This window comes from Salvia hispanica, chromosome 5, assembly GCF_023119035.1.
Source record: "Salvia hispanica cultivar TCC Black 2014 chromosome 5, UniMelb_Shisp_WGS_1.0, whole genome shotgun sequence".
In the NCBI taxonomy this organism is placed as follows: domain Eukaryota; kingdom Viridiplantae; phylum Streptophyta; class Magnoliopsida; order Lamiales; family Lamiaceae; genus Salvia; species Salvia hispanica.
This window is the reverse complement of record NC_062969.1, coordinates 6,112,426-6,183,293: the sequence shown is the minus strand read 5'-3', so window position 1 is coordinate 6,183,293 and position 70,868 is coordinate 6,112,426. Positions and strand designations below refer to the sequence as shown.

At 34.7% G+C, this 70,868-nt stretch overlaps 9 protein-coding genes across 13 annotated transcripts; 5 read left to right on the top strand and 4 right to left on the bottom strand.

The window, feature by feature from the left end:
- Positions 1-1,837: 1,837 nt before the first annotated feature.
- LOC125186742 (mitochondrial outer membrane protein porin 4-like) lies at positions 1,838-5,316 on the bottom strand. The gene is made up of 7 exons (XM_048083187.1): positions 5,166-5,316; positions 4,784-4,871; positions 4,031-4,098; positions 3,492-3,602; positions 3,272-3,355; positions 2,556-2,764; positions 1,838-2,434 (listed from the first exon to the last, which is right to left on the bottom strand). The coding sequence occupies exons 2-7, from the start codon at positions 4,830-4,832 to the stop codon at positions 2,128-2,130; spliced, it is 828 nt and encodes a 275-aa protein (XP_047939144.1). The 5' UTR covers positions 4,833-4,871; positions 5,166-5,316; the 3' UTR covers positions 1,838-2,127.
- A 2,294-nt stretch (positions 5,317-7,610) lies between these two features.
- LOC125186178 lies at positions 7,611-8,215 on the top strand. The gene has a single exon (XM_048082520.1). The coding sequence runs from the start codon at positions 7,686-7,688 to the stop codon at positions 8,016-8,018; it is 333 nt and encodes a 110-aa protein (XP_047938477.1). The 5' UTR covers positions 7,611-7,685; the 3' UTR covers positions 8,019-8,215.
- A 15,299-nt stretch (positions 8,216-23,514) lies between these two features.
- LOC125186693 (zinc finger protein 2-like) lies at positions 23,515-24,117 on the top strand. The gene has a single exon (XM_048083107.1). It carries the CDS (start codon positions 23,607-23,609, stop codon positions 24,036-24,038), a length of 432 nt encoding a protein of 143 aa, XP_047939064.1. The 5' UTR covers positions 23,515-23,606; the 3' UTR covers positions 24,039-24,117.
- Positions 24,118-28,312: 4,195 nt separating this feature from the next.
- Positions 28,313-30,922, bottom strand: LOC125187053 (xyloglucan endotransglucosylase protein 7-like). The gene is made up of 5 exons (XM_048083564.1): positions 30,397-30,922; positions 30,220-30,287; positions 29,681-29,921; positions 29,388-29,581; positions 28,313-28,843 (listed from the first exon to the last, which is right to left on the bottom strand). The coding sequence occupies exons 1-5, from the start codon at positions 30,496-30,498 to the stop codon at positions 28,447-28,449; spliced, it is 1,002 nt and encodes a 333-aa protein (XP_047939521.1). The 5' UTR covers positions 30,499-30,922; the 3' UTR covers positions 28,313-28,446.
- A 71-nt stretch (positions 30,923-30,993) lies between these two features.
- LOC125187052 (calmodulin-binding protein 60 B-like) lies at positions 30,994-36,045 on the bottom strand. Its single transcript, XM_048083563.1, has 9 exons — positions 35,823-36,045; positions 35,474-35,601; positions 34,886-34,961; positions 34,472-34,530; positions 33,155-33,648; positions 32,702-32,862; positions 32,417-32,620; positions 32,050-32,287; positions 30,994-31,751 (listed from the first exon to the last, which is right to left on the bottom strand). Exons 2-9 carry the CDS (start codon positions 35,593-35,595, stop codon positions 31,249-31,251), a joined length of 1,857 nt encoding a protein of 618 aa, XP_047939520.1. The 5' UTR covers positions 35,596-35,601; positions 35,823-36,045; the 3' UTR covers positions 30,994-31,248.
- Positions 36,046-42,836: 6,791 nt separating this feature from the next.
- LOC125187316 lies at positions 42,837-49,276 on the top strand. 3 transcript variants are annotated; one of them, XR_007170594.1, is made up of 10 exons: positions 42,837-43,174; positions 43,458-45,966; positions 46,034-46,138; positions 46,307-46,459; positions 47,173-47,336; positions 47,418-47,565; positions 47,846-47,968; positions 48,120-48,207; positions 48,445-48,777; positions 48,855-49,276. XR_007170594.1 is itself a non-coding variant. In XM_048083878.1 (9 exons), the coding sequence occupies exons 1-8, from the start codon at positions 43,585-43,587 to the stop codon at positions 48,609-48,611; spliced, it is 3,330 nt and encodes a 1,109-aa protein (XP_047939835.1). In that variant the 5' UTR covers positions 42,837-43,584; the 3' UTR covers positions 48,612-48,657; positions 48,855-49,276. The 3 variants fall into 3 exon arrangements, 1 of the variants encoding a protein (XP_047939835.1); XR_007170593.1 differs by having other exon boundaries at positions 42,837-45,966; XM_048083878.1 differs by having other exon boundaries at positions 42,837-45,966; positions 48,445-48,657.
- Positions 49,277-53,839: 4,563 nt separating this feature from the next.
- LOC125190634 (transcription factor MYB36-like) lies at positions 53,840-55,276 on the top strand. The gene is made up of 3 exons (XM_048087983.1): positions 53,840-54,014; positions 54,100-54,229; positions 54,578-55,276. Exons 1-3 carry the CDS (start codon positions 53,879-53,881, stop codon positions 55,170-55,172), a joined length of 861 nt encoding a protein of 286 aa, XP_047943940.1. The 5' UTR covers positions 53,840-53,878; the 3' UTR covers positions 55,173-55,276.
- A 5,891-nt stretch (positions 55,277-61,167) lies between these two features.
- On the bottom strand, positions 61,168-61,992 carry LOC125190871 (pathogenesis-related protein PR-1-like). The gene has a single exon (XM_048088285.1). It carries the CDS (start codon positions 61,859-61,861, stop codon positions 61,373-61,375), a length of 489 nt encoding a protein of 162 aa, XP_047944242.1. The 5' UTR covers positions 61,862-61,992; the 3' UTR covers positions 61,168-61,372.
- A 3,911-nt stretch (positions 61,993-65,903) lies between these two features.
- On the top strand, positions 65,904-70,141 carry LOC125190214 (ADP-ribosylation factor 1). 3 transcript variants are annotated; one of them, XM_048087444.1, is made up of 10 exons: positions 65,904-66,083; positions 66,186-66,198; positions 66,286-66,400; positions 66,478-66,516; positions 66,841-66,903; positions 67,425-67,443; positions 68,543-68,654; positions 69,271-69,318; positions 69,486-69,616; positions 69,855-70,141. In XM_048087444.1, the coding sequence occupies exons 3-10, from the start codon at positions 66,298-66,300 to the stop codon at positions 69,886-69,888; spliced, it is 549 nt and encodes a 182-aa protein (XP_047943401.1). In that variant the 5' UTR covers positions 65,904-66,083; positions 66,186-66,198; positions 66,286-66,297; the 3' UTR covers positions 69,889-70,141. The 3 variants fall into 3 exon arrangements, with proteins under 3 accessions (XP_047943401.1, XP_047943399.1, XP_047943400.1); XM_048087442.1 differs by having other exon boundaries at positions 65,904-66,106; XM_048087443.1 differs by having other exon boundaries at positions 65,904-66,106; positions 66,186-66,400.
- The last annotated feature ends 727 nt before the right edge of the window (positions 70,142-70,868 follow it).

Sequence of the window (70,868 nt, the reverse complement as noted above, 5' to 3'; positions counted from 1 at the left end):
GAGATTTTTATATGTAAATAAATAGAGAAATATCTACTAAAAGTGCATTAGTAAATTTCAAGGAAGTAATCCCTTGATAATTTCATTGATTGCTTACACTCACTCTCAAATTAAGTGACGGGAAGCACACGGCCTTAGTCAAAATATTTGTCAATTAATCCTAAGTTGATCCTAAGAATGTACAAAAGGAAATTTCACTACTCTTGCTCCAATCTTTTAGTTAATGAAGTGATTGTCGACCTCCGTGTCACAATTGCAATAATAATAATAATAAAAAAAGTTAAAGTAGTGGTGTGTCTCTCTCTTCTCAACCCATGGTCGGCTGGTTGGCAACCAGCGACCGAACAGTCTCTCGATTGAATTCACGAATCAGCCAATGATATTGTGCCACAGGACACAATTTCATTGACTGATTTTTTTTAAAAAAATGATATATCTTTTATATATTATATTAAAAAAATTAAAAATTATACCAAAATTTATAATTTTTCATCCTCTATAAATAGAGACCACATTTGCTATAGTTTTGTACACAAAAAAATCTTATCTTTTCTCCTCCTATAATCCTTTCTTTGGTGAGCACCAATTATTTATTTTCAATTTCGTATTTCAATTATTATAATTTATATTTTTAAAATTTGTCTTTATAATTTTTAGTTTGTCATTTATTGTGGTTTTTTATAAATTTTATTATGCAATAATAAATACTATTCATTTAAAAATAGTATTATTAAAAAAATATGATAAAACAAAATATATAATAGTGTGATTGGGTGGTCATTGATAAACCATGAAAATGGGTGTGATTGGGTTGGATGAATATTAATGATGTGGAAGATAATGCGGAGGAGATAGAAATGAATTAAATATTAAAAAAGTAGATGGTTGGGTTGGGTTGGATAGTTGCTGATAAACATGTCTAATAGCAACTGTACTGTTACAAAAAACTTGATAGTTTCGTATTGATTAGAAACCCAATCCTGTTTTGCTAGTTAGAGCATCTCCAAGGGAAGAGGTAAATGGAGAGGTAAACTAATATAACAACCATATTTACTTTTTCTTCATGAAAAATCATTCTCCAAGGGGAGAGGTATTTGAGAAGGTATTATACCTTTTTCCATTTTGAAGAGGTATCTTTACCTCTCCATCAATGGAGAGGTAAAATCATATAACCACCATATTTACCTTCTTTTCATAAAAAATCATTCTCCAAGGGAGAAGGTATTTGAGAAGGTATTACACTTTATGTTTTTTTTAATGCTTTTGTACTATTATTTTTTTTTTTTTAAATGATATACCTTTCTATATACCTTTTATTCTTGGAGTTGATTGATTTTTAAAAAGGTATATTGCACTTTTTAAGAAGGTATAAACATGATATACCTTTTTCATTTACCTTCTCCCCTTGGAGTTGCTCTTACAACACTTCAATCGACACACTCTTGTTACATAATGTATATAAATGAATAATACAAAATTATTCAGCTAATGTTAATTCTTTAATCAATTTAAAAATTTTCAATAGAAAAATATACTACTACTACTACTAACAATTTATTTGACCGGCTAATCAAATGACTAATTAGGGTTAGCATTTTTATATAAGTTGTCATTTGATGAAATTTCATATACATCCAATATGAATTGAAATATGGGAAATCGTAAAATGGAGGATTGTAAAAGATTATGAAATAAAATACCAATTAATATTTCCCACCAATATACATGATTCTAATATATACACTGATCAAAAGAATACAATGTAAACCTTTACTTATTGAAATCACACCATACAATGACACAATGGTTTCATGGCATATTCATGATTCATGGCTTGTTTCAATCCAGAAAAGAAGGAAAAGATTCAACATATAATATGAGAAAAAAATGAGTACCAATGGAAAGAGAACAAGCACTTAAAATCCCAATGGGGAGAATATTTGCTTATTGCCTTACTGGCCAATTATACAGCAAATATCCAATTTCTGGAAACGAATTCATCCAAAATTATCACCATCATTTCAATGTTTGTAAAAAACGGGTATTGTTTCCCTGTCAATAAAAATCGTTAAGCGCCTCAAGCTCAATGCCTATTTGTTCAAAAATCAAACCTGATAATGTTAAAAATCAGGGCTTGAGAGCAATGGAGAGGCCACACTTTGGAGCTGTGTTGATGGCCTTGGTGTCATACTCTGCTGAAAATGTTACTAGTGACTTAGGCCTCCATTCCCGTTGGCTAGATATAGCAATCTTACCATCATCGGAGAATCTTGTCTTCATCGACGTGAGATTATCAATCTTATGGATGCTTCCCAAGCTGAAGCTATTCTGGAAACTGGATAATCTGTGTGTCATCTCAGCAGCAACTTCTGTTCCCGTCAAAGGGTTAACCACGTGTGCATAAGAAGCCTTCACAGTTTGTCCCTTGTCAATCCTTGTAAACAAGAAAAGGTACATAGAGAAATCAGTACCAAGTGATATTTTTGTAGAATAATACAAAAGGTACAGAAAGATTCAAAATATGAATTGTAGACTTTAGCAGAACTGTTGCATACAATAAAACAGCAGCAGAAAAGTCTTGTTTGTTGAAGCTTATTCCAGCATTGTATTTAGTAAAAGATGACGAAGAGGTGTCAAATCCAACTTCACCGCCAATAGCAATATCTTTGGAGCCTATTGCTGCAGAAACCTCCAGTTGGGGACTCGGGTTCAAGTCAATACTAGAATTAATGGCAGCATGATGATGAAGGTAATGCACATCGAGCTGAAATTCAACAATACATGAGCAGACAATATAACCAAAAATATTAGTAACAAAGATGCTAAACATTCAAACAATCAGTATTTAAAACATGATTGCGTTGTATAAACAGAAGATGTCAAGAACAAGTTGCAACAATGTTGCTAAAGATTGAAAAAAAAACAAGACATCTGATTGTGCAACTCCCAATAAATAGAACTTCACATGGTTATCAAAATAACACAGCTCCATCATTTTGAAGTTAAGATAAGATGGTTGATCAGAACTTTAGAAGTCAGTCAGCATTGCACTTTAGAAAGCACTCCATTTAAAGAACAAACTTAGCTTTACCCAATTTCTTACCCCATTACAAATAATTCATTTTTGGTTAAATGAGATTTCTTCATAAAAAAAGCATATTATAAACTTCAAAACTACAGAAAAGAAAATTGAAAAGAAAACCCAACAGGCATCCTAACTGCCTCTGAACTTGTGGACAATTAAGGAGCACCAAGAATATAATCTGAGTACCTTCCCAGACTTGTGATCAGGAACATTAAAGCTAACTGCTGCTTTTGTTCCAGGCACTACATCATAAGTCACTTTGGTAGAAACCTGTAAGTACATGCAGTAGGGAATCAAGTTAAAAAAATAATTCTATATTATATCATTACTTCTCCACAATATATCATCAACAAAAAATTGCCTAAATGGTATTCAGTCAACAATAATAGCAAATATATCTTCTTACATTAGAGTATGTATCAACTTTGACATCAACAATAGTTTTTCCACTTCTGTACTGTGTGCTTATATCACCAACAAATATTTGACCCTTCTTCACTCCAGTAGCTGTAAATCCCTGTGGGAGGAATAATGTTTAATATACTTAATACTGCTTAGCAGTTCATAGGACTTTGCATTTGGAGGTATAGTGTCCTCACAATGTATATAAGAAACATTCTTCACAAGGATCAAATTGAAATTTCAACACAGAAAACATGTTCCCCAAATAGATTAATCTTTGGCAGCTTGTATACTTTGGACCACAGTTTTCATGTGAAGTTAGTACAAGGAATCACGCAATCGAAGAGCAGAGTAATTTCTAGCTAGGTCCCAATGACAGTTGCTCATAAAAGGAGAATCTTTAAACTTACCAATTGATATTAGTATAAAAATAGCTAAAAATGTAGAAAAATCATGTTGAATAATCGCTTTGACAGACATGTGTATCATAATAAGTGCAAATAAGTTATGATAAACAATTGGTGGAAAAGGTTACTGTAATACCATTCCAGTAGAGCTTGGTATGGCGAGGGAGAACTTCTGATCATAATTGTAATCTCTGGTCAGGAGATCTGTAAACAAAAACAAACACAGTTATGCAAGACTGCATGGCACAGGTCTTTGAGAATAAAGATATAAGAGCAATTAATACATGACAAGCCACAGGTCTTTGAGAATAAAGATATAAGAGCAATTAATACATGGCAAGCTAAATATCAAAACACAGTGGTAGTACTTATGGAAATTAGTATCTTCAACTTTTTGCTCACCAAATGATGGTTCTTGACCAAATAGCATAAAATTCCTTGCAGCATGACAGCGTCAGCTTGACTTAACAAGCAGTATATTGTACAACAGACATAAAAGGAAATATTCGCCAGTACCAAGATCTCATCATAGCCTCATCACGTCAACGGGACATGTTTAGGAACAGATTATGTAGCAAATTATTGAGATTTGGAGTTTTTACTTAATATACCAAATTTATCGCTGTGTGACATGGAACCGTATTCTAAACAGATAAAGACAACAGATATTTCAGAATTTATAATGTATTCAATTACCGTAAGGACCTTTCGCCGTAAAGCACATACCCAACCAAACATTCAAGAAAATGGCATTAAATACACATGGACTCAAAATAGATCTCAATACTATCCTAAGTTTAACGCAAGAGTTAAAGCATCAAACAATTTTACTCTAATGCAACAATTAAAGCATAAATTATCTAAAATTTTGTATCTTTAAGAAGTCCACCTCTTGCTCGTTTGCCAATTTCTGAAAAGGGAGCTGGACCGTTGCCCATTGCCTCTTCCTCACACAAACCAAATGTTCAAGTGCAATTCTGCAAAACATTTTATACAAATACCAAAAAAAAATTCTTGTATGAACACATATTCCTTCCATATATATACATCAATGCTCAATAAACAAAGTAACAGAATCATAAAAAAAGTGGACAGGATCGAGAGCAGGCAAGCCATATTTCAGATATCGAATGTCAATTGCTTTTAAAAACGACAAATGGAGAGAAGCAAAAATTGACATTTCAGATTTCCCGATATTTTCAGTAGCGCAAAGTAAGGGATTAATTAACATAGAAGAAGCGCCGATGAAATCAATAGAGAAAGCTTCTCACAGTGAAGACTAGGATCGCCGACTAGCAGCGACCAGCGGCGGCGACGCCGATTGCGATGGAATCTGTGTGAGCTTCAGAGGGAGAGAGAGGGAAAGGCCAGGGTTTTAGGAAGAGTTAAAAACCAGGTCACAAACAAAGGAGAAGAAATCTGATACAGTCACGCGGCTGTGAGCTTTCTATTCATTTCTTGGGTGGTTTACTAAAATGATTTGTGGGCCTCTTTTTTTTAAAGTCCAAATTTAGCAGAATTTTCTCATAACTACGGCCCAAACTGAAGTTTACAATAATTACGCAATATTTATATTTTACAATAATTTCAATATTTAAATTTTACTACGCCTCTAAATCAATAATCAAATGGTAAAAACAAATTCAGAAAAGTGGTACGCAAATAGCAACCACTAAATTTTACTACGCTTTGTAAATCCATAATTAATTACACAAGTTTCAATAACTAAAATTGACTAAGCTTTGTAAATCTCAAGATACGTCTCATAACGTAATTTAGGTGGTTAACACTACAAAGAATAATCCAAGATTTTCAATAAAATACTATTCTTGTTCTATAAAAATAGAAGTTGTTATTTTATTAATTGGACGGACTAAAATGATAAAAATAGTTTATGTTTATGAAATGAGGAAAGTATAATTATAAAATTTTAATTAATTTGAGATAGCTAAATTATAATATCAATAAATGGGACAAGATGGAAAAAAATTGAGACATGCATGTGAATAATCAAGGGACATGATTATAGATTGTGTGAATTTTTTTAGATTATAACTATGGTAAAAAGTTATGTAAAACTCCTTAATAGGGTAGTGAATGAACGATTTAAGAAATATAGTAGTGGATTATAACCTAAAATAGTATTAGTATTCTATCCATTCACAAAAAATAATCTCATTTTGTTATTTGTTATTTTGGGATGTCCAAAAAAATAGTTTTATTTCTAAATATAGAAAATTTCTATCTCATACTTTATTCCTATTTTCTCCCTATCTCTCTTACTTTATCTATTTTCACTTCTCTTCTCTTCTCTTCTTTAATCAATTTCTCATTAAAACTCATGCTATCAACAAATGAGACTATTTTTTTTTGGACGGAGCACATCATGTGGAGTGCTCCACTTGACCAAAACTCTTAATTATACTAGAGTTAAACGAGTTGAAGAGGTAATAATCTTAATTTGAAGCTTCACCTTAATTTCGTTGAACTTGATCATTAGTTGCTTAGATTATGAATCTTACATCCTACATAAAGTCAATCTTCAAATATTAAAACTTGGATACCAAGTTTTATACCTAAACCACTTCAGATTTAAGGTCAAACAATAATGTAAGCACGTTGGCTGCTTCATAACTGTTTTAATATTCAGATTAGGATTTAGGAATGAAGTAGACAAGTAGTAGTGGTTGTTTACTGGGTCGAAAAGGGTATATTTTGATTACAATTGAAATAATTTAATAGTTGGATAGATGAAATATTGGCGATTTGCTTGTAGTTACTTATTGACAACAACTTTGGCATTATACTATAAATTAATAATTCAATAGTTAGACGAGAAAATGAACTTAATAATTTCATACAGTTTTTTTCAAAATTCCTATATAACCAATCGGGATTTTTCGTGTTTATAACTATTTTCTCTTATTTTGTTCACATCTATCAAAGTCAAAAAAATGTAATAATGATCCTTTAAGCCAGTGGCGAATCTAGGGGCGGCAGGAGGGGGCGGTCGCTCCCTCCGTGCGACTAATTTCTTCTTATCCGGACGTAAAATTACCATGTCCGCTCACTCCGTTTGCCCCGACATCGTCCCGAAAATCGAAAAAATTATCATTTTCGCCCCTAAACCAACCTACTAATATATATTTCGCCACCTCCGTTTATCAATCCTGGATCCGCCACTGCTTTAAGCAATAAATAAACCGTTATTATTATCAAATTTTTGAAATAGAAATGAAGGTATTTAATTTATTCTTTTAATTTTACCTTGTATTAATTTATAGGTTGGGAATCGATAGAAAAAAGGCTATTTATTTAATATATCTATCATTTCTTGAAATCTCTTTTATAATTAAAACCATAATATAACGTGTATACCTTGTGTTTTTATCATGAAATAAATTAAATAAAACAAATACTCAAGTAAATACACCAACTAAGTAAAATAAAGCGGTCGTCGCTTTCAATCTACAAATCCAAAACAAAGACGACCTTACTTAATCAGTAATTAAGAATGAATAAAACATTTGAAAAATTACTATATCCACATACAAGTCTTCCCTAACACTATATCCAGCTTGTAGCCTTTCTTTTTCACACGCTTCTCCTTCTCCCCACGCCTCCATCAACCTCTCTTTCCCTGCAACACACATGCATACATACAATAGAATAATAATATAATATCTATAAATTATGCATGCATACCTATATGTATATATATGTGTGCTTACTCTTGTATCAACTCCAAAATCATTTCATTTGAAACAAGTTAACACGCATCTCTCTCTATAATGGCGACGTTGCTTAGCAAGCTGAGAAGGGCGGTGGAGAAGATCAAGTTTCTGCTTAATTTGAGCGTGAATAGATGGAAAGTGGCGTCGGTGATAAGCAAGAGAGGGCTGAGCTTCAACGAAAGGCCCGGATTGATGGCCTGCGTGGAGGATTCGGGCTCGGATGAGAGCCCGGGATCATCGAGGGGGCTACGAAGGACGACCAGTTACCCGTCGGAAGATGATATTGATGAGAGAGCCGATGCTTTTATTGCTAATTTTTACAAGCAGCTTCAGTTTGAGAGGCAGATTTCTTTGCAGCTTAGGTATTGTAAAGAGAATTCTTCTCAATAACTCGACCCCAAATTCAATTTTTTTTTTTAATTTTTTCTTTATAATAAATCATTGAATAAGATCTATATATTGTGATGTGGTGGAGATTTGAGTTTTTATGAAAATATTTCCATCGATTGAAAATGAGAGAGTAGAGTTCTTTGTTGATTATTGATGTAACTATTTTGTTAATATATACAAGATCTTTATTGTTGTAACTATTTCGTTAATGACGTGCAATGGTATTACTTGTCATGTATTTTCGCGTAGTTGACAAGCACATTCAATATTTAATTAATGTGTGTTAGTTTTTGGAGTGTATTCATGAAGTCGATTAACCGCAAATTGAAAATTAAATAATGATTACGCAGGATAATGTTGTGTGACGTAACTCAATATATAGTATTCTTAATTACTAATGGTCTTCGAGTTTTAATTGTTTTGCTTTTGCCTAACAATAATAGCCTTGATTTTAAGTTCATTCTGGATAACACGGAATTAAATGTGGTTTTAACACAGATGAAGGCTTAATTATTAAGAACCGAAACATATTGTACTTCTTCATTTTGCAAGAAAGAGCCTGGCTTACTGGGCTTCACAACTGGGCTCTCTAGTGCATAATATAGTAGAAGAATCCATTTTAACTTCCATATAGTTATTATTATTATTATTATTATGCATTAAAACTATTTTATTCATGTTACGTGAATTTTTGCTTGTGAAACTTGTTGGATGTTTGAGGTTTATTCAATAATTTGTGTCATGATCACTTGTAAGATATTCAATATTTTAACTCTACTAACGGCTGTAAACGCCATTTTGCACAATAGAAAATTGAATTTATAATCAATATGTAATTCTATAATTATAATTATCAATGCTTTGAATAAAAGTGCATGCAGTGGTGCATGGTATTGTGGCGTGCACCCATGTTTTCCTCATTCTAAAAAAGGTGAATATATACTACTTCTCTCATTTGAATAAATCACAACTAAGCTTTGTCAAAAATGTATAAACAGAAATATGCATAATGGAGTACGAAAAAATATATCCTCTAGGGGTGGGAATACGGGTATCCATGGATACCCGTCCTGAAAAAATCGGGTATCCAAATCCAAAAATCATCTAAATGTCTATCCAAAATTTGACCCGATATATTTTCGGGTACTCCAATACCCGCCCCGGGTATCCACACCCGACGTATCGGGTACCCAAACACCCGATTCTTTACATGTGTTAATAACTAATAAAAAATTTTCAAAATTTATTATATTAATATAAATATAGAAATATTTAAATTGACAAATATATTTAATGTTGCATTTATTTTGTAGTATTAAACTACAAAAAAATGGGTCACTTTTATTTTAAGTATATGATTATATTTATGGGGATTGGTTATGCAATATGTAAGTAAAATAATAAAAGTTATGCATTTAATTAAACTGTAGAAGCAACCAATAATATAGTTCAAAAGTTAAAATAATTAACTAAAACATAAAAAACCACATGAGTTGATTTTGCAATACGTAAAACTTGAGAGCTTGGAGAAGCCGTGACCTAGAGTAAGAGAGATCGACTTATTTATATAAGTTTAGAGAAAGTTAACTTATAAATTGTACTAGTAAATAAATTGGCTCAACTCTTGAAGCCTAAAATGGCTAAACCTAATTTAAAAAATGCTTTAAATAATAAATTGGATATTCGGGTAATATCCGATACCCATTCGGATTATCCAATACCCAATTTATTTTAAATTTAAATATCTAATCTCATACCCAATCCCATAAAATTGGATATTGGGTATCCAATACTCGGTGAATATCGGGTCGGGTACGGGTAAACCCAATACCCGATATCCATATTCACACCCCTAATATCCTCTACCAAAAAAAAAAACACCTACATTAAATATATTTCACGAGAAAGGAGAATAGAGATCGATTGCATTAGAAACATAGAACATGAACAATAAGTTACGTCAATAAATGACAAAATATCCATGTTTATATGTGTATATGTAACATTATGCGCTTTTATAAGTAACATCATGCATAAATATGCTCAACATTAATTATGCATAAAATCCTCGTCATCATATGAATAGTTCTAAAAACTATAGAAATTCTCCATCCCAAAGTAGTTATGCATTCCTTTTAGTAAAATGATTTAAAAAATTGATGTGTAAATATTTGTCGAAGAAATATAGAGTAGGTAGTTTGGGGTGGAGAGAGTAACTTGTGCCACCCGGTGTTGGCAAATTGTGTGGATTGGGTCGTTATCGAGTCAACCCAATATCGACCCAGCCTTATCGGTTCCCAACCCAACCCAACCCAAAATCATCGTATTTTAATCGGGTTCAACCCAAACAGATTCGTGTCGGATTTGTACGGATTTCGTGTCATCCAAAAAAAATATCGGTCGTGTTGGATTCGTGCGAATTTCGTGTCATCCAAAAAAATATCAGTCATCTTTTAATGATAGTAAGTTACTACACAATATAAACGTTATACAATAACGAGCGATATATGATATTATATAATTAAAATAAGATATTACACGATAAAATAAGATATTACAAAATTAAAATAATTAATTAAAATAATTTTTAAATCCAAATAATAAAATTAAAGTATATTAAATTTAAATCTAACTAATAAAGTTAAAATAATTAAAATAATTATTTTTTAATAAAATTTAAGTATGCAGTAATATTTTTTTATCATAAAATTTAAGTATGCATTAATAATAGTATTAATCATATTTTTACTAATAAAATTAAAATTATAATATTTTTTAATTAATAAAAATAATTAAAATTTAAATTTAATATATCATTTTAATTAATAAAAATAATCAAAATAATTATTGTTTTTTCTTAACGGATAACCCAACCCGACCCAAATCCGACCCAACCCAACCCAAAATTTTTGGATTTTTATTGGGTCAAATCCTAAACGTGTGTGTTCGTGTTGGGTTATCTTCGTGCGGATTCGTGTCGGATAAAAAATTGCCCGCCCACGTGTCGCATGTTCATGTGTCCCACATGTAATAATCTGTGGTCCAGATTAAAAAAAATGGATCCGTATGATTTCTTATCTATAAAAATGGGACGTTTTGAATTAAAGAGCTGATAATTTAATCTTTGACGTATTAACTTGAATCTCTTTTTTTTTTCTAGAGTAAAAATGTCTTAGCACTCAACTTATGGAGTATCTCACTTCTCCGTATATCCATTTTAACAAAGATGATTACTGGTTAGTCAATCGAAATGAAAAAATGAAGTTTATTCTACTCCTTGATTAGTATGAGAGGAAGAAAAAAATAAAATTCTTTTATTTAGTATGAATACTTTATAATTCTATATGTTTGCCTACTTTACAAAAATATTGATGGGCACCAACTTTAAATTTGTATCTTATCACTAAGGACACAAGTTTAAATTTGTGGTGGGGTAATTGCTTCACCATATCTTAGCACTGAATATTTTGTATCAGTCGATATAAATTAAAAGCATGTGCAATAAATATACTAGTGTTATGAATTATGATATACTCCCTCCAGTCCCAGTTTAGATGACACATTGCTTAGCTGGCACGGGGTTTTATGAGTTATTGGTTAAAGTGTTTAATTGGAGAGAGAAGGTGAGTGTAAATATTAAAGTAGAGAGATAAAGAAAGATAGATATTTTAATAGGAGTGAGAAAAAGTGGTTGAGTGTATTAATTGGAGAGAAAAGTTACCAAAAAAGGAAATGTGTCATTTTAGTTGGGACAAACTAAAAAGGAAAACGTGTCATCTTAAGTGGGACGGAGGGAGTAGGAGTATATATAGGTAGCAAATATGATTAGATATTTTTCATCATTAGTTAGAGCAAAATGCGAAGATATCAATAGTATTTTGAAATCTTGTATTACGAAATACGAACAAAATTTTCATTATCGCATGATTGAAGAAATCTAATGAATCTCACTAAATTTAATTTTGTACTAGAATAGGTCTCGTGAATCGTCCCCCCATTTCAAGTGTCTCAATTGTCGACACGTCAGCAGCAATCGGGTGAGTCGCCGCGTCAACTCATGGGGTCAACTTTATGGAGTATGAATTTTTAACTATTCATACTAAATTTCTTCAAAAAAAAAAAACTATTCATACTAAATTTGCCCGAATATTGGATGACCATAATTAAATATGCCATGTCATTATAAAAACTAAATTTAAAGTTTTGCATTAGGCCTCGAGGATGATACACGTCAAAATTAAGTTCGTTCGTTTTTATCCAATTTCACGTCTTTTATCGTAGTAATTAATTATTTATTTTTGAGTTGAATGACAATTAACTTGTGATGGATTTTTCTTTTATTTTTTATCTACTAAAAGACAATGTCGCAAAAATTTAACGAATACTATATATACTTACCCTTTTCCAACTTTTTCAGGCCATATCCATTCCAAATCCTTTTCATATAAAAGACAATCATCTGAAATTAACTTTTTTTTTATATTCTTCTACGGTTATATTTTGATACGTGGAAAACGAATCTCCATCTCAATTGCTCTACTCTAGGCCCTCTCTATAAACTATAAGATGTATAGTTGTTTGATATACTATGATTTTCTTCACAAAAAGACAAATAGTAGAAGGGTAAAAGAAAATACTCAAATTGAATTGTACACTGACACCTGAAAAATTTGGCGAATATGGAAACCAAGCAAATTACAATATGTATACCTATTAAAGCACAATAGTCTTTTCATGATAGTTATAACAATCTTCATATAATAATTACTTTTATGGTACTGCTTATTTCTTTATGTTTACCACAATATTTATTTCATGACAATATTATTTTTAGTTATATTTAACGACATTAGATTTGTAGCTATATTTCATGACATTAATTATTTATATATTATAATATTGTGACAATTCTAATTAATGCATGATCCCCCCCCCCCCACCCATATGTACACAACTGTAAGTGTTTCAAATTTTAAAGGGACCCTATATCCACCCATATTGTTACCGCAATTGTTTGGAATTTGGATGGATTTTCAGTGAAGTGTGAAGTAGATATAATGACTTTTCTATAAATTAACAAAGAAAAGAGTCTTAAAGTTATAATTAAATACTGGTAAATTTTGAGCAGGACATATAGAGACAATAATAGGTGGGGCGAAAATTATTCAACGCCATATGTGAGATAGGAAAAGCTTTTAAGGTTCAACTCGTGGGCCGTTTACTTAGAGTTTTGTTTCATTAATTTCGTCAAGAAAAATGGGCAAATGGGAGGCCCCAATAAATGTGAATTTGCATTAATATTAACGTGACACCTTTTTATTAAATGCGACAAAAAGTATACATTTTCCAGTTGTCTATAACACCAATTTCAAAGCTTCGATCCAACTTAAATTCATCCTTATCTTATAGTACTACAACAGTTTATTTCTTATGCTGCACAAATCAATTTTTAATTTTTGTTTGTTTTTTTTTACCTCTCACACAAATGCCTGGAATTGTAATCAATTTAACTTATACTAGTATAAACTAATGACTAAAGCTCAAATTTGGTCCCATTACTAAAGTTCAAATTTGATCCCTTGTATTTGCTTTAATTTTTTTTTGTCATCTGCATCATCTTTTATTCCTAAATAAATGTTTTGGTCTAAAATTAATATTTTCTATTGAACTAAACGGTCGAACGTGTTTTAACCAAATTATTGACTTAATTATAAATTTAATTAGTTAGATTAACCTAACTAACTCAATAGTATTAAAATTTATTAAAAAAAATTACGTATAATAAAAAATATTAAAATTCATTAGTATAATTAGTTTCCGACAAATATATGACAACCCTATACGTTTGTTGAACGTGACAACTTTAACGACAATTAACTGTGAGTCGATATCCAAATGGGATTAATATCCTAATTTAGGGGGAATATTTGGACTAATTAAACTCCAACACGAGCGCAAGATTATGTTGTATGATTGTTTCCGTATATAACAGACAGTAGGCATCGCAATTATAGCCGACATATTTTATCATCTTCCACACTATGCACTCATTAATTAACCGTCAATTTTTTTTTCTCACAGAGAAGTGTACTAATAATAGTTCTATTTTCATTTATAAAATTTGTAAATTAGTTGTAAAATATTTTTTAGTTAAACAGAATTAAGAGTTTAAGAATTATCTGGGCTGTGCCCCTCCCCTATATAAAATAGGAGTCAACTCAAGAATTAATTAAGTCATTTGAAAAAGATACAATGTCGTAGCGGTCCAAAATCATCCCACTAGCTAGGTCTTGGAATCAAGTAGCATCCTAGTATATATCCCACTAATTGATCACATTTCCGTACCTCATCTCTTCCAATTATTATTACGACTATTATTATATGGGGAAATCATAAAAAAGTTTGGCGTGTAACAAAGATTATATGTATAAAATATACTCCACAAATTATGACATTTGATTAGATAGAATTAATCAATCAAAACTTAAGATTATGATGGCTAGCTAGTTAGGCGTGATATGCTGACTATGTACATTTTCGCTTGTGTGGGTTCGCCCACTAATATAATTATTGATGTACTAGGTACTCTTCCTTAATCAAAAAGTGTGTAATTTCATTACATATATATTTACCCTTATTTTTAACAAATCAATGTGGTGTAATACTCTAACTGAAAATTATTCTACATTACATATTTACCCTTATGCCTTAGATTGAAGAGTGAACTACAAAAATAGTTCCTGGACTATGCTTTTATCTCGGCAATGAACCCTGGACTTTAAAAATATCTCCAAACAACCCTAGACTAAGCGTTTATCTCGAAAATGGTCCATTTTCACTGTTTCGTGACGAAAATACCCTTTTGGGGGGTTCTAGGGGGTTTGGGCAATTTGGTCTTTTTACATTTTAAATCTGATATTATTTCAGTTATGTACTGAATCTGATATTATTTCAAAATTATCATTCTTATTTCCCTTTGGGCATCCTTCACTTTGTTTCTTTATTTCAATATTAGATTTAATTTTATAAAATTAAATTTTAAATTTTGATTTTTAAATATCAATAAATTTGTTTAATTATTAAAATTACTATTAAATAACAAATTAATAGTTTTAATCAATATTTGATAGTGTCTAATATTTAATCAATAAGGTACGACAACGCCCTAGTTTTAATCAATATTTAATAGTTTTAATCATAAATAGATCATATAACACGATTTAGTCAACTTCATAATATTTTTAGTCAAATTCTCCTATAAATTGTGTTATATGATCTATTTGTGATTAAAACTATTATATATTGATTAAATCTAAGGTGTCGTCGTACCTTATTGATTAAATATTAGACACTATCAAATATTGATTAAAACTATTAATTTGTTATTTAATAGTAATTTTAATAATTAAAATTTAAAATTTAATTTTATAAAATTAAATCTAATATTGAATTAAAGAAACAAAGTGAAGGATGCCAAAGGGGAAGAAGAATGATAATTTCGAAATAATATCAGATTTAGTACATAACTAAAATAATATCAGATTTAAAATGTAAAAAGACCAAATTGCCCAAACCCTCCTGAATCCCCCAGAAGGGTATTTTCGTCACGAAACAGTGAAAAATGACCATTTTCGAGATAAACACTTAGTCCAGGGTTGTCTGGGGATATTTTTAAAATCCAGGATTCATTGGCGAGATAAACGCATAGTTCAAATACTTCACTCTAAATTTAATACAGAATACTATTATCACATGCACTTTTAACCTTTAGATATTCCACTCTAATTGCTTAGGATATTTGTTAGAGCATCTAAAGGTAAAAAAAACTAGTACAGTATTTATCTTTTTGTTTTTTTTAATAAAATCTCATTCTCTAATGGAAAGATTATTTGAAAAGATATTATACCTTCTTCAATTTTTTTAAAAGTATTTTTATCTCTTTTTCGCACAAAATGTAAATATGTATACCATTATCATCTTATATCTTTTCCATGGAGATACGAGAAAAAATTAAGTGGACCATCCACCACATAAGCATGGTGAGGTGGTATATCCTATCAATTATTTTTTGACATGGAAATATGAAGGACCTAACATCCAACTAGACGTGCAATAATTTAGGAAACATTCATTCTACCACTATTATAGAAAATTACTCCATAATCTTAAATATGGAAATTACTTTTATACACTATATTGCATATTTATATATACACATATAATAAAATAACCTTACATTACCGACAATAAAAATAATATATACAACACTTGTTAGTATTTTTTATGGGTATGATTTCCTTTTTCTTTTATGAAAATTAGGAGTACTATACATTATATTACATATTTATACATACACATAATATAATAACATATCTTATATGTACCGACAAAAACAATATTTACATTAGTACAACACTTGTTAGTAGTATTTATTATGGGTATGATTTTCTTTTTTCATTTTGGGTATATATAAGTATTAAGATCTATGATTAATTGACACCAATAATCTTTGTCCATACGCAAATAATTGAGACACCCTTATTTTTTTTTTAATTTTTTTTATTTGGCAATAAACCTCACATTCCACTAATTTACCGTACTCACATTTTATTATAAAATTAAAATATAAAAATAGGTCTCATATTTTACTAACTTTTTCAACTCACTTCCTAGTTCCTACTATATTTCTTTAAACCCGCGCCAAGTCAAAAGGGTTCAATTAATCGTGGACGGATAGTATGACTATAATTTACTATTTATTTGCGAATTAAGCTATTGCATGAGTAGATATATAATCATTTATATTTACTAAAACAATATTAAAAAATTAAATTATGGTCAATGCTATGTAAAATTTTCAATTACATATATATTTATACATAAAAAAGAAAAAGGAAATCATATCCATAACATAATACTAACAAGTGTTACAAGATTTTTTTTAATGACTGTATATATGAGATATTTATATTATACGCATATGTATTAATATGCAATATATATAGGAGGTGAAAATATATTGGTAATTGTCCATATTTAGATTATGAAATTTTCTATAATAGTGGTCGAATGAATGTTTTCTAAATTATTGTATGTCTAGTTTGGTGTTGGGTCCTTCATATTTCCATATGTCAAAAAATAATTGATAGGGTATACCACCTCATTATGCCTATATGGTGTGGATGGTCCACTGAATTTTTTCTCTGGAGATGCTCTTACGTCATAAGATTTGAATATTGTTATACATTTTATCACTACCCTAGTGATCAATATATAATCACATCTTAATATATAACCAAATATCAAATCTCACTAATCACGTAAAAAAACACAATTCACATAGTGCATGCGCACACACATACTTATACAATACACACACTACACGCGCTACATATACATACACAAACACGTATCTGTTGCACACACACACTCCGTACACACTACACGTACACACAACACATACTGCTCATCTTTAATCTTAAAACTCCAAAGTAAAATATATCTTAAGTTTAAATAAGTAATAAGAAAACATAAGTATTAAATAAGAAAATATTGTAAATAATAACATAAGTAATACATAAAAGAAACACTGAAAATAATAACAGTAAAATATATAAACATTACGTAAGAAAAAACATTAAAAGAATGGAAATAAAAAAAAATAGAAAGGCACATATCATAAGAAAACAGAAAGAAAAAAAAAACAAAAACTAACATATGAAAAACATAAAAACCAAAGGAACTAAATAAGATTTCGAGGTATATTATGTGTGTCACAACAAAAAGAACGATTAATGATATTTTTAATGCTACTAAGAACGCTAATTTATGTATCTAATTATACTATCAACGTTTTAAAAGTGTTTTTGTTGTTGGTATTCAAAATAAAATTATTGGACACAAATAAAAATGTCCTAAAAAGTGGTGAAAAAGATTAAGATAATTTGCAGTTAACTTATACATGCTTTCTTTGGCGTCCAAAATTTTGCTTATTTATAAGAAAAAAATTTCAAGGGCTAGTAATTGTGTCTTAAATTTTTGTTTCATTAAACGAGTACTATGTTTTTTTTTACCGTAAAAGAATTTCTGTAGTGTGTACTGTGTATGGTTTGAATGTAATGTGTGGTGTGTGTATGCAATATTGCAATGTGTATTGTATGTATGTTAGTATGTAGTATGTGTATTATAGTGAGTGTGTGTAGTAGGTGTACAACGTGTAGTTTCTCCATACTAAAATTCATATCGATTAAATTTATATCAAATAAATGATTTCCAATTAAATACTTAAGAATTAAATCCAGTGATACTAGTATAAAATTTCAATTTCATATATCAAACATCCTTACATGTTTTCAAATTTCAGATTAGATAGAATATATGCTAGTAAGAAGTGTTTCTATATTGCAGTTCCATCAGTAGTAGATGCCGACAACACCAAAAACGTTTTGTGTCTAAATGCCTGAATTCATACGATACTTGCGAATCGAAATAAAATAAAAACTAAGAAATTAAAAAGAAGCATGGAAAAATAGTAAATTGTCTTTCTCGCTCCCTAAATGATGTCTAACTTTACAAGAACCATGCGAATATCATGTTGGAACTACCGCAACGGAAGACACGGAAAACAAACAAGTCCTTACGGATCTATTTAGGTGATTATGCATTCGATTCCAATTTCATGCAATTATTCTAGATCTATAGATGAACACATCAAATAAACACATAGACATGCAAAATGCAAATTGATGTAGCTTCGATTGTTACATCTTGATCCATCATAGGATTGATGTTGCTAGCTGCACCACCCGAAAATCCTTGATCTATCGACCACGACTCTTCCACTCTATTCCCTTGTCCTTGATAATTCATCCGTGTGGGCGGATCTTGAATAATCAACAATAGTTTGATGAGATCTAGGAAGTCCAACACCAAACACGAGATTGTCTTGATCTAATCCTATGAATTAGGATAGAACAAAATCTCCCACGTGCTAGGGCACGAAAATCGAGGCTAAGAGGGAGAGAGAGGCGTCGACTTTTGGCGGCTAGGGTTAGAGTGTTGTGTATTGTGTAGTGCATCTAGGGTTTCCATCTCACTCACTTTTTTATAGTGGACTTGTTGGGCTAGAGTGTGGATCCATGGAATGATCTAGATGATGGGCCCACCCATTAAATAAATATCTAATTAAATCAAATGACACATGATTTAATATATTATCAATGAAATATTATTTTGTTCCACTAAAGAATAATATTCACTCCCATCTAAATCACCAAATTACAAATAACTTGGGTCCATTTTATTTTACAATATTTCCCGCGTTTAAGATTATCTTAATCCATCAATTTAATTATTTTGTCTGCTACTTGACTTGAATTAAATTAATTCTCCAAAGAGTTTGTCTAGTTTGAAACTTTATTTATAATTCGTGGAATAAAATTCCAACTGCGCAGATTTCTGAATAATAAATTCTTTTTTTCAAACACCTCTTGGGGATCACATGTTTAGGATTTAATCATACCACACTGAGCACGCGAATTGTATGAAATAATATTCCAATACTTTCATGTTATTCAATTACTACCACCCAAGATATCATGTTTGAGTTATGTACAAACTCTCCCATATTGATAAGTCAAAGTGGCGTCTGACTGAATAAACAATATTGATATTAATATCATAAACTAGAAAAGTACTAAACTTTCTGAAATATATTCTTACAGTAGATAGCACTAAAGAATACATTTCGTATTAGATTCTTTCAATGCTTTACCACACCGGTGTTACTAATCTCTTCTTAGGTAAGAGAGAATTATCACAAACACCGCAATCATACCAATAGGTAGCCAAAGCCTATCTAGGTTGTGAATACGTTATTCTTCTTACTAGATCTGGCCAAGTCCCCTACTGGAAAACTCATGAGGAGATTCATCGAATTTCCCTACTTGAGCTACTTAGTAAGAAGCCTTAGACTTGTTTATTATATTTCAATAATAAACCATTATATTATATTATTTATTCTCATAATTAGGTAAACAAGTGGATGTGGCGTTTCTTGTATACATGCATGAGCTGACTATACAAAGGCATGTATGCTCGAAGCATCTTTTAATATACAAATCCCAACATATCAGTCCTATTTTCAGCGCGATTTCGGCATATCGACATCTACTACTGAAGCTGCACCACTTTTGTATTAAAACATTAGGCCAATGGCACTTTGAGGCGCACAAAAAAATAAAAATATTACTCCTTCCGTCCCACTTAAGATGGCCACATTCTTTAATGGCACGAGATTTTAGGAAGTGTTGTTAGGTGGAATAAAGTAGAGAGAAAAAAAGTAGTTGGATATTTTAATGAAGAGAGGAAAGAGGAGGTTATTTCCAAAATTTGAAAGTGATCATCTTGATTGGGACAAACAAAAAAGAAAAATTACCTTTTTGAATGAGACGAAGGGTGTAACGACACGCCCTTCTAGGGTATAATAAATACGGCGACCGTTAACTAGGCGGACTTAAACGCAACAAAGATCATAGGCTAGGGTTTCATTTAGAGGGATTTGACTGAAGTATTTAATGAACTAAATAAGCAACAAAACAACACCTTAATCAAGAAAACTAATGATGAATAGATATCATAATTTATGCTCCAAAAGACAAGGGATTAATATAAATCCAAAACGCATCATGTCTCAATATTCTAAACCAAAAGGAAATAGTTCAACTCAACCAAATAATAATAAGTTTCATGTTTCAGCGGAAGCAACCAAGAGAAGGGTGAAGCTATGTATGAAGACACAACTACACTCGGAGTTTCAAAACGATCATATTATTCAATTTACTTGCTCAACACCGCCAACCGCTCGTCACCGCTCAACCTGCACATAGGGAAAACACATGCAGGGCTGAGTACTATAAACATACTGAGTGGACTTATGTCGAAAACAGTTTTATCATAATAGTAGTTATCATGTCATTTCAAGTGTCCATCGGGGTTTTATCTTTAGAAAGCTCAGAGGCACCACAATATATCCTTTATCAAAATCACGGTCGCGCAACCATTTTTTCATATCGACGTTTACCATATCCTCATTCTACAAGGAATGCGGCTGCAATCCAGGTCACTAGACCGGTCAACCCGTACACTGGCACACGGTCTAACATTGGTGTACACTAACCCAAGTAGAGTTTGCGGCTCTACAAGGATCCGAATTCGATTAAATCAATAGTGACATAGCCACAAGGGATAGGCGCGGCAAAACAAATCATAGCATGATAACACAGATCTCATTCTCATCAATACAGATTTAGGACGATGTCCTTATTTTAAAAGAAAAGCCCACCTCGACGGCTTAGATCGCAAGTATTCTCTTCCCCTTGCTATCACGCTGAGAGCGCGAGTTATCACCTTTAAATTATGTGTATCACAAATCAGTTTCAAACATTGATTTGAAAATCATGCATGTTCCCAACGTTTCCCTTTTCCCCTCAATTTGTTTTAATATCACCATTCAAAAACAAGACGTGATTATCACATCACTTTTTATTCGCACTACAACTCCAGATCTATCATCAAAATATGTCACGCATGAGTGTTTTACAACACACATCACACCCACACACACAACACACACGCACGCACACCGAGGCATGCACACACACACGATCCACTCACACACACATATGCATCACATTCATCAATTGGTTTCCCCTTTTCACTCGATCTATATGCATGAGGGTTCAAGAACACCGATTAATCGGTTAGATGAGAAAAGATTGATATAAAAATACCTTTTCTTGATAGAACGAACGGTAGAACAAAGTAATAGCCTTGATTCTTCAACAATTCTTGAGTTTCAACTTCAATTCTTCGTAGAGAATGAAGAGATCTTGAATAAAATAGAAAACAAGTCGAAGAAGGAGTGGAAGAAGTGGGAGGCGTGATTTTCAAGAGTGGGAGGCGTGATTTTGGATTTTAGGGTTAAGGTTTCCCTCTTATTTATAGAGTGCAAGATATAATATCTTTAATTAAATAAATTAAAGATTAGAGAAGATATGGGGGAGGGAGTTGGCGTGATTTTTGAGAGAAATAAGGAGGGATTCGAATTTTATGCTATTTAATTAGCAATTTAATTTGGTATTTCACGGAGTAGAATAAAATAACACGGAGCAGAATAAAATAATAAATCTCTCAATAAAGTGGCGTGATTTTTTAATCTCTCCACAGAATCAAATTAAAATCCTAATTTAAATAGGATATGGCAAGATCTCCTTAGATATGGTAAGATATGCTAGAATATTTATATTTATTCATGGGAGATTAGATATGGTAAGATATGCTAGAATATTTATATTTATTCATGGGAGAGAATAAATAAGGGATCAAACAATATATTAAAATAATTCTTTCTCCCATAAATAGGAGATTTTCGAAAATCTCCATGTAATAAGGTGGGTTTCAAAAATTCCATAGAGGAATTAGAGAATAATTGGACTTTGGATTTAATTTGGATAATTATCCCAAGCAAATAATTAAATCCAAGAAAAATAGGATTCCTTCTCCAATAATAATAGGGGTCGAAAATTCCAATAATATGTGTAGGATATTTATGAAAATCCTATTTAGTCTCACTCATCCCTTGGGAAATAATTCGCCAATATATATTACCCCGTATCGAATATTCACACAATCATTTCACAAAATCAACCGTTTTTACTTCCACTTCATTTTCTCAACACATTGACCTTTCAACGGCCAAGTCATATTTTCCACATCTTTGACTATTCAACAGCCACGTCATATTTTCCACATCTTTGACTATTCAATCAATCTCAACTCCAAAACGCAATTAGGTCACGAAGAAATCATGTAATTAAATCACTCATCAATTAATCCACATACTCCATAGCATTAAAAGCATTTAATGCAAAATTTTTGTCTCAAAAATTAGGATTCAAAAAAGTGGGACGTTACAAAGGGAGTACTACTAACTTAGTTTTAATGGAATGGGAATTATACTACATAAACTAATGGAATGGGAATTATACTACATAATTTTGTCATGGACAGACAATGGGATCAACTGCTGCCATTTCTAGATGCCGACAGCTATAGGTTCTTTACTGATACCTGAAAGTTGTGTCTTCTTTCTCACCTTAATAATATTCTTTCATATAGTACTCTCTCGTCCCACAAGAATATGCACTATTTTCTTTTTAGTCCGTCCCACAAGAATATGCACTTTTTAGTTTTGGAACTCTTTTCTCTTTAATGAGGTAAGACTCATTCTCCACTAACAATACTTTATTTACTTTTTCCGTCTACCTCTTTCCTATTTTATCAACTTTGCATTAAAACCTGTGCTGAATCCAAAGTACATATTCTTTGGGAACGGAGGGAGTACTACTTTTTACCGTAGTTTTTTTTATTTGTGGGTAATACACCATTCTCCTCACCTCCCATTCTGCACAGTGTTGTGCATTATCACTTTCACCATTCCTATGTGCATATATACACAAACACAACATCTTCTTTCTCATTCAAACCAACTTCACCTGCTAGAATTTCTCTACCCAGAAATAAGTAGCCATGAATAACTACGAGCCCAATACTTCCCTTAACCTAAGCTTATCATCTGGCCGGGTGATAAACCTAGGACTAGGGTTTGACGCCCCAGCGCCGGACTGGTCGAACCCGCTGCGGGTGTTCTCGTGCAACTACTGCAGGAGGAAGTTCCACAGCTCACAAGCTCTTGGAGGGCATCAAAATGCCCACAAATTGGAGAGAACCCTAGCCAAGAAGAGCCGGGAGTTTAGCTCAGCGGTCCGGTCGCACTCTGGTCCGACCAGCTCGGAACCGGTCCGGGTCAGCGAGCCAGTTTTTGTTATGGATCATCTAGCGCACGTGGGTAGGTTCGAAAGGAGGGATGTGGTTGGTTATGGGTATGGCGGCGAGGATCAGCATGTTCATGTTCGTGATCAGGATGAAATTAGCCAGCTTGATTTGTCTTTGAGGCTTTGAATTTGGGCTTTTTATTCGGCGTAGTATATTTTTTATATTAGTAATTTGGTTTTGCTGTTGCATGTGTGTTGTTTCATGCAAGAATCATATATATATTGGTTAACTTCGTTATCAAAGTACTATGTTTCGATCAGATAGATAGAAATTCTGAGAAGATGGTCTCTTTCTCTCTCACACACACATTGCTTCAACATTTTCTTGTGTTTGTGTTGTCTTTGTCGTCTTTAGCAGAGACTAATTCATCTAATCGAAGTTACTTGATTAGAGGAAATCATATTCCAATATGCGTCAGGAAGAAGAAGGCTAAGTTTATCATTACATAAAATTAAAGAAGTACTAGTATTAAATTTACAATTATATATATGTTGAAGTACGAGTTATCAATTAATTACTTGTAGCTCTCACTAGAATTGTAAGTTTGTAACAATAAATTTTACCATGGCGAAATAAACGAAAATAATCAATATATTTCGATTGATAATTTCTTAAATTATGAGTATCAAATAAATACTACATATATTTTTGTAGAGTTAGATTAGAATTATAAACCAAAAGGATGCATAATTGTCCTGGTTTATATAGTACGAATTATCATATGAAGGAACTAAATATTTATATATGAAAATAAATATTATTGTATAACAACATACAAATAAATGTCTAAGATCGTTTGAGCAAATTTTTATTAAAGGAGTAACATATATAGAACTTGTTATTGAGCGATCAAAATTTTCTACAGAAGCACTTAATACATTTGATCAATAAAGTGAGTGATGCATATTTGTCTTCAAATTAAGAAAATATGTTAAAGCAATAATTAATGTGCTTGTTGATTAAGGGTGATAAACCAAGAAGTGGGGACAAACAATCAGAGTTTGGCAAACCAAGCAAACCTAATTTGGATGCTGTAAATTCACAATCAACATCCTATATTAGACATATCATGCACATGCCTCTCTCGAGATAATGTCTCACATTTGGACATCCCATTATGTACTACTGTCCTTTTTATTCTTTACCATTGAGGGCTCTTCACAAAAAATTATTTTTCTTTACCATAAATAACTTAGACAATTATATAATTTATTTTATATATTCATGCACCATTTGTGTGTACCACTTACCTTGAGCATCACTGATGTGCAATCCATGTTAGCATTTGGCTTTATATTTTTGTTTGATTCTTTCTTTTATATCCAATAATAAACTAAATTGCGATTATGATAATCACATATGTATACAAACATAATTATATTTTTTCCTCTAATTTCAAATAGATGAATAAAATCAATTGTCAATGATTATGATGTAGTTTGTAAGATATCAAAGAAAAAAATGCTATGGAAATGAAAAGTGACATTTTAATTCAGACGCAGTATATTATATTCCCTTCGTCCCATGTTACTTGCACTGTTGCTTTTCGGCTTGTCAAACTCCTTTCACTATTTATAGTTTAAGTTAGAATTAATGCATTTAATTAATATGTTAGATTAAGTTAAGAGCTCCTTTATTAAGTGATGTTTCATTACACTTAAAATTCTAATTTAATTACACTAAAAAATCAATCCCAACTTTACGGTCTAAAATGTAAAAGTGCGAGTAACAGTGGACGGATGGAGTATAACTTTAAAATTTATGGAAAATAATATGAAACCTAAGTCAGAAATGAGCATCTTATGATTAAAGAATAGATGTAGTACATATATAATTTGAAGTTACGAAAGTAAGAATAGTTACTATAATTAGAAGTTAGAATAACTTTACTTTTATATGGGAGAGGTACGTTACATCTTAGATAGTGATTCATTGCACGTTTTCATGTCATTTATTTTCCAAGTGGATTGCTTACACGTGTCAAGTACTGCAAAATGATTTTAGCTCATGTCACGGGCTTGCGACAAGCACATATTGCGTACGATTGATTACACGTTATTTGGGGATTTCGAAATTAATTGTGACATCTATACACGTATATAGTATTATAGTATATAACTAAAATTATTATATTACACGTCATGCAGCATAAATTTAATTACTCACAAAAATTAAATTCAAATTTTGATAGTAACGAGCAATTTAGGTAGTAAGATATTTCTTTTGAAGCAGTAGGTTGAGAGTTTGAATTATCACAGTGAAAAAATAAAGAATCGCATTATAAAAAAAAATTAAACCCAAAAATGCATATATAATCGCATTATAAAAAATTAAACCCAAAAATGCATATGTATATATTCTTCCATCTACAAAAAATATGTAATATTCGGGTTTTAAGTTTATATATAGTTGGTAGATTTTAGTGGATGTATTCTGATTCATAACCTAAATAGTGTTCAAAATCAAAACACTTGTAGTCCACTAAATCTTGTGATCTAACGATAAGATTAATGTCACGTGTCATCTAATAATGTAGATTATTAGTCTAATAAAGTAACTTAGCTAATAATGTACTCCCTCCGTCCCACTTTAGGAGTCCCGGTTGGAATATTCCATAATTGGTAATAGGTCCCACATTCCATTCACCTTTTTCCACTCACATTTTATTATAAAACTAATATATAAAAGTAGGACCCACATTCCATTTTTTTTTCACCAACTTTCCTTTGTATTTCTTAAAACCCGTGCCGAACTCAACCGGGACTCCTAAAGTGGGACGGAGGGAGTACTATTTTAGTAAAATAATGTATCAATTTAGTCTAATAATGCAGCTCGGTTAGTTATGTTCCATTTTAGGCTAATAATATAGTTTATCAAAACCATTCAATCCAAAGATCCAAGAACTATAATTTGTGTTATGTTTGATACTAAAGAGCTGTGAGGACCCTAATACACCCCAGTATACATAATGTATGTTCTTACTAAAGTTGAAACATAAATTACAATGTGTACCCTAAAAAGAAAGCTGCATACTTTATTGTAAACAAAAAAAAAACTAATTTTTGTGCATCGTACGAGGAGCAAATGTAGTCTCAGAAATTACAAAATATATAATCCAACACAATCGACAACATTCGAATAAAACTAAAGCTTTCAGCGTATGATAAGTCTTAAAGTTGGAAAACCGTGATTGAGTTGAGGTTTTCTGATTTTACGAGGAGACAAATTTCGTACACTTTATATCATATGTGTCCGCCATATTATATAAAAAATTATTAGGGTATGAGAAAATAAAAAAAAAGTAAGCAGATGCGTAAGAATCATGTTTTCCATTATGATATTGCGTTGCGGTTTCAAACATTTCACAAAGTTTGATAATGGCTACAACATCTCATCGAATTCACTTTTTACAATGTTTGGAGTAGGTGAATTTTGCAATGTAACTCGTGTGAGTATTGGACTATTAGTTGGATCCAATTTGCCATTTACAATTTGAATAGTCTTTGAACAGGGCTTTTCCCATGAGGAGCTAGCTAAAGTTGTACTCGACTTACGAAGGGGCAATTCCGAGCCATTATAAGCCTATTTTACTCAGCTGGTTGAAGAAATACTATAATGAAAAGTGTGCGAAAAAGGTTATTTGCGCGAGATCTATTATTAGAAAAAAGTAGAGTATTAGTTTTCTAATAAAATACGAGTAATATAATTTAGTTAATTGAATCTAAAATATAGTATTAAGTAGTATTACCCAACATAGTAAAAAGTAAATAAATTACTTAATCGTGAACCGATGGAAAAGGGAAACTAGAGACATTCAGGGAGCAATTAATTAGTTGGGTATGAAATGAGAAGGAAATATTATTAATAAATTGGATATAGTAGCTAATTTTACTTGTTAACTGACTTTGTGCGCCTACAATTCTTTTTTTGCTTTCACAAACAAAGCGGCTAATTATAATTTGTCTCCTTTCCTGCAATAACAACACCAATATAATTTTTTTCTTTAAAATATACTAGAGTACTTCATAAAGTCTTAATTAATTTACTTATTACTTTTGGTAATATGCTAGATAGATAAAAATAATATTCCATCCATTCCACTCTAAGCGAAACATTTCTTTTTCGACACGAGATTTTATACAGTATTATTTGTGAGTTAAATGGAGAGATAAAATAAAAGAAGGAAAAAATAGAGAGAATGATGTATCCATTTTTAGAAATGTGTCATTTAGAGTGAGACATTTTAAAAAGAAATGTGCCAATTAGAATGAGATAGATGTACTAGTACTATTTTAACTTACATTTATTTTAGATGCCAAAATTTGTCAGAGATCCGTCGACAAATCAATACAGTCGGGCATTTTTCACCGGTAAATTTTGACGATAATATGAGTGTTTTTCAAGTTTAGTCAACCATCTAATTTTTTAATATTCAATCATACTATTCAATAACTATTACACATAGTGAAATGAACAACGCGTCTCCTCCCAATTTTTTTTTTTTTTTTTTTTTGTAATGAAAAATGCAATGAATCTAATTATGCTTGCATTCACGGGCAGGGCCCTTAGGAAACCTCCATCTATCCTTGCAATAATCATAGACCATATGATCCCTTTGCAGCTTCTTCATCCTGGACCTACTCTGCCTGTCCAGCTCCGTGGTGAGCACTTCCTTTGTGGAGAAGTCGGCGTCCGTGCACGAGGAGGTTCTGGTGAGCCGCGACCAGACGCAGCCGTCTAGGGAGTAATTCCTGTAGGCGGCTGTGAATGGGGCGAGGCTCCAATCGGTCTTCACTAGGCCGTGTTGCGTCGCCCAATCCTCGGCATCCCACAAACTCGAATAAATCCTCATTGGTTGATCTCTAAGGTATGGAACCCCTAAATTCTCTATGTTCTTGAACTCCCTTATAGCAATGTTGTCCACCAACCACCTGATATTTATGTCAATCATTTCATTAATTTATTGTCAAATTATAAGCTAGTTTAAAGAACATGGCAGTATTTATTAGTATTCAATTGAACTTCAAAATTGATCCTTCAAAAATGGTGTTTGCATTTTTAGGTAGTATATTAAATATCTCATATCTGGAACATGCAAAATTTCATTTGAGATGTTTTTTTCCATTTTTACCCCTCAGCCCTAAAAGGGTATAAATGTCTTTCTTCCCTCCTTTAATACAATGACTCTTTGTATTCATGAAATCTTTTACTCTTTAATCGCCCTCTTTAATCTATTCTTTTACTTGAAATCTCAATTCAGATTTCATAAATATAAAGAGTCACCGCAATGTGGGAAGAGAAAGACATTTATACGCTTTTTATGACTGAGGAATAGATAAGGAAAAATGGACTAAAAAAAGTGATATGTTTTTTTTTCCGAGTTTATAAGGACCTAAAATGCAAACATCAATTTCCAAGGAGCAATGTTGAAATTTACTCTTATTATTAAGATAAATAAAGAAGGAAAGTACTTACAAAACGCATTTGGGATTCCAAAGAATGGAATAAGTATGAAAATCTGCAGTTGGATCAAACCAAAGAAAGAATTGCTGCTCCCTCGCACCCTTCCCTTGGCTGAAGATGTTAGTGTGGAGTGTGTACGGATTCCCACTTGAATTCCCCAAAAATTCAAAATCTATCTCATCATGGAAGTCGCCATGTGACGAAAACTGTCACATATATATATATATAAAAACATTTGTTAATCGAGACCATAATAAATTATAACATTGGGTGACAACTTAAGAATTATGTAGTACCTAACTTACATAATAAGTTGTGACTGTGCCTGCTGAGTTGCCTGGGACAAGCTTCATTTGCATGTCCACTTTTCCGAACAACAACTCTCTCCTTGATTGGAAGCCGGAGCCGGATTTCCTGTCGAGGGACAACGTCAGGAGCTCGCCGTCATTCAGCACTTGCGCGCGTTCCTCGCCCCACGACACGATGAAGTGCTGGTTAAACGTTCCATTTCGAGCTTCAACTGTGTTGTCTGATGATTTATTAATGCTGCAAAGTGCACACGTTCATGTTGTTAATTGCCCAATTTGATTAGGCAAATTTTTTCACTAATGTCCCCATCAAAGTTTATTAATCTCCAATTTGAATTTATTACTCACAATTGGAATTTAATCCTGTATGAGTGTGCCTCGTTTAGTCAAGGCTAGGCTTTTTTATTTTGATTCTACTAATATCTACTTACTAGATTATGCAACTAGCTCATCAACTTTTTTTTTACAGGCAAATTAATAGTAGAAATTTAAAGGCCATGAGACACTTTTGTGTCTTCATTTAACGAAATTCATACCTTTTATATGTTGTCCTTTCTTGATTATATTCCGTTGTGAAGATCTTCTGGGAAATAAGTATGTCCAACTGCGAAAATGTTACAACAAAGTTTGAAATATTTCTCGATGACATGAGCATTCATCATCATCAATGCACGTCATATGTATGTATGTTTGATACGAATGCAAATTGGGACCTTGAAGACGAAGATGGCGGAAAAGATGATGAAGGCCAAGTAGGGTAGGAATTGCTTAGTGGAACGAGGAGGTTGGTGTTGGAGATTAATCCTCGGTGGCATAACGTTCGATTTCTTCAAACACGAATTTGCAGTATTCTCGAATTTCAACTAACATTATAACATGAAATATATAATTCACCGTCGATCTTTTTCATGTTGTGTGATTTCATGCATTTTTTTTTTTTTGTTTTGTTTGATGTTTATGTGTTTGTGGTTTGTGCAAGATAGAAAGACAAGTTTTTAGCCATTAGTATTGTGAGTGACAAAACGATGGTCATCCATTAGTCTTGGATATTGGTGTGTTTGGATCGCTAATATACACTATAGGTTAATTTGTTTTACTACTTTTCACTATTGATGCCTCCTATAACAAATATGTGTGTGACAATATCAATTACTAATTCTTTCCTATTGAGAAAACTATGAATGTGTATAGCACTACTTGTCTTGTTTAATTTGTGTTTTATTTACATATTCATTTATATTTTCTCTAGCACTTGCAAATTAATCCCTCCGTCCGCGATCAAGAGTCTCGGTTGAGTAGACAACAAGCTGTATATCGAATTCAAAGTAAATGAATTTCATGACCAATTATACAGTACATGTTCAACATACATACAAGTGTAAGCAACAATAAACTTACTGTACAGATGACTGTACATAAAATCAACAAACTGTCTTCAAAGTTCTGAGGATTTATAATTCAATACACTCGAGCGAAATTCCACGAATCCTACTGGCATTAACAACGAGTAGCAGTTGTCAGAAGTCGTCTGGTTTGAAAGTTAACTCGAATCTTCTGAAGGAGAGTCATTCATCATCTAACTCCACGATGCGTGCCCTCCTCTCTGCTGCTTTCTTCCTGATAAAGATGCCCCACCTCATTGCAGCCTTGATCTTCAGCCAGCCAGCAACAGCCTTCCCGGAACGGGCTCCATCCTCTCCATAACTGAACCCAGGAGAAGGTGACTGCATGTTATAAGTAGGGAAGCTAAACCCGTCTTCAGGAGCACTGCCGGAGGGGTGGCCTCCCATGCTGAAAAGCTGAAGCAAGTGTTGCATATCTTCGTTTTCCAGCATTTCATGACTTCTCATACGAATTTCATCCTCTGACAAGAAGTCATCAACGCCCTTACTTCGGGAACTAGACCAGTCCTCGAAAGGAGTCAAAGGACCAAGAGCAAGGTTAACTCTGTTATCGTATGTGGCATTTTGGTTTTGGGAATGGTTGACCTGCGGCTGGTGTGGGGTATAAGCGGGCAGTTCAAATGGGGCCTGGGAGGAATATCTGGTGCTCACATTCTCGTTGTACCCTGAAAAATGTTTTGCAGAAATAAGGCATTAGTCATTTCAAATACATCCTCACAAACAAATATTTCCCATGCTGTCTTGGCTTTGACTAAACGGACCGATGCAATATTAAAGTTACCAGCAAGTGAGATCCTGCAACTACATAGACCAACACATACAAGAAACAACAACAAAGGTAAAGACTATTCACACACATTCTAATCAGTTTGTACAGAAGTGCAACACTTTATTGTAGGGGATTTATTGTATAACAAAAAGGCTCACATAAGTTTAAACAGTTTTCAATTAGTTGATGCTCACCTCCAACCATCACACTATGATCTATCGATGTAGATTCAGAGGGAACAGTTGCCAACAATTTCTGTGGAGGAAGTTGGTTATCTAAAGATAGAGAATAGTCAGCTGAACCCAGAGGTAATTCGATTTTGGATGTGTTTGGCTTCTCAGTCTGCATAAAATTTAACAATGATTTTCCATCATACTCTAAAACTTGACTCCAGTTGTCATATGCTTTCTTCAACCAAGTATCCACATAAACCTAAACAAACAATAGTACTTAGTTAATTGCTATAAAATTTGATTGCAGTTTCCCACACAACTGCCTCTAAAACAAAACAATCTCAAGCACATGAGTGTGCATGCTCCAATTGGAAGTGTATTGACCTACCTTCTGGCCATCAGTAAGTGAATCTGCGGGATAATATTGCTCATTAGCAATGAGGCCACTCAGCGCATAGATATTGTTAAAAACAACACCTACGTTTCTTGTATCATCGGGGTAGTACACATAAAGCTTCCCACCCAGGGCACAAGTCTTGGCGTGCTCTATGAGAGCATCCCACATTTTATTTGACATGCCACTACCAAGAATCTGCCAAGAGCCCAACACCAGATATCAGAGTCAAAACAATTGAGAAGCATCGTAACCAAGGTATAGTTTACAAATACTTACTGTCCGCAACTTCTGCGAGTCTTTGACTACAAGCCGCAGGAAGTCTTCCACAGTATATATGTTGGCTTTAGTAAGCCTCTTGTGGAATGATCCATCCTTCCCGATTTTCTCCAATCTCCATACTTCATCATTCAATGCAGGTGGGTAATGCTTCTTGTACACTATATAAATAAGGACATTTCAGTAAATAGCAAAGGATTGGATATACACAAAAGTGCATGAATTTTTATTTTTCTAAAAAAAAGAAAATAATTGTTATTTGTGTATAAAGTATGTCCCATCAATTCTGTTTTGAATATCTTTAATCAAGCTTCCAGGTTTGCATTTATAAGAACTCAACCAGATGTGTAAAACTATCACCGAGCTTTATCATGCTAGTATGACCATTCCCATAATAATGCATCCTAGATAACAATTGAAGGATTATAATGATATGGAGTATTAGGTACATACATTCCCCTCGGTGATCTTTGACGGTAAAAGCTTCTGTTTTCGCTTCCCGGATGCGTAGATCCTGACTATAACCTGATGCAACTTTCAGACCAAGTCTGAACTTCCTGCTCCTTATCCAGCTGGAATTATCTGTAAATGTGAGATCACCTAGTGTTCCCACACCTTCCTTAAGTGTGACTTGTAAATCCCCAGTCAAAAGAGGTCTTTTTCCTTCACGTTCTTTCACAATATGGCTTTCAAATTCTTCCTGACTCCAGCCTTCATCATCTTCATTGTTGAAATCACCTTCCAGCACAAAAATATCCAGCTTTGCAGAAGATTCTGGTCCAGATGGTACAACACGCCCTGTGTCGGCATCTATTAGTACAATATGAATTGCAGCACCCTGCTCCCCTTCTACTTTCCCTCCAGTGAAAAGTGGAAGAGAAAGCCTAGACCTGAAGTGTAACTGCAAGTTTCTTCTATCTGAGCATTCGATTTGTTTAGTTGGCAACCTGAATTTAGAAGTTTCAGAAATAATAAACAAAAAACAGCTGAAATAATGTGGCACGGTAAAGAAACTACTGATGGCCTATTTATAAAATAATGGCACCAAAGTGTGCTAGCTTGATGATACGCTGTATGTTTGTATGCATTTTGATGAGATATTTTCTAGACTTAGATATAGGCATGTGAAGTATGTTGATAGAGCAAAAGAAAAATGGAATCACAAAGTCTTGAAATGTCAAAATCAGAGAAATTGTGAGCAACATACATTAATAATTTTCAGGTAATTTTCCAAACAACAGAGTAACAAGAAAAATGGCATGTTGGTTCCACAAAAAAAGTCTAAATATAATTTGACTAGAGGTGCTCAGTAATAAGGGTTTTGGTTATGTCTCACTCTGTATAAGAGTGAGCAACAAATTAAGTTAATGATTCAGTATCAAATTCTTTGATGTATCATGCAAAGAGCCTGTAAATGTTACAATACTGAAAAATACAGCATAATCTTATGTATAAAAAATCAAAAGTATAAATCATACTTATCTGCTCATTTGATCTGTCTAGACATTAAGGTCTGTGTTAATGTATGCTAACTCCTACTCAGAAGATTCTCTTTCTCATGCTTCTACTACTCTCTTATTAAAGCATACTGAAGAGAGCAGTGCATAGAATGAAGGCATAGGTGAGGTACAATACCAAAATTTACTTTGACGAAAATGCTGCCACAATAACTTTTGACAGGAATACAACGCCACCAGAGTTTCAGACTTTCAGACATTTACAGCATAAATCGATTGGCAGAAAATGAGCTTTATTACATTCAATTTCTACCTTCCATTGATTTGGGCTGGACCCAGCTTAGCCAAAGCTCTTTCAACTTCTTCACTGACCTATAAAAGAAAACGATATGAATAAGGCTAAAGAGACCATGGTCATATACATGGGCATGGTTTAATAATGAGTAATGTATACAAATTATTTCAGTATAGAGAACATCCATAATCTAGAAACTAGTTTTGGTTTCATGTTGGTATTAATTTCATTCCAACATCAAACAAAAAGGAAGAGCGAGAGCGGGTGATGTTTTTTCTTGTCTATATTAGATCTACAAGGACTTTGATTCACATAAAAATAACAATACAAGAACCAAAGGATATAATCCACATTCCAATCATTCTACCTAGAGGAACCAAATGTACAATTCAGTAGAGTTTCACAACAAAATACACATGCATTCATCATTACCACTCTTCGAAGAATCGGTTCCAGAGACGAGCAGAGCTTCTGGAGGCTATCCACCCTAAGAGCCTCCACAATAACACTGCATAAAAGCATGCCGCTTTATCAGAAAATAAAAATTTCCAATTTCCCTCTCACAAGTCAAGTAAACATAGCATTTGAGAAGAAGCGTAATCAAACTTATAGTCAAATGTGTCAACGGACACCCAGCCCATCTGGTTTCCCTCCTACATATTGAAGAATTGAACTAAAGTCTATGTTCTTGTGTTAGACACTACACGAATCAGTTGTGATGATTAGTCGACTTCACAGTGAAATGCTACAAAACATCATGATTTAATAACATAGCGACCGTTGAAACTCCAACCAAATTGCTTCAACATCAGTTTATGCACAACTTGCAAAAGTTCTTCAGCTTCATATGAAGACTACGAAGACCCACCCAGTTGCAATTGCAACAACTAATAACAAGTGAAGTAAGAACTAAGGCTAAGCACGCAAAAGGCAACATAATTTATTTCCATATACAGTTATAAGACTCACAATTAGAAATAATTACACAAAAAAACGATGATTTTAATAAACTCTTTCTACCTAGCTAAAGCAGGTCGCTTTTTATCTGGCTTCTGCTGATCTTCATCTCCCCCACCATCTTCCAAACTCCTCTTTCCTCCCGCTTTCATCGAATTTGTTCTCTCCATATACCTCGTATGCATTTTGCACTACAAAAACACCAGAAACAAGCACAAATCAATTAGCAACCCATAAAACCAAGAAACATCACAGAATCATAAACGAAGTCAAACAGATCTCAACTCCCCCAAAAATCACAAACCCATATCAATTTTGAGCTCAAAATCCCAGATCCCTCAAACAGATCAATCAACACCAAAATCCATCACCCCCAAATCAAGAGACACACTCAATTACAACCAAAACTCACCTACTGAGCTGATTGGAGGCAAAGCCAGATGTGGTTGCTACTCCGTGATTGTATCGAAGACTGGAGCCAAGACCCCCTTTTTTATAGCAACAGTGACAGAGCAAGAAGAGTAGGTCGCTACTTTATCCAGAACTACGGTTTCAAAAATTGAGGATAAAAAAGAAGAAAAGCAAGAGCTTTGGATGTTTTGCCCTTTTGCTATTGATGAGAGTGTATAGAATAGAAAGCATTGGTGGAAGGTGGGATGTGTACTATATATAGTAGTTTATCGTATTTCCGGCATCTATTTCAAAGGGCTTTCAAGTTCAGGAAAATCACCTACCGTTGGATTTGGAAGATGTGACGTCATCGAATTACGTCAGCATTTTTTGAGAGCTTTGGATTAAGTAGTAGAATTAGCACGTTGAGGAAGCTCACAACTTTGCTGTCGTAGAAGGAGATATAAGAAGCTCACAATGAAGCTTACAAATTAATACAACATTGTTGTAGATTATGGGATTAATTATGAGAATTGAGCAACCGTGAATAAAAATCATTGGAAAATTGGATACATTTCTACTAATAATTTTAATTGGAAAAAAAAATGTTAATTTTATTAATTTAAGAAAGAAACAAAAAAAAGAGATAAGCAATGTGGTAGATCTGTACATTAGGACTAGTCCACATGGACTTATAAAGATTGTGTACAGAGACTAAAGGCCCAGTGAAGCCCAATATCATACAAAGGTTTCTTCATAACCAATTAACCACCATTAGGGATGTCAATTGGGCTAACCCACTCGGGTTCGGGCCAATCCACTCGGGTTGTCGGGTTATTTGGGTGCGGGTTGTTCGGGCTGTAAATTTTTCGGGTTATAAATTTTCGGCCCTAACCCTAAATCTTCGGGTTTCGAGCTAACTCACGGGCTATTTGGGTCAATAGTAATTTTATATGTACTTTCTATCCAATCCAATATTCTAAAATTATTAAAAGTAGATTGTCGCAAATAGTAAAGTATTATCACAGTGATCAAGAGAAAGAAAATAATAGACATATCGTTTAATTAATATCACATATGAATCTGACTACAATTAAATGGAAATCATGCATTTCATATAACTCTAACTTAATTTGAGAGAGAAAATATAATTACCATATATTCTTCATATCAAATTTTGTACTATATTTAATATTGATATTACCAAGTATACTTTATATAAGCATATAATCTAAAATTTTAATTATATTTTATATTAAATGCTCAACCCGCGGGCTAACCCGCAAACCACCTGGGCCAGCCCGTATAACCCGCCAACCCGAACGGGTTAGCCCGTGTAGCCCGCTTCTGAATATGGGTTGTGATTTTCTGTCCCTAATCCTATGATTTTACCGGGTAACTCGGGTCGAACCGTAGGTTTCGGGCTAGATTGACATCCCTAACCGCCATACTTAATTTATGGAGTAGCAAGGGTTGTAGTTATAATTATTCTAAATTTAATTTTTATTTTTTGTTATTATTTGATTATAAATTATTATTGTATAAATTTATTTACTGTTATTGGTTGAAAATAACATTAACTTTGAATAAAATTTACTCATATTTTTGCAAATTTATAAATTGCTCTTAAACATCATCAACATATAAATAAATATTTTTTTTAATCAATCTCAATTTTAAAAGTCAAATATTAATAGTAATAAAAAGTTAAAATAATCACGCATGCAACTAAATTGCCATGCAAATTGAAATTTGGACACGTCAGTTTTTATTTGACATGAAACCAACATGAGAAATTCACATATAAGCTCAAAACTATAGATGATTATTTTAGAAACCAAATCTATAAATATATAAAAAAAAGGGACTTTTTGATGATATTTACAAAACTATCATTATGAATATTATAATAAAATAAAATGAAATAAAGACTTCGTAATTATAAATCGTAGATTATATGTAGTTGGTTTAGTTAGGCCTGTTTAACTGGTTCTCCGATTCTCGGGTACCCGGAATCGGAACCGGAACCGATCGGGTAATCGAAGAACCGGAACCGGATCCGAAGAATCCGGTTCCGGTTCTAATGTTTTCATAAATTCCGGTTCCGGTTCTACCCGGAACCGACCGGTTCTTACCCGGAACCGAATAATATATATTAAATTTAATTTTTTTTTTACTAAAATTGAAGTATAGTAATTAACGGTAATTCATTTATTATTATCAAGGTTGGTTTTGATTCTTTAGTATTACTGAATGTATTCCTTTGCTACTTTGATATTGCTTAAAATAAATGCTACTCTTGGTTTGACAATATAATTTTTCAATTTATGTGTTTGGATCATTATTTACCATTATACTTTGAGTGCTTTAAACAAAAATAATTTTAACAGATCATGAAAGCTCTTAGAGGAGTCAAGGTGGAGGTTACTAATTGAGGAAACATGCGAAAGAATATACCGTAATTCTGGTTTGACATCACAACTCATGGGCTAAGTGGAGATAATGTAATTTTTGTTATATATAAGTTAAATCTAGTTTGGTGTCAGATTAAAATTAGGTAAATAATAAACAACTTTTCATTAATTAGTATACTTAAATTAAAATTAAAACTACTAATCGGTTCCGGTTCGAAACCGATACCGGCCGGTTCTTACCCGGTCGGTTCCAAACCGGAACCGGACGGTTCCGAATCCGGTTCCGGTTCCGAGATTCATGAGATTTTGCAACCGGGTACCCGGTCAACCGGACCGGGTTGAACCGGAACCGGCCGAATAAGCAGGCCTAGGTTTAGTGGAGTAGTGGAGCACATGAAATCTTCCAAGTATTTCCTTTCATGTAATGTTGACGAAAAAGAAGAAACTACATTAAATACTTTTATGTAGGGCAATCGATTTGGTAGCTCAAGATCATTCGGGCCAGAAGGTTAGGTTTTTGCCTTTTTGTCTATGTGAAATTATTTCCAGTTCATTCTCGAGTTTTGATGGAAGTGCTCATGCTTTGATTACTTTTCTCATTGTTTTTCTCTTCTTTGGTGTCTCCATAAATAAATTGGAATAGATTGTTCTTGGTATATGGACACGGACTCATCTCTGGCAATGACAATGTCTATGGAGGGTTACCGTTATACTCTTCAATTTCCGTTGTTTTAGCAATTGGCTGGTAAGTCTTAATCAACCTTACATGGAAGCCAGTTCTGGTTTGGTGCTTAATTATTTTTTTTCTCCGTGCCATCAGTTTCTTTTTTTTACATGGGTACTGTGTTTGGCCTCGACGTATGACGGGAGATGGAAAATAATTTTTTTTCTATGCTAAAGGTGGCTATCTTGGTCTGGTTGTTGGACATGGACAAATATTTGGAGCTGGTGTTGATCGAGTTTATGAAAGGTGGCAGAGGGAGTATAGTATTTTTCTATGTACTGTCGTTTATCTTCTACCTGGACGATTCCTTTGCTTATTGCTATGCTCTTCAATTTCCTGATGTCAGATATTTAGGTTCTTCAGTTTTCAAGAGAAGGCAGCTCTGGGCTTTCACAGTGTGACAGAGGGAGCATAGTATTTTTTTACTACCTCTTATCTTCTACCTAGAATTTCCCGTCCTTATTGTTATTCTCTTTGATATTCAGTCTCTGACAATTGAGTGGGTTCTTCTTGTTCTGTATATAATATGCTCATTTATCAATACTATCATTATATAATAAAATTACTTTTCGCAATTTTTTTACATATATTATACTAAATTCATAAATTTGTACATCACAACTTTATTTTAATAAAAGTAACTATTTTGATCAAATATAGTAATATTGTACATGATATGTTTATTATTATATACATTTATAATTTTAGACCCATATAAGGGTATTGTCTATGGATCATCTTCTATTGTTTATAAGAGCATTCTCATCCGTGCTCTTATCTTGTCCTTAGCTAAGAGCACAACACCCACATCCGTGCTCTTAGCTAAGGACAAGCTCAAGGGTCCCACCATTCTATTATTCAATTTAAATAAAAACATTTCCACAATATTAAAATGCATTAAAAATATCCGAAATACTATTACAAATTACAAAATAATTAAAAATTACATAATTAAAATCCTAAAAATTAAAAATTACACAATTAAAATCCTAAAAATTAAAAATTACACAATTAAAATCCTAAAAATTAAAAATTACACTACTCGTTGCCGAATTTCGCCCAAATGTGATTGATTACATCTTTTTGTAGCTCAGTGTGGGCTCTTGTATCGCGCATTGTGTGTCTTCTTTCCATCCTCTCGTTCACCGTCGTATGCACACCTCGACGTGGGGGAGACCTCGCGGTTGAGCTTCCGGCTTCATCCTCGTCGTAAAAGTTAGCCGCCATCGGTCCTTCGTCAACTATAATCATGTTGTGCAAGATAATACACGTGTACATGATGTCGGCGATATTCTTAACGTACCAAAGCCGAGAAGGGGACTTCACAATGTTGAATCGGCCTTGAAGGACACCAAAAGCTCTTTCGACGTCTTTCCGAGCAGACTCTTGACGCTGCGCAAAAAGAATCCGTCTTTGCTCTTGTGGATTGCTGAACGATTTCACAAAATTCGACCACCTTGGGTAGATACCATCGGCGAGATAGTAACCCATGTGCTATGCATTTCCGTTGACGGTGAAGTCGATCGCCGGTGCTACACCATTCAAAACATCATCGAAGAGTGGTGAAGAATATAACACGTTCAAGTCGTTGTTGGATCCGGCAACACCGAAATATGCGTGCCAAATCCATAGGCGGTAGTCGGCGGCCGCTTCAAGGATAAGCGTTGGGCCGCCACCTTTGTGCACTTGCTTAAGTGTTGCCCCCTCCAAGCAATCGGGCAATTCTTCAACTTCCAATGCATGCAGTCAATGCTGCCTAGCATACAGGAAAACCGTGGACTGTTTCGTGAAGACGAAGCAGCCGTTGACAATCGTCGGTGGTGGGTGCCGGAAGGAATTCCTCGCCGAAAGCAGAACGAACGCCGTCGCAAAAACTCTTGAGGCATAGGATTCCAGTTGACTCACCGACATGCAAATACTCGTCAAAGAGGTCAGCCGTTTGCCCGGTAGCAAGTTGTCGGATGGCACGAGTACACTTTTGCAATGCCGTGAGACTTTGCCGACCGGTTGCGTCTGCACCTTCTTGAAAGTATTCAACGCGGGTGGACAATGTGTTGACAATACGCATAAACAACCGTTTTGATATGCGAAAACGGCGCCGAAAGTAATCTTCTCGATACCGCTGCTGGTCGGAAAAATAGTCGGCAACGAGCCTTTCATGGGCTCCCTCTCGATCACGAGGGATGTAGCGACGTTTTGCTCTAGTTGGTTGAGGAGGAGGGGCGGGGGTATTGGCGGCGACATAGGCTTCATAGGCGGCACGATATTGTTCATAATATTCTTGTTCTTCGCGCTCCGCTTCCGCAATGAGATTGGTGAAATCCATTTTTGAATTTTTTAGAGAGAGTTTGGGTGAGAGAGGAAGATGTAGATGATTTAGTATGAAAAAGTATGAATGAGAGATAATTTGATGTGAAAAGTGGATGATGAATGTGTATATTTATAGATGATTTTGGGATTTGAGATTGGTGAAATCCATTTTTGAATTTTATTAGAGAGAGTTTGGGTGAGAGAGGAAGATGTAGATGATTTAGTATGAAAAAGTATGAATGAGAGATAATTTGATGTGAAAAGTGGATGATGAATGTGTATATTTATAGATGATTTTGGGATTAAAAAAAATAGAAAATTCACAAGAATCCAAAAAAAACGTCTATAAACGGCTCTATTTTTTTGGGAATCCAAATTTTTATATTTTTTTATTTTTTGGTATTATTTTGAATTAATTATGAATTTAAAAAAAAAAAATTAAAAATCGAATTTGCTAACGGCATAGCCGTTGGCCAATAAAAACACGCCACGTATGACTGCTCAGCGGCACGGACGTGCTCTTAGCTAAGAGCAGCGCCGTGCCGCTGTAGCGGCGGACGGACGAGCTCTATCCAGCGGCACGGACGGACAAGGCGACGGACGAGCACCGCTGCGGATGCTCTAACATTCTAATCCAAAATCAAGACCAAATCTCCACCCTTCAATTTTAAAGTGAGTGGATGAGATTGAACCTTACGAATTTCAATTAGTAGACAAAATATCAACAAAAGGGTAATATCGTCATTATGTTATCATATGATAATTTTCGTGAATGTTTTTTTATATCAACATAGTATATAACAAATATCAACAATATGACATAAGAATATCAACACTAGTACAAGAAAATATCAACACATATTTATTGAGATTTTTACATGGTTTTACTGAGATTTTATATGCATCATATTGAAATTTTTTGATTGATTTGTTGATAAAAATCTGGTTATCAACATTTACGAAAACTAAAATAAAAAATATCAAATTTCATCATCCGAACGTCGTCGAAACATATGCAGTTGAGATCTCGTTTGAATCCTTATAAAATTATCTTTAATTTGATATATTTTTTGCGAAAAAAAGTAATTTAAATCGAGAGAGATACATAAATTTAAAGTTTTAAGATAATTTTAATGAGAGAGAATTGACATTAATACCCTCTAATTTTATTTATTAATTTTCTTAATTAAAAATCCATGTGACATTATTTCAACCACCGGATCTTCTAATCTACTAATATTTAAGAATGAGATTGCTAATTAATTAACAATTGATCACTCCCTTATTGTTTAATATTCAAAAAATATTTTATAATCTGATATAAATAATATGCGCGGTGTATAGCACGGGTGTAATCATAGTTTAAAATAAAATTGATGGTGTTTTAGACGAAGACCCTAAACTAAATAATCAGATTTTTGATTAAGTTTCCTAGAAAATAGGAACAGAATTAGGAAGTAATTATAGGTAGGCTTCATTTAAGAATATGCTGTTAGAGCAGATAAATTGATGCCTATTTCCCAATAACTAGAAACCGCCACGTGTCCACAAACCTGGCAACTTCACCATCCCCAAACTCCAAAGCATTCCTCCCTCTCTCTCTCTCTCTCTCCACAGGTCCTCTCTCTCGTCATTTCATCACCATAATTTGATCCCTTTTTCCCATACACATATTTGCATGAATTAGGGATTATAATTATATATATCGCCGGACAACTACCTCTCAGTCAGTTATTTTTTTTCCTTGTCCGTTTTTTTTATGAGAGAGAGCGCACTATTTTATTATTTTACATTATTAGTTTTTGATCGAAGGAGGGTTGCGAGAGATCCACAAGGTTTGGGGGATTTTCTGGGGTTTTCATGAATTTTGGGTTTTGAGAAAAAAAAATTCAGGGCTCCGGTGTTGTTGGAATCCCCTGTTATCAGGTAATCTGATGTTTGTGTATTTTCGATTTCATGCGTATCCGAATCTGGATTTGTTAGGTTTAATTGGAAAGCTCAATTATTTGGCTGAAATGTTTGTTATTTTGGGATGAATCGGTGTGAAAGTGCGGATTTTGGTGTTGCTTTTGGCTATTGAATTTTCAAATGGTTTAAATCTCTTCGCAACTCATTCAATGTTAAAATTTGTCCTTTTTTGATAAATTCTTGTTACAAACCATCTGGCTGTTTAATGCATGAATTGTGGACCTTAAACGGATGCTTTAAGATTGGGATTGGGAACGGAGGAGTGTTTTGACACACACATGGGTGAATTCAATGTGTATAATTGAAGAGGTGGAGAATCTGAGCGAAGTAGAATTTGAGACTATCAACAAGTGCCAGCCTTCTCCTTGATGGATAGCCTTAAAATGGCCCCGGCAAGCGTCCCAAGCGCTGAGGAGAGTCAGCGTGTTAAATTCTTATGTAGTTTCAGTGGTAGTATACTGCCTCGCCCCCAAGATGGGAAGCTTAGATATGTTGGAGGTGAGACTCGGATTGTGAGTGTTCCGCGTGATATAACTTATGAAGACCTCATGGGGAAGATGAGAGAGCTCTACGAGGGTGTAACTGTTCTGAAATACCAGCAGCCGGATGAGGATCTTGATGCTCTTGTATCTGTTGTAAACGACGATGATGTCACTAATATGATGGAGGAGTATGATAAGTTGGGATCTGCCGATGGGTTTACTAGGCTGAGGATATTTTTGTTTGCTAATCCTGATCAAGATGGTTCTTTGCATTTTGGAGATGGAGATGAAAGGGACAATGAGAGGAGGTATGTGGACGCCTTAAATAGCCTTAATGAGTCTCCTGACAGGAAGCCACTTGGTGAGTCGTTGCTAGTTGGATCATTAGATGACGTCCAAGCTGCTGAGCAATACTTTACCCAGATGAATCTAGAGGGCAGCGTCCACGGCCAGAGAAACATGGAATTGCCGATGGCTCAGATGAATCTGCGGCATCTGACAATTCCTCACCTAGGCTCAGGGCAGCCCCAGCAAGCAGTTAATCAACGGTATAATGAAATGGAGGCTCCATGGAGTCCTGCGTACTACTCTCCTCGACAACCTATAGATCAGAGACCAGTTGCTGAAATTCCGACTTCACCTTCATCAACTCGTTATCGAACACCATATGGGGAATTTGATAGAGTACCTGAGGATTATAACCGACCTCCAATCAGTAATCATTCTATTTACGAGCAACAGCCACAATATGCAGACAATGTGGTGCTGATTCCACCTGGCTCTGTGGGCAACATGCTCCAAGGGTCCAATGTCTATGACGGAAACAGTGTTTGTGACCATTGCCGGGTGCCATTTCAAAGAAATCAAGTTTTTCACGATTCTTCTTGGAAGCCTGGTGAGCAGTCGCATCTAGAGCCACCAAACGTTGGAAATGGATATCTTCAGGTCCCTAATTCTTGTTCCGAGTGCCCTCGACACCGAGACGTATACATGTTGAATTCGGATGGAAACCTGAACCCTCCATACTACAGCAGGGATCCTAACGATCCCCGATCAATGTATTCTGAAACCCATGGTCATGAAAGAGGATGGGTTTCGCCGCATCTGTCAAATCCTTGGACTGAGGAACTGAGACCACAGCAATCTTTATCTGTGTCTGGAAGGTTAGCTGAAAGTTATATTGTGGACAATGGGATGAATGTTCCACTCGGGCATGGTAATGTATGTGATGGACACCATGTGCAATCACACTACATCCATCATGATGATCAACGCTATGCTCGTCCTGGAGTTGACTATGGCAGTCAAGGATTTCAGGATCCATCGGCAGCAACTGGATCACAGCTTCATTTACAGTCTTCGGAGGAGCGTGGTGTTCGCTTCGGGAATGCTCCCTATGCATATGGAGCTGATAATGTATACCAGGTTCCTCATGGCCATATTCCTTCACAACCTCTGTGGAGAAATGTTCATAGCCCATTGCAGGGCAGTCCCGCTTATGAAACACCTTCTTCTCAGCTAGTTAATGGCTCTGTTCCCATGGGCTTCATTCGTGGTGCTATGGAGGCAAGTCCCAGGGTGAGAACTGGTTTAGAGAATCAGAGTCCCTGGGCGGAGTCATCGCAGAAAGTTGTGGCTTATGATGGTTCTCTCATGTCAGACTTTCCTCATGTCCGGCCTGTGAAATTTCCTCCTCACGCCTACACTTTGGAGAATCACCATTCATCTCATATGGAACCTGTCCAATCAGCACCTGCGTTGACTACACTAGCTACTTCTAAAGATCCATTTCCAAAGTCTGATCCGGTCTTACTAGTTGATGATGCATCAGTGACTATGAATGTTGCTGCTTCTGGGATAGATCTCTGGAGTGGCTGTGAAACTAATAAACCAGCTATCATTAATGAGAATGATGCATATGATGGGAGCAAAGAGAAAACTAATGGAGCAGTGGCCAAAGATTCATGTGTTCGAGCATCCATTGAGAGGAAGTCAGATGCTTTAGCATCATCCGCTGTCATAAGTTCTGATGTTCCAAAATTTGCTATTGAAAATGGTGATGCTTTAAATGGCGACGAAACTAAAGCTGGTGCTCCTGAGCAGCAAGATGATAGATTAGAATTCTTGCCCGAGTTGATTGAATCTGTGAAGGAGGCAGCTTTACTGAGTTTGAAGGAGGTGAAAGCTAAAGTTCAAGAAGACTCTGATTTGGGCAGTGCGCATGATGCTGATACAAAGGATGATGCTCAAAACCACAAAGATGGAGTGGTATGGATCAAGTATACAAATGCTAGTGCATTCATGGTTGTCCTTAAATAACATTGTTGTTTTATAGGATGGCAACATGGAGTTGGAGGTAGATTCTGAAAATGACAATTTAGACCGCTCCAAGATAGAGTTGACAAAAGCTGAGGCAGAAGCACTTGATCGAGGATTGCAGGTTCTCATCTCTGTACTTGATTTTATGCTCATTACATCTGCTATTGTTTGTTTTTTTCCTGCCAATTGCGTATTTATATGCTATTTGGAAATTGCTTTCTTCATCAAAGACATCTGCATATTTAATCGATAACTGCCCTCTGATGTGCCACCTTCGCTAACTTTATAGACAATAAGAAATGAAGATCTGGAGGAAATTCGGGAATTAGGTTCTGGAACTTATGGTGCTGTATACCATGGGAAATGGAAAGGATCAGATGTAGCAATAAAAAGAATAAAAGCCAGCTGCTTTACTGGAAGACCATCTGAAAGGGAACGTCTGGTATGGCTTTTGACTTAATTACATTGTCAAAATGGTCTTTTCCTTTATAAGTCATGCATATTCATTTAGTAATCTTGTGCTGGTAACAGAATCTATTCCTATTTCTCCTTTGCATGCAAAAGAGATTTTGGTTGCCACTAATTGCCTCTGTTTTTTGGTTGAGGATGAGTGGTTTGGAAATAATAACACAAATTTTGTGTTTTGTTGTGAAGTTAATGTCAATGAATCCAAGCCAATTGTGATGCATGTTATATGCCATGAGAGTGAGACTCATAGGGTTTAAGCAAGTTGTCAATGCCTGTGACTGTGAGATATACTAGATCATTAGTTGACTAGAAAAGGCAACACATCTTCGAGAACTTTTCTTGGATGACAGTTTTTTAGTCCTCTGTACTGAGCATTTTACTTTCTGTTGGACAGTTATGATTGGCTCTTTATTCATTCATTAATTCAGTTATTTGAAGTTCCATGTGATGTTAGCAAACACTTGCTTGCATTAGTTAGCAAGTCAGCTGGAGTTATACTCAATTTTGTCAGTTCCTGTTGTGAAAAATGGATCTCGTGTTTTTCTGATGTATAATTTTTGTGGTTATGTATTTTGAACGTGTGGTGTGTGCTTAATTGGATCTCACTCTCCCCCACCCAGCCAACACCTCTTGGGTTCATTCATTACATTTCACATTGAACTCTGATTTCACCTACTTGATGCGTAGATTGCTGATTTCTGGAAGGAAGCTCTGATACTTAGTTCATTGCACCATCCAAATGTTGTCTCTTTCTATGGGGTGGTTCGTGATGGCCCTGATGGATCTTTAGCAACTGTAACTGAATTCATGGTTAATGGATCTTTGAAACAATTTCTTCAAAAAAAGGACAGGTATGGTACTTTACTGATTGGCCTGCACATTCTCATCAAGTGTTTACGTATGTGACTCTGTTTTGATTAACTTTTGAGCAGAACAATTGATAGACGTAAGAGACTCATAATTGCAATGGATGCTGCATTTGGCATGGAGTACTTGCACGGAAAAAATATTGTTCATTTTGACCTTAAATGTGAAAATCTGTTGGTGAACATGAGAGACCCACATCGTCCAGTGTGCAAGGTAGGTTCATTGACTTACCAAAAATTCCTGAAATTCTTTTTTGTCCATCACCATCTACTGCGTTTCGTGGCTCATTGTGGTTCAGAAGTTGAATAAAAACTCTGGGAAGACCTTTTGGACTATGCATGATGACAAGTATTGTTCATGAGTTTATGCTAATGTGACTTTGTTTGGACAAAATCCAAACTATTTTGTTGCTTTCCTTTTGGGTAGCTTAGTGGTTCTTTATGTGGATAATTTTTTTGAGAGCTGATTTTGTTCTTTTTGAATTTGAATTTAGATTGGCGACCTGGGCTTATCGAAGGTAAAACAGCATACTTTAGTGTCGGGAGGTGTTCGTGGCACATTACCATGGATGGCACCTGAACTCCTGAGTGGAAAGAGTCATATGGTGACAGAAAAGGTAATGATGGTCCAATCTCAGTCCCCCCAATCAAAAAAAAAGGAACAAGAAAGAATACTCCAACGGAAAAGAAGAAGACACCAACTTATATTGGAAGGGGAAACTATATCCAGTGTCACTGACTGCTAATTTATCTGTTTTCCCATGACAGATTGATGTTTACTCATTTGGGATTGTCATGTGGGAACTGCTTACGGGTGATGAGCCATATACGGATATGCACTGTGCTTCTATAATTGGTATGCAATTAATAATTTAGCAACCCCTTTCTTGAAATGCGTTTTTCTAATTGCCATGAATGCATAGATAGAACATTTTTGTTTATTTGTTCTTACGAATTAAAAAGTACTACATGCCTCTGTAGTCTATACGATCTGGCATTCTAGTTGTGTGGTATGTATCAAGTTGGTGCGTCTATATTAAACGTTTAACAACAGCAATTAGTTTTGTGAATGAGTTCTCTTTGTGGTTTGTAGGTGGGATTGTGAACAACACGTTGCGCCCACAAACACCTACATGGTGTGACCCGGAATGGAAGTTGTTGATGGAAACTTGCTGGGGTTCAGAACCAGCGGAGAGGCCATCGTTCTCAGAAATAGCTCAGAAGTTAAGAAATATGGCTGCAGCAATGAATCTGAAATGATGCTTTCACTGAAGAGAATTTTTAGACTTTTTGTGGGAGTACAAAGGTGTAAAGAGAAGCGTATACCTCCTAAAAATAATCCATATTATATTACCCTCTTCGTCCATGAAATGCAATAATATTAGTCTTTTGTTTGATGGAGCTTTTAAACACGCCTTCAGACGTTGTAAGTGCTTCGATTTTATGATTGACTCCGAAAATGTTAGAGATGCTATAATAAATTTTTGCTTTTTTTGGTTTCAGGCAGCTGGCTAATACTCTGTTTGGAAGATGGTTGGGTGTGGATGATGCTTCTCCTCTTCTTCTACCAGAGATGTGTAAATATATTTAAGCAATATGGAGTTTTACTTTCCCGTTTAATCCTCACCTTATCGTGTAAATTTCCACATTAGTGTAAATTCAACGCCCGATTATCGTCTTTGGTGCTCATCTTCTCGAAAGTTTTGGTACGTAGAAGTTGGCACGTTGCCAGAGAGTGATTTGTTGGTTAATAAATTTTGTAGGAAGCCTTCTGGTGGCTTAGGAGATGGAGATACTATACTCTTTTTCAAATAGGATTAGGAATGTTATGTGAAAGCTATTTATATTCCATTACATTTCTGGATGTCATATGTCAAGACTCTGTTTTTCGATTAAAATTGAATGAGGAATGATTTATTTTCTTAGTTTGTCTCGTTTTATATTCGGACTAAAAAAATGTGTAAGATTGTCAGACGGTTGATATATTGATCATTTTTTCTTCTAAATGTATCAAATATGTAAGCTTTACAAAAATATTTAACTCTTTATCTGAAAATTGAAAAATAATTAAAATTAAAATTGTAGGAGAGAAACTATTTCTATAAGGATAGTACATTGAGGTACAAATGCCAATAATTGGTGCAGTAAAATGATAAGGCCAAGTCTTTCTTGAATACCAAAAAGAGATGGATTTGGTGAGACAATGGGTTTGACGATAAATATGTCTTAATTAATTAAAGATAACTTGCAGTTTGCGGGACTGGGACACTAATTGAGATAGTAGTATTTAAAATACAAAAAGTGTGCTTATGATAGTGAAAGTGTGACTAACTTAGAGATTAATTAATCAATTAGGGTCTTCTCCAACGAATTATATTTGTGACGTTTTCTAAAAGATGCATGTTACATAATTGTGGCTTGTTTATTTGTCAACGCTAGTATTATGAGAGGGTGTTATCTTTTAGGACTTTTAGGGTTTTTTATATATTATTGCATGAAAAATCCTAGACTAAAAACCTTGATTTAGTTGAGTTCATGCCAATCATCAAGCAAGAAATTATGTCAAGACTCTAAGTCAAGATTCTTGAAGTGTGAAAGAAACAAGATAATTAGAGAAAATAAAAACTACTAGTGCAATTAATTCCATGGTGAATTTTTTCTCTAATAATATTCTCATAATTTTAGAAAAAAATGTAATTGTAACTAAAACTACAATTATGTATCTCATTTATCATATTGGATAACAGATATATTTTTTTAAAAAGCTAATTAATTAAACCCAAAGCCTATTGTGGCTACCAATTAAGTGGCACACAACAAATCGGTTGAGCCACTTTATTATAAAAATGATTACAATATCATTTAGTCTTCAAAGTACAACTTAAAGTAGCAATGATAATCTGAAGTGATCTGGCCATATTGATATGGTAATAATTTACATGCATGACCATTAGCATATAAATGCATAAATATAAATAAAATTAAACTTTATACAGAAAATCCTGTTAAAATATACCAATAATACAGCACCATAAATGGGGAGTAGAAAACTAATGAAGCAATTAACCATATTACATGAATCTAATGATTCATGAAAGCTAGGAAGGTATATAATTTAATTAGAATACGAACGGAGTAATAAAAATAGCTATGAAAAAACATATAACTAAGTACAAATTAATTTGTATATAAGTATAATTAAAGTTGTATCAGTAGGTAAAATTATATTTTTATCAGAAACTTTTGGTAGCTGCATCTACAAAAATTCATGGACACTAACTAGTCGACAGAATTTGGAAATTTATATGGTTGGTCAGTATTTTAATATGGAAGGACCGATAGTTCTCTACAACATGTCAATAGTATGCGCCTTTAATAAAATAAAATGAAGCATTTAAAATATAACAATAAATAAAGTCTCCTTCGTACATTACATAATTCCCTAACAGTGGTTTTGGTTCAGATTTCTATATACTATTATCCATATATTGTTTAATATGGATCAAAAGTCAAAATATAAAATATGCATATGTATTTTAGGTATGTCAGACTAATTTATTTAGTTTTGGGATCACCCAGTTTTGGTTCACTTTTTTAATTTATTTAGTTTTGGGATCACCCATTTTTGGTTCACTTTTTTAATTTTGGGCAAAGTTTGGATCATCGGATCGTATGTTCTCAAATTGAAACATGTAGTAATTTAGTATTGGACTGGATACAAAAATAACTAAATAAGTATCATTTCGATGTTAATTTACAAACTAGTAACTAATCAGTTATGATATATGAAGTGATGACTTGACACATAATTAATATATAAATTATTAAAGTATCAAATTTCTAAAGCTAATAAGTCATAGTAAATTTTTTTTATTGTAACTTGAAGTTAATCTCGTTATTGTCCCATCACTTTAGGACTTTTTTGGACGTCCCTATATTATTTCATTTGGATGAACTTGATATTAATCTCGTTATCGTCCATTTTTCTAAAGCTAGTTGAAAATCGTAAAACTATGATCAGTACTACTTATTTAAACATATTGGTTGCCAAAGTCTAATCATTACTACATAAGAATTTTCGTGTTCTCCGATGATTACTTGAAGTTAGTGAGGTTTCCATCTCCAATGTTCTCCTCTCGTTGTGGTAATTAAGCTGAAGCAACCCCTAATGAATTACTCCCGCCACAACTAATAGTCGCATTTTTCTATTTTTTATAAGTCCACTAAACTTATTTTTCTATAGTAAGTATCTTTCGAATAAAGTGAACTTTTTTTCACTAAAACATGTACTAGTACAATTTTTATTAAAAATGTATTTTCCACTGTTAAAGTTATTGATCGACTCGTGGATGGAGGAAGTATAACTAATAAGGATCGTCTTCATTATTTCCTGTCAAGTTATATTTCTTGATTTATCACTTGCTAACGCGAACAAATATAAAGAATAAGATTAGAAGGACATATTTGATGGCATTCAAACCCAAAAGCACCACCTTTAGGTTAAGATATACTACTATATATAATGCAAAACATGATAAGAATACACATTTTAAGTTATTTTTGGTCATTTAACTCTAAAATAGAAGAGTTAAAGATATAAATATAGTTATTGATCAAGATAATTATGACCCATAAATATCAATTAATCAAGAAACAATTCCTTCACCGGCTCTCCTAAAAAAAAGTCATGAGATAGGTCTTCATTTGTGATGTATGCAAAATGCAGTGTCAATGGAGAGAGAGATTCTAACCTACAGAGAAAGACAAACAGACACATGTTTTCTTCCCCTTAAATATCTGAGTCAATTTGGTTATTAATTTATTACAACCTTTTTGAAATCTTGATTGTTTCTTGCTTGTAATTTCTAACAAACTGTGGTTCCTGCCCATTTTCCTCTAAAATATTCTAGTAGGGAAACCAAGGTCAATCAATGGGTTCCTCCATTAGAAAAAATTTGAATTTTTAATGGCTGCTGTTTAATTATTTTCTCACTAACTTTTTTGTATTATAGTAGGAACTCTTGATTTAGGGTAGTTAAAAATTATATCCAAGTTGTTAACTTTAAGGGTGTCATAAAGTAACAACATCAACAATATGCGCTATGCCGTAATCAACGACTTGCTGATAAATAGTTAATTACTTAATCCATATTTCAACTCTCAACACATGATCAGATTGATGAGACACTATATATTTAATCTCGCCCTATCTCATCATATCTCGTAAAACAAGACATTATGGTGGTGTTCGGTTTCCAAGATAAAGTAATACCAAGATACAATCTAGGATTGAGTTGTGAGATTATTTGTTATAGGGGATTAGCTATGACTAACTATCCCATGATTATCCATCTGGGATTGAGTTGTGGGATTGAATCTCATGAACCAAACACACTATAAAATTAATCTCGAATACAATCTTGCAAACCGAACACCCCCTATATATATTAATTCATTTATACAGTACTATTAACATTTTAACAAACGTTTATGAACTATCAATAAATATAGGAATATATAATAAACAGCTAATGATTTCTGTGGTGCATTCTGTTTTTGAATGTGTAACTCAGCAGGATAAAACTGATGTACACATATAGACATTCTAGAAGATGAAAAGTCAAGGTAAGAGGCATGCGATTTCTGAGTAATATTGTGTATTGTGGCTTTCTCTGCCTAGAGATTTTCCAATGTTGATTCTCCACCAAATTGTGAGTATTGAGTTATTTTAAGAAAAAGAAGGCTACCAATTTCGTACTATTTAATTCATTATTGCAATGAACTTCTCTATACGAATATTACCTAATCTGTACATTATTTGAAATTAGAGATCAAGAAAGCCTTTTGTTTCACATAAGTTTTCATCTACCACGCGCTTACTTATTCCATCGATTAGATCGTTTCACAAACTTTATTATCACCACAAATTAATCAGCTAGCTATCTTTTTTTATTGGACTGGCATAAATTTTAAATGTTGGACTCAAATCCGAGACATTTAGCCGTAAACATATATTAACTAATCTACCATTAAGACAATGCACACAATTAGTAACTTGTTATCTTATAATACATTTTAGGTTTTCAATATAGTACTAGTAATTAAACACTGATTTCATAAAGGCACCCCAAAAATCGAACATTTCAAGGAAGTTGGCGACAAACCAATGGATGTACTTGTTCCATGAATTTTGCTCTATCATTGCAAACCCCAAAAAGCTATTGATTTTTGTATTGCGTTTCAATGAAATTCTGTCTACTTCTTTGTCGAGTTGTATATACACCAAAATAAAATATTACTACCACTGAACTAACCCAAATTCATGTGTGTGTGTGTGAGAGAGAGAGAGAGAGAGAGGGGAAACCCTAGCTAGAGTGGATGGGAGCAAGACTTTTTTGGTTTGTCCCAAGTATCACATCATCATCTTACTTGCTATAAATAAAGGTCTTCCACTCGGACATTTCTCAAATAAACAAAACACAAATTAAGATTTCAAATTCTATCCATTTGAAGAAATAAAATAGAAGATGGGGAGAGCTCCATGCTGTGACAAAGCCAATGTGAAGAAGGGACCATGGTCTCCTGAAGAAGATTTCAAACTCAAATCATACATCGATCAACACGGCACCGGAAACAATTGGATCGCTCTTCCTCAGAAAATCGGTATGCATATATGCCATTTCTCCTTATTAATTTTTTGGAATAATGATATTGAGATGAATTAATGATGATGAAATTATATATGCAGGGTTGAAGAGATGTGGGAAGAGTTGCAGGCTGAGATGGCTGAATTACTTGAGGCCTAACATCAAGCATGGTGGATTTACTGAGGAAGAAGACAACATTATTTGCAGCCTCTACATCAGCATAGGCAGCAGGTCCCTCTCTTTCTCTCTCTCTTGTCCTTTTGCACTTGTCTTCCATTCTTCTGTTTGAACTAAGATTAGGAATCTACATTTCTTTTCTTGAAATAAAAAACATCCAAAAGAGTTAAATTACATCGAGTATACAAAAACTCTTGTCAGATTGTGTGTATACTCCCATGTGTGTTGCTAATGGATGTGTCGAATTTATATTTAATCTGAATTAAGTAAAGGAAGAATAAAGTTTTTTATTTTAAGAAATATAACCATTTAGAGTGTGACGTCAAAAAAGTATACATCGGTTAGAGTGGGACGGAAGAAGTATAGTTTTCTAATTTGCTTCTAAAATTGATCTCACTTTAGGTGGTCTATAATCGCGGCGCAGCTGCCGGGGAGAACTGACAACGACATCAAGAACTACTGGAACACGCGGCTCAAGAAGAAGCTCCTCGGCCGGCACAGGAAGTCGAGCTCGAGAAGGGAGCCGGAGGGAGAAGACGGCTTCGATCTGCAGAACCTGAGCAACTCAGCCATGGAGAGGCTCCAGCTCCACTTGCAGCTGCAGACCCTCCAAAGTCCTTTCTCTCTCTACAACAATCCTGCCCTCTGGCCCAAGATGATCGAAACCCTAGATTCTCTCAATCAGAATATTCCAGCCTTGAATCTCCCCGCCCCTCCTGCTCTCGATTCAATGAAGATTCCGTTTCACTTCGACGAGAAATCCGGGATGGTGGAGCAGAATCCTATTTTAGTCAACGACGGTTTTGGTGCGGCGGCGGGAGGGGAAAATCTGCAGACAATTGGTGATGATGAGTTGGATTATTTTAAGGAAATGGGTGGTGTAGGGAGGGAGAATGTTGCATGGTGGTGTAATGAATTGGAGGTGAAGTCGAGCTCGTGGGATTCGACGGCTGTGATTGATGAGCATGTGTATGGAGATTATGGTATGAGTTTTTAGGGGTTTGTTTAGTTCATAAACCAGGGGAGTTTGGTCTTGTATATTGTTGTGAATACGTGTTTTCTTTTTAGGGAACGACTGAATAAACGTTACCATTTGCATAATTACGTAGTACTCCTACTACTTTTTATTTATTTGGACTGTGGACAGTTTTGATTTGAATCTTAGATCTTTCTATTAGAGATACATAAAAATGAGGTGCATGGAGTAGCACTAATTCCAGGACATGATATGACTATCTTATCGAAAATCCAAATCAAATAAATTAGGTATCCGACTCCGGAAAAAGCTTACCACTGCACCAGCAGAAATCCGATCCCAAAATATTTTCGAGGGATCGGATACCCGTACACCCAATTTTAAACTATTCTGGATCTCAAGGTGCATGGAAAGAGATAATCAGATAAACGTTCACTGCATATGTCTTCTTGTTTTGTTCTCATCTAAATCTAAAGTCCAAATTTGAAAATACCAAATTGAGAATAAGCGGCTTCATGGTCGACGGCCACAGGCTTGGCCACAGTGATGGAGAAATTAAGGTGGCAGTAGGCAACTCGGCCACGACTGAGGGAGAATGTTATCAATTTTCTTACCACAAAACAAAATTTGTTAGTACTACTTTTTATTCATACTGCTCCATCCGTCCCTAAAAAATACTCCTGTCCAGCGAAGGCCAGCAAAATATTAGAAGCATGACTATAGCCTATAGGTATTATATGCTATTAATATTTTTATGAAGTTTTGGAATTTAAATTAAGGCTATAAATCTAGAAGACTATAGCTATAAGGATACTACGATAAATCTGTTAATAGTATAATAAAGAATTATCATGCATGAATAATCAGATCCATATACTATAAATTGCCCGGAAATAAATATGTCTGACAGCCCATAAAAAAGTGGCCCTCACTAATCTCTGATATCCCCAACTAGACAATCCATTACTAGCTCATCCGGACAAGAGCATCTTCAATGGCAGACTTCCAGTCGTCCTTTGGAGAGGCTTCCGGCCTCCGGGAAGTCCGCCGGAGAAGGGCGCCATTGTGGCACGGAGAGGAGGACGCGGACGTCGTGGGAAGGGCGGGCGGACGTCCGCCATTGTGGCGACACGCGGACGTCCGGTATTTTAATTTTATTTTTTTTTAAAAAAAAATCTATATATACAGCTCAAAATTTTAACTCCGTAACGTAAATTGAATATTTGTGAATTTGTGAATTTTTTTAATTGCGGGAAGTCCGCCCAGGAAGGGCGATGAGAAGGGCAGATTGTGCAGTGGGAAGTCCTTATGATGTGGCAGGAGGGTGGGAAGTCGTTATGACGTGGCAAAAGGTGTATTTGGGAAGGGCGACGGTAAGGGCGTCGGGGAAGTCCGCCCATTGGAGATGCTCGTACTCCCTTCGTCCATCAATAAACATCTTATTTTGTCATTTTATTGTGTCCATTAATACTTTCTCTATCCCATTAGAAATTAAACGTTTTTTTTATTGTCCTATTAAAAATGAAACATTTCCTTAAATAAAAATAATACTCTCTCTACTTTTTCGTCTCTCTTATTTTACTCTCTCTTCATTACCTCACAAAACAACACTATATAAAAGGGCAAATTGACTTAAAAATCGTGAACTTTCATAAAATTTTAGTTTTTCCCGTAAACTATAAATGTTGCGTAAAAAATCATGAACTTTGCCGGGTTGTGTAAATTTCCCGTAAAACCCGACCCGGTATATTTCCGGCCAAAACTTATCCTACGTGGCTGCCGGAGTTGTGACATGGCATACCGGCTGTCAAAACGACGTCGTTTTGAGTAATTTCTGTTAAAAAATTAAATTTAATCAATTAGGGTTAGAATTCTTCCTCCCATCGTGAAGTCCAATCTGCAATTTCTCCATTGCGATTCCTCCTTCTCCAGCTGCGATTCCTCAATCCCATCGCTATTCCTCCTCCTCCATCTGCAATTCTCCATCCCGTCCTCACAGCAAGTACCAAAGTTCAAAACCTTGAAATTATTTCCAAAGAAATATTTCCCACATTCTGCCATGGGAGTAAAACTCTCGTCGGCGTCCCCTGCCGGAAAATGGCTCGGCCTTGTCACCGCCGTCTGGGTTCAAGCGATTTCCGGCAACAATTACACCTTCTCTAATTACTCCGACGCCCTCAAAACACTCATGGGACTCACTCAGCTCTAGCTCAACAGCCTCTCCGTCGCCAAAGACGTCGGAAAAGCATTCGACATCTTCGCCGGCCTCGCCTCAGACTGTCTCCCCACCTCCGTCATCCTCCTCATTGGATCCGTCGAAGACTTCGTCGGCTACGGCGTCCAGTGGCTCGTCGTTAGCGGCCGAATCCAACCCCTCCCTTACTGGGCGGTAAGCGTTCAATCCTAATTTCACATTTACCCCAAAATCCCCAAATTCTGAGTGAATTTACTTAATTGATTCAATTGCAGATGTGTATCTTTCTATGTATGGGTGAAACAACACTACTTGGATGAACATTGCAATTTTGGTAACATGCATTCGGAATTTCCGGAAGAATCAGGAAGAATCAGGGCCCTGTTTCGAGGATTCTAAAAAAATAATGGTGTGAGATAAGATTATATGTATAATAAGTATAATAAGTAATGCTTTTGTTTATTAAAAAAAATTCCATCTCAGCAACCAACTCATCATCCACGTCATCGTCAATATCACCATCTTAGCCGGAATACCCGATACGGGAAATCGGCACATTTTATGAAAGTTCATGATTTTTTACGCAACATTTATAGTTTACGGGAAAAACCAAACTTTTATGAAAGTTCACGATTTTTAAGCCAATTTACCCTATATAAAATCTTATGCCGCAAACCAATTATTTCATATTTATTGAGACGGAGGGAGTACTTTTTTACTACTTTTAGTAACGAACTCTTTATCCACCAATTTTATTTCTTTCATTATAAAAATAATATATAAAAATAGAAACAACATTCCACTTGACCCTTCCAGTTTCCATTCACTTTTCACAATAATTTTTGAAATCCATGTCCAATGAAGCTTGACCTTAAATTGGTGGAGGGATTGAGTATAATTTTAATTTGTAAACAAGTCTCTACTTGACTTGGCTCTAACAACTTTTAAATTATTTAAAATAAATAAAATCCTATTATATAATTGATTTTTTCTCAAGAAAGAACAAATATCTCTTGTAATATTTATTTTTTTGCAAATAGACCTTTTGTCCACTAACTTAGTTTGCTTCTTTATATCCGTGCATCTCTAAGTGCTTATTCTTCACTAATAAAATTGTGTTTGAAAGTACAGTTCAAGTAAAAAGATGTTTGACTTGTGAAAGCCAAACCATACTATATTTGAAGGGTTTGGAAAGACCCTTAGCGACATCCCGTTCATATCTCCTTCACTCTGCCGACACCGAAGCCAAGCTGCCGTTGATGGCATGGGAGGTTTGGAATGTATTAATTCACTCTAGAACAGAGTTAAGTTAACTAAGTAAGATGGTGAGAAACTTAATATGGACCAAATTTGAGGGCTTAACTTAAAATGCTTGAAGATGTAATGTAAGCCATTTATTAGTTGGGCTAGGGTTAAGACAATTTTGTCAGAATTAAATGCACGCCCATTATCTGAAAATAATGCTTAAAGAAAATTCGCCGATCACGATTTCGTTCTGAAATAATAGTACTAGTATAGTATACTGATCAGATATGTCAACTGCATGTCCTTAACCCTATTAAAAGTCTCCATCCATTTCAACTAGAATAATGGCCACTATTTTCATTAATATAAACAGTGTTATTGTTAATACTAAATTTATCATCCTAACTAATTGTTGTACAATTAAGAAGACCGATCACCGATTTACCACTCACTTTATGTGAGGAAATAGACATTCAATCACTTTCGCATTTTAATTTTTCTTATATTGCCATTTCTTTCAAATTGCGTAGATTGTTATAACAGCATCCACACTGGCTTTAGGCTAGTCATAGGCCAGTCACTCTCTCTCCCTGCCACGTCAGCAGCACTAAAAATCCACCTGCCACATCAGATTTAGGCCAGCCATAGGACAGCCGCAATAAAAATAATTCAAAAAATACTACATTTACGGAATTAAAATTATGCTTAAATTACAGAATTAAATTTACGAGACATATTTGAGAAAATCCATTAATTGCCTTTAAAAAAAGTACATAGATAAAAACAAACGTACATAGATTAAAAAAAATTACATAATAAAGAAAAAAACCTATCGCCGTGCAGTCCTCCGTGCCCACAACTCTTCAATTATATCCTTTTGGAGTTGAATATGAGCTTCCACTTGGCGCATGTCGGCATATTCCTTGAGGTGGCCAGCTTCATCGAGAGGTACCCCACGTCGTACGCTAGGAGTGGCCGTTCCGTGGCTTGGATCGGCTTCATCGTCATTGGCCCAACTAGTGAGTTGTACGCCTTCGTCTTCGACGATCATGTTGTGCATGATAATGCAGACGTACATTATTTGAGAAACGCATTTGACATCCCACAAACGCGTTGGACCCTTAATTGCCGCCCATCGAGACCGGAGCACACCAAATGCGCGCGCCACGTCCTTGCGCGCCGACTCCTGCCGTTCCGCAAAGTAGGCCTTCCTTTCATCACTTGCGTGCCTGATCGTCTTCACAAAGACAGGCCACCTAGGTTATATCCCATCCGCCAAGTAATAGCCCATATCATGCCGGTTGTCGTTGGCCACACATGAGACGGCCGGACCGATGCCCCGACACTTCTCGTTGAAGAGGGGCGACGAGTTCAGGACGTTGAGGTCGTTGTTCGACTCGGCTACCCCAAAATACGCATGCCGATCCACAGCCGTAATCGGCTACGGCCTCGAGGATCATCGTGGGATTCTTTGACTTGTAGCCGGTCGTGTAGGCCCCTTCCAGGCGATCGGACAGTTCTTCCACTCCCAATGCATACAATCTATCTTTGCCTAACATCCCGGGGAACCCATGCTGCTCCCCGTGCATCTGCATCAAGTTCGACAATCTTGGGGAGTAGGGCTTCAAAGGTACTGCTCACCGAAAATCTTTATCACGCCCAGACGAGAAAAACTTCAGACATTGCAGAGAAGTCGTCTCACCGATGTGGAGGTACTCATCCCACATGTCTGTCGTGCCTCCGTAGGCCAACTACCTGATTGCCGACGTGCACTTTTGGATAGGGGTGTGGTCGGGTCATCGAGCCGCATCGTGCACTGAAGTGGAAACACGAGATATCGACGCTCCAAAGCGTCAACGATACGCATAAACAACTCCCTGCGCATTCTAAAACGCCGCCTGAACATGTGTGCGGGAAACCGCGGGTTCTCTGAAAAGTAGTCGTCATATAGCCGGCTGATGTGCAGCTACGTGATCCCGATCTATCACTGCTCGGTGGTGGACAACCGGTGGAGGGCGAGGTATCGCCTGCTGTTCCACCCGTCGCATGTACCGCTCCATCTCGCGGTTCATGTAGGCCTCCATAGCCTCGTTCATGCTGCCGTTCGTACTCCTCAACATCCCCACCACTACCACCACTACCACCACCGCTACCACTCGTGTTATTCATCGCTCGATGATGCTCTTGTACGGAAAGTTAGAGAGGGAGAAAACTCGTTAAAACAAGTGGTGCAAATGAAAATGAAACTAAAATCTAATGTTCATCAAATTTATAAGTTACATGAAAATTAATTTTTTTAAAAAGGTATAATTAATTATTTTATTAGTTACATGAAAATTAATTTTTTTAAAAAGGTATAATTAATTATTTTATTCACCGGTTGTAGCTTTTAGAAATTTTTTTTATCAGTAATCAAATTTATTTAACACTAATATTAGAATAAAAATAAAATTAAGATTGGTTAAATATTCACGAATCTATAAAAGATGCTCACAAATTGGTCTTTTTGTGATTAAAAAGGTAGTTTTCAACACAGACAACATATATGTATACGAATAATTCACACACTATACAAAATAAAAAACACAAAATAAATTAATACTACTCCACTATTGAGGATAAGAGACTCACAACGATGCACTTAATCATAATATCAACATGGTGTCTCTTTCTGCATACAAATAATTATAATCGTTATTTCCTAAGAAAAAAAAAATAATGAAAACAGATACTCCGAAAATATGTACTACTAACAAACTTGAAGCGTAAAAGTTAGTACTAATCAATAAGGCCTTTGGCCAACGTAATTTCCAGGGGGATTGTAGTTGCAAATGACGAAAACACCCTTGCCTCGGTCGCACACGACTCTGGCGCAGCCCATCCTGGTCGTCTCCCTCCACACGATCTGCGTGTAATGCCCGCACTGCCGCCCATCCGCGCACGAGTTCGACTTGTAGCTGTACTCCCGCCGCTCCGCCACCCACTCCGCCGCCGCCTGCCCCGCCGTCCACGCTCCGCCGCTGCCCCAGAATATGTTCTCTCCGTACGGCCCGCCCGAGTGCCGCAGCTCGCAGTCGCCGCGCCGCCGCCGGGCGTACGCCGCCGCGAAATGTGCCATCCGCCGATCCCACGCCAGCGGCGGGAGGCGCAGCGCCGCCCTGGCCGCGTTCTGCACCGACAGGAACTGGCTCTTGGACGACGAGGCGGCGGCGTTGTCCGGAATCACGGCGAGGAAGAGGAGCGCGAGGATTGGAATGCGGCGGCGTAGCATTGTAATTAAATAATTTTAATTACAATTAAAATCTTATCTGGCAGTAGAATATAGAGAGAGAGGGTTACAGATGTAGATTTGAGCATCTGGTTTTGTATTTGACGATGCCATTTATAAGAGTGAAATGTGTGTACTGTTTAGTGTGTGTTTGGGGTGGCACCCATGTTCCTACTAATCATTGTGCCCATCATAGCTAACTTTCTTTCTCATAATGATTCATAACTGGAATACACTTTTATTTTCAGTATTTTGTGATTTTATGGAATTTCTTGAATTACTATGATTTTGCAACAACACCTACTCTACAGATAATTAAACATTATTGTGAAAGTGATATATATATGTATAAATAATGGCTTGGGTAGATTCTTTGAATTGCTTTCATAGAATATTACAATCTTTTCAATTCTGCTTTATGGGTTTTCTTGGCCATACGATTTATCCAGGGGATATATTGAGCTTAAGAAATAGGTGAATAATCTTATTTGAAAAAATGGTATAATAATGAGTGGAGTTAAAAAATGACTTTTCTATATAATATTTTATTACTAGCCTATCTTCATTTATTGCAAAATCAATTAAATTGAGAAGAAAATTGATGAGTTTTAACAAAGCTATAGTTAGTAGTGAGGTAACGGCAGAAAGGCTTATGCTACAATATCCACATCACATGCTCTCACATGAGTAAAAGCAAATTAAGATTAGAAGATGCAATTTCATCCAACTTTATTTTAAATGGTTGCTATAAATAAACAGGGTAGGACTGCCTCTACAGGCTTCTTTACCATCTCCTAATTATGTGGCATTACGATTTTACAAGCAAAATTATAATTCCCCGTCCATAATAAAAGTCATATTTTGCCATCTTGGCCGTTCCACAATAATAATCATATTTCACGTTTACCATAAAGAGTAAGTAGGCTATAGGCCCCACATTCGACCAATTTATTCCACTCACAATTTATTACTCCCTCCGTCCCGCTTAAGATGACACGTTTTCCTTTTTTAGTTTGTCACAACTAAGATGACGCATTTTCTTTTTTGGTAACTTTCTCTCTCCAATTAATACACTCAACCACTTTTTCTCACTCCCATTAAAATATCCATCTTTATTTATCTCTCTAATTTAATACTTACACTCACCTTCTCTCTCCAATTAAATACTTTAACCAATCAACCATTTTTTCTCACTCCTATTAAAATATCCATATTTCTTTATCTCTCTACTTTAATACTTACACTCACCTTCTCTCTCTCCAATTAAATACTTTAACCAATAACTCTTAAAATCCCGTGTCGGCTAAGCAATGTGTCATCTTAGTCGAGACGGAGGGAGTACTACAAAACTAATACTAAATGTAAGTAGGACTCATGTTCCACTAACTTATTCAACTCACTTTTCTTTATATTTCTAAAAACTTGTGTCATAACTGAATAGGACTCATATTGCGAGACGAAAGGAGTAATTGGCTTTTTAGCGGATAAAGGCATAGCTGGCTGGTGGATTGAATTTCCAGTGGGCGAGTATGCTTTGTAACTAACAAAAATCTAACCAAGCTAAGTTTACTGTAAGAGCTTTTATTCAATACCAAGAGTGATATTACTGGAATAACATCACGTTAAGTATAATTATGATATCCCATAATTAGTCACTATTTTTCATAGTTTACGTGTAAATTTTAAAAGAAGGAACTGTGAAATAGGTCTCTACACAATTCAGATAGCATAACATGCTGCTAAATTTAGTAGTAAACAATTGTTCTGATATTACTCCGCAACTAATCTGTTGGTAATTTATTTTATCATTGAAGATTTTGGAATTTACTAGTTGAACTACGGTGCTATTTGATGTTTTTTTTTTTAGTGGTCGCTTTTAGTCATGTGGTAACAACATTGTTTATAAGTTGAGAAGGGAATTCGACGCAGACAAACATAGATCCACATGGATTGTTCCATGACTACTTCTTCGTCATTCACTCCATCGAATCTAAGTATAATCAAATTGTGATTTCAACCTTTTTAAAAAGAAGGAAACACTTTCTACGCTCAATAAAACGATTGCTAGATAACATCAATTTTACAATCACCGCAAAAGAAAAAGACAATTTTTTGTTAATTATGAACGTTAATTTGTGTTTCTAAATACATCACGTACATGTTAAAAAACAGTTTCAATGTTAGTGTCCCAATTAAAACAATGGGATTCAAATAAAAACGTATAAAAAAAAAAACAAAAAAAATTAAGATGTAGTGGAACGGAGAATAATTATGTCCTCAATTGAAGGAAAATTTTCAATTTACACTCCCAATTTTGACATATTTTCGAAACTTTCCAACTCTAAGTAATTGCTTCTGCATTTGGGTATATCCTTATAACATAAAATTATTGAAATGAGTTGTCCATGCATGTCATCATGAACATTATCAAAATTTACTATGATTGCAAAATCATAAAAAATTTAAAATTGAATAATTTGCTGCAGGTTTTCAAATTGATATGCAACACTAAAAATTCTAAAATATGCTGAAAATTTAATAATTTAAATTAAATAATCCGAAAAGAATAAATTAATCCATACTCCCATATCAAACAAATTAAATACTACTAAAGCATGTTAGTCTTATTTATGTATGATGTGAAATTCAACAAGTATATAAATACTAGTAGCATTTAGCCCATAGACTATTTCGATTATTATATAAAACTGATAAAACTGTATATTCAGTATCAGTTGCATTAAGCCAGTTGGGCATGTGACGATCAATCATTAATGAAAATAGAGTTACAAATTTGCATAAAAAATGAATGCTTCTGAGTTCTGACTGATATTTATCTTTTAATATTTGACCTATGAAATTATTTGTTAAAGCAATCGATTTATTTCTTGTAACGCAAGTGATATCTAGCTTTGCATATCAATTCATAATTGATTCCTTTAATGATGAATCATCAATGTGTAATCATCGATTTATAGCGCATGTTTAATCATCGCCAATTGTTTTAGTGAAAGTAGATGAGAGGGTGTAACTCTTTGTAAATTAAACAGCTTTGAAAATTATTGATATGAAATGGAGTGAACATGAAAATTATAAAATATTGAAGCTTTCATATTACTTTCACCTAAATATGCGGAACGTGATTCTAAATGATTATTCCCCAAATAATTATAATTCGCTCGTCTTCACAACTTTCTCTCTCTCTCAAAATACTGTTCTCGCGAAAGATTAAATTATTATTATGTGCATATATAATATGTTTGATTAATTTGGCAATTATGTTAATATTCCAATAATTTACAAGCTGGCTAAAATTAAAATTAGATGAATTTGGCTATTTAGTCTTTCTTTTACTCGATTAATTATAGTAGGAAATTGGTCAAAATGTCAACAACTCGTTCGACTGAAATTGATTACAAGTTCATATTATGTCTCTGTAATGAAGTAGACAGTGGGTCCTAGGAGTGTGGTCAATTGCTAAATTTCTAAAGTTGCTAACTATGCTAACCTATCAACGCAGTGTATTAAAAATGTCCACATATAATTTTGTTAACATTTCAATATATTGTGTTGACATTATATGTTGATATTTTAATGTCATCGTGTTGACATTTTTAATACACTGCGTTGATAAGTTAACAGAGTTAGCAACTTAAAAAGTTAGCAATATAATGCACCTCGTGGGCCCTATAATTGGGGTACTCCATTCCTTTGGCAATACCGGGCTTTGTATTATACGAGAACATTCTAACTCATGGCATATATAATTAGCTAGACGTAAAATTATATTTGTACGTTAAAAGTAATAAAAAAATTCAATCCATTTAATTAAAATGTAATGTACATTCTACCTCTTGAGATATATCATATCTGATCTAATGTGACGAAAGATATTAAAATGTAATGTACTAGCAGAAGTATAGTACATTTTTAATCAAGGCCCTATTTGATATCGTCAAAAGGCCCATTTAAAGTTCGGGTCGGGTAAGACCAACCCGCGTAAGGCCCATTTACTTGTGCTGATTTCATTTTCTTCCTCCTCGTGATCTACACTCTCATCACTCTACAAATCCATGGAACTTTCCCAGATTCTTTGTTCCTAACCAAATTTATGTTATGAAAATCAAAATCAGTTGCTTCTACGCCAATCACGCTCGCAAAGCTCAAGATTGCATCTCCAAATAATTCAGCATCGGCACTTTTGATACTGTCTTCTTCCTCCGTCGTAGGCCCTCCTCTTCACCGCACGTAATCGATTGCTGCATCCCTAGTTTGATCCATTTTACCATCTCCGCGGCTCAGATTTGTTGTGATTTTTGTTTTGCAGGAAGTATTTGAGGGTACGGAGATTTTCTTCGATCTGATCTAATTGTTTTCTGCATTTCTCCCCCCGATTTGAGTGGGCAATTCGTTGACCTTTTGCGCAGATTGGCGTGGAAATGGGAATAGTATTTACGCGGCTGTTTTCGTCGCTGTTTGGGAACAAAGAAGCTCGGATCCTGGTTCTCGGCCTTGACAATGCCGGGAAAACCACGATTCTTTGTACGGATCCCCCTTATTCTCCTTCGGCTGATCAATTCTAGCTTTGATTGTTTAATTTCTTTGTTTGTTTTTGGCAGATCGACTCCAGATGGGTGAAGTAGTATCTACAATTCCCAGTAAGCAGCTCGCAAATTCTATTTGTTCATTGAATCTACAATGATGGGGGCATTGTGTAATAATTGGATAATTGATCATATTGCTTTATTTTAAACTGCTATCGGCGTTAATAGATAAGTCTTGTAGTTTATGGATAGTGTTCTAGCCGAAGCTCTTTTCTGGTCTCAAATTGGCTTTGTAGTCGATGTGGTCTCTGGATTTCACAATTTTGCTGTATGGACTGTCGCTTGATGGATTACTAGAGATGATAAGCGTAATTGTCCACTTTATGGGAGAGAAGAAATAAACTAATTGTAATTTGACATTATTTGTTGTTGTTGCAGCAATTGGGTTCAATGTGGAAACGGTGCAGTATAACAACATAAAGTTTCAAGTTTGGGATCTAGGTAAATTCCTTGCATTAGTTGATTATGTTAATCTCTTTATCATCATATCTTGATAAAAATTTTGTTGTATACATACTTGGATCTGTAGTGTTTCTGAACAGTTGGAGAATGTAAGATACTTATCATGTTCCTGACATCACATGAGAAAAGAATTCATGATCTGTGACTTTGACAGAAGTTCAAATATAGAATTTAATCATTGATTATAGGGAGACTTGTAAGAAACATTGAAACTAGAGTATTAAGGTGAAATTTACGCATGCAAAAAGAAGTTAGTTAGGAGTTGTGAAATATGAACGCAAACCAGGTCATGTATGAACATGATAATATTTAGCTTCATCTTTCTACATCTTTTGTAGTTGATTGTAGTATTTATTTGTGCTTATAGTTTTACCTGTGCTGCAAGCATTTTTTAGAATTTAGCTATGTTTATTTGTATCTCTCTGGCCAATCATTACATTGTGTTGCTAGAAGTCTTTCTGGTGATGATAGCTAACTGCTCTTTGCTTTTCTTATCTCAGGTGGCCAGACAAGTATCAGGTAACTTGTATTGGTCCTCTCTGTAATTTTTTAGTTCTATTTTAAAAAATTTTAGCTTGCAATTTGACTTTGTTGACTGAAACAGAACATTTAGGAGGAAAAGCAAAAAAAATGATAGCCTGTTACAGAGAAATTTTAAGAATAAACACAATGTTTATAAGTTTTCATCTTCTTAATCTAGCATCACTTGCATGTGTAGCATTTACTATGAAATAATGGCTCTCTGGTAGACTGGTACTATTATTTGGATTTCATTTCAGTTCCCCATTAGATGATACATTTCAGAGAAGATTCATTAAAATATACTAGTAGTAAGTTTCAGTTGGTTTGACAATCTCTTTTGGAGCATCGAATTAGTGGGTTTCAACCATGAGATCATCCAATATTAATGTTTGAATCATACATAAAATTTGCTACTGAACTCAGTGTAATACCTCATTTTAGTATCAGGCTTTTGATAAATGCTCAAACTTAATATTCTGTAAAATGGGGATATATTTCCTTTCACTGATGAGAAATTGATACTTGATAGTATGTACATTGTGGTCTATCATGCGTGTTGCTTCCTTTTGCTCTATCTGCTGATTTCAAATATCTAGAAAAAACTTAAGAGAGAAGCATTAGTTAAATCCATTTATCTTACCAAGATTCTTGTCTAAATTCCCTCCTCTTTATGCCTTGGTCTTATCTATTGTTACTTGGATTTCAAACTCATATGGATGTTAAATGGGCATGTACCTTATTTTGTGACCAACACCTTTATAATAACTTGTAGTTTTGTATTATCAGAATTCAGATAGCTATAAGGTGGGCATAAAATAAACATGAATTATAATTTGATCCTTAAGAGTCTCTTGAGGACAATCTAGAATAAAATAAATATGCTTCAGATGTCTGGTTATATCCTTTCAGAAATATTTGTGCACTTACAGTTATCCAATATATCTTCTGGGGATACGGTCTTACTTTTTCTGAAACTTCAGTCATCTTCGCCTTACATGTCTTCATTTAGGCTGTTGATTTAAATACCCGTGATAATACATGACACAGTCTATTTCAGGCTGACACTGTGCTTCTTCAACTTTATTTTGTAATACAGGCCATATTGGAGATGCTACTTCCCCAACACTCAAGCTATAATATATGTTGTTGATTCAAGTGATACAGATAGGCTGGTGATTGCCAAAGAAGAATTCCATGCAATACTAGAGGTTCTTCTTGCTTTATTATATTAAAATGATTGAGTTAAAATTTGGTACTCCCTCCGTCCACCATTAGGAGTCCCATTTCTTTTCGGCACAGATTTTAAGAAATGTTAAGAAAAGTGGGTGGAAAAAAGTAGTGGAATATGGGTCCCAGTTATATGTTTTAATTTTAAATGAAATATGAGTGGAATGTGTTAGGGGAATGTGGGGCCTATTACCATTTATAGTAATAATGAACCGGGACTCCTATTCGCGGTGGACCGAAATGGAAAACGGGACTCCTAATCGTGGACGGAGGGAGTATATCTTTATATTTGTCACTCTCCAGCACTGTGAAATCCAGCAAGAATCACTGTTCTGCTTATAGACCTCAGTTTTTATATGCTTGATGGGTTAGAGGGTCAAAGTTGTTGTCTGTGTTCATGTTACTTGAGTCCTATAAATAGTTTCTTGAAGCATGCATCACCATGTAGCAGTTTTTCCCTCTGCTAATTTTCCCTCTTTTGAGTACTCTCTTAGTTGAGGTATACTGGTCTTTTATCATCTTTTCATGGGTCTCTGTTTTACCTTTGACGTCCTTCATTATTTGAAAATTAATTGCACTATTATGGGGTATTGACAGGAGGAGGAGCTTAAAGGTGCTGTCGTCCTCTTATTTGCAAATAAACAGGTGTTCTCAACTGACTGCTTAATCTAGTGTCTCAGTATGCTTAAGATTTGTCGATAATTATATGAAATTTCTGGTTGAACACAGCACCATTGCAAAACGTAATTATGAATTATGCATGTAAACTTCTTGACAAACCACTGAATCCATGTTCATTACCTGACATGCAGGATCTTCCCGGGGCACTTGATGATGCTGCAATTACTGAAGCCTTGGAACTGCACAAGATTAAGAACCGGCAATGGTCTATTTTCAAAACCTCTGCTATAAAAGGAGAAGGCCTTTTTGAGGGCTTGGACTGGTAAGCTCTATTAACTACAACATGTGATTCTATTACTAGCAAGCTCTATTATTCCCTGCTTTGATCATATAAAAATATGTTTCTTCAGAAATAATGGTTCAATGTAAAAAAGGGAGACACGTGTTTTTCCTTTAATGAACTGAACCGGCATCTTTTACACCAATAGTATGATGCACTATGAGTAATTTGCATCCCTTTTGATCAATTGCTTGACATATTTATCTTGATAACTGTACAGGCTGAGTAATACACTTAAATCTGGAGGTGGCTAAGTATGTGTACGAGAACATGATGTCATTGTTGTCCATCCTGATCAAGAAAAATACCGCAATTGTCACTGGCATGATTTGTGTAGAGATTCAATTAGGATGACTATCTGCAGATAGAGCTATGTGTTGTTTTTTTGATAAACATGAATATGTAGCACGTTTTCTTCTTCTCATTTCGATATCTTATACGTTGGTCGACTTTCACAGTAAATGACTCATGCTGACAAGTTTTGGGTATATATCCTTTTTTCTTGTCTGTTGGCAAATTGCACATTGCTATTGTCTTGTTCTGAAAATTTGGGGGGATGCACTTAGGCCATCCGCAACGCTATCTCTTATCCGTCTCTTAACCGTCTCATCTCTTCACTATTCATGGGCCCCACTGTACTTTTCAGCTCATCTCTTAACTAAGAGACAACACCTGCAACCCTCCATCTCTTAACCATCTCTTAACCATCTCTTAACTATTCATTCAATTTCATTTTTTATTTTTAATTCCAACAAATTCAATTAATAAAAAACACACTTCATTATAAATAAAATAAAATTACAATTTAAAATACATAAAAAAATAAAAAAGACATAATTAAAAAACTAGAAATTACAAATTGCACACTTAAACTCAAATAAAAAAAAATGGAGGCAAAGAAGCAGAAGAAGGAGTTCTCTAGTGACGATCATCTAACGGTTGCCAAATTTTGCCCAAATGTGCTCCATTAGATCCTCCTGGAGTTGGGCGTGGGCGGTAGAATCACGTGTCCTTGCCCGAATAGACAACCGCTCTTGCAAAGACGGATGCACTCCCGTTCGAGGCGGACTACTTGCGGTTGAGCTTCCCGGGGTTTCAGGGTCGAACCAATTTCCCGCCTCAGGTCCTTCGTCGGCGACAATCATGTTGTGCAAGATTATGCACGTATACATGATGTCGACCATATTCTCTATAAACCACTGTCGAGCCGGGGCTTTGATAATGTTCCATCGAG

Coding starts and splice junctions, on each gene's coding strand:
- LOC125187316 (XM_048083878.1), top strand. CDS start 43,585: ATGGATAGCCTTAAAATGGCCCCGGCAAGCGTCCCAAGCGCTGAGGAG. Junction 47,566..47,845: donor CACATCGTCCAGTGTGCAAG/GTAGGTTCATTG, acceptor ATTTGAATTTAG/ATTGGCGACCTGGGCTTATC. Junction 47,969..48,119: donor GTCATATGGTGACAGAAAAG/GTAATGATGGTC, acceptor TTCCCATGACAG/ATTGATGTTTACTCATTTGG.
- LOC125190634 (XM_048087983.1), top strand. CDS start 53,879: ATGGGGAGAGCTCCATGCTGTGACAAAGCCAATGTGAAGAAGGGACCA. Junction 54,015..54,099: donor CGCTCTTCCTCAGAAAATCG/GTATGCATATAT, acceptor TTATATATGCAG/GGTTGAAGAGATGTGGGAAG. Junction 54,230..54,577: donor TACATCAGCATAGGCAGCAG/GTCCCTCTCTTT, acceptor ATCTCACTTTAG/GTGGTCTATAATCGCGGCGC.
- LOC125186742 (XM_048083187.1), bottom strand. CDS start 4,832: ATGGGCAACGGTCCAGCTCCCTTTTCAGAAATTGGCAAACGAGCAAGA. Junction 4,099..4,783: donor AATTGGCAAACGAGCAAGAG/GTGGACTTCTTA, acceptor TTTTGTTTACAG/ATCTCCTGACCAGAGATTAC. Junction 3,356..3,491: donor AAGTTGATACATACTCTAAT/GTAAGAAGATAT, acceptor ATGTACTTACAG/GTTTCTACCAAAGTGACTTA.
- LOC125190214 (XM_048087444.1), top strand. CDS start 66,298: ATGGGAATAGTATTTACGCGGCTGTTTTCGTCGCTGTTTGGGAACAAA. Junction 66,401..66,477: donor CGGGAAAACCACGATTCTTT/GTACGGATCCCC, acceptor TGTTTTTGGCAG/ATCGACTCCAGATGGGTGAA. Junction 68,655..69,270: donor AATTCCATGCAATACTAGAG/GTTCTTCTTGCT, acceptor GGGTATTGACAG/GAGGAGGAGCTTAAAGGTGC.
- LOC125187052 (XM_048083563.1), bottom strand. CDS start 35,595: ATGCATACGAGGTATATGGAGAGAACAAATTCGATGAAAGCGGGAGGA. Junction 34,962..35,473: donor AAGCGACCTGCTTTAGCTAG/GTAGAAAGAGTT, acceptor GCTTTTATGCAG/TGTTATTGTGGAGGCTCTTA. Junction 32,863..33,154: donor CAAAGATCACCGAGGGGAAT/GTATGTACCTAA, acceptor TTATTTATATAG/TGTACAAGAAGCATTACCCA.
- LOC125186178 (XM_048082520.1), top strand. CDS start 7,686: ATGGCGACGTTGCTTAGCAAGCTGAGAAGGGCGGTGGAGAAGATCAAG.
- LOC125190871 (XM_048088285.1), bottom strand. CDS start 61,861: ATGCTACGCCGCCGCATTCCAATCCTCGCGCTCCTCTTCCTCGCCGTG.
- LOC125187053 (XM_048083564.1), bottom strand. CDS start 30,498: ATGCCACCGAGGATTAATCTCCAACACCAACCTCCTCGTTCCACTAAG. Junction 30,288..30,396: donor CCGCCATCTTCGTCTTCAAG/GTCCCAATTTGC, acceptor ACATTTTCGCAG/TTGGACATACTTATTTCCCA. Junction 29,922..30,219: donor GAAAGGACAACATATAAAAG/GTATGAATTTCG, acceptor TGCACTTTGCAG/CATTAATAAATCATCAGACA.
- LOC125186693 (XM_048083107.1), top strand. CDS start 23,607: ATGAATAACTACGAGCCCAATACTTCCCTTAACCTAAGCTTATCATCT.